Here is a 72,089-nt window from a genome sequence, read left to right on the forward strand (position 1 = left end):
GAGCCACGTGACATCACGTAAAAGGGAGCCCTCGTTCTCCTGCTCAGCATGGGCTGGTGTAGCAGTGGGTCACCTATCCTGCTCTAAAAAATAGTGGTCATCGCATGTAGCATCTGTTGAAGCTGATCCGTGCTCACGGATATAGTCGGGGCCACACTCGTCTCGGACGTGGGAGCCCCTCTAGTCACCCTCTTAGGTGCCATGTCCTAAAGGAAGGAACAAGGGACCTATTAGCCTTGAATAATCTCGTACACGTTAGAGAGCTATAACAAAGAATTGCCAAGTTATTCAAATTCAGGTACCTATTCATTCTAAGCTCATAACAGATATGTGATGTTATCCTCAGGTATTCCCAAGTTATGCTCCAATACCAACTTCTGTCACACCCCAAACTCAGAAACCGAGCTCACGGATTCCTGATCATCGAATCGGGCACTGTTAGCCTCTACAGTACCCCATTATCGGCTCTAAGCACCCATATGCCAGATTTCGATCATGGGATCCTTCAAGGAGGATTTTTAATATGATTTTTTTATAAAGGAACATAACTACAAGCATAACCAAGTCACAAAACAACATCACCACATATCCACTATAATAAACCAATTGAGCACAATATGGAAAGAGAAATAGATAAATAATAAAATCTCTAAAATGATCTTCCATAAACTCCTCCCTCGACGCTGCTGTGACCCAACGTCACCTGCATGCAATGGTCATGCATAAGCTCACAAGAAAGCTTAGAGGGTGTGTGCGTGTGTGCGCAATGCATGTACCAAGCATGTGATATCAGAGTAAATATAAATACTAGCAGTCTATGAATGCTATCAGCCATACCAAGGCTATGTGATGCAAGGCCTACGTAGCTGAATGTCATATGCAAGATGCAACGCATGCATGTCATTCCTCATCAAGTCCATATGTCAATACAGTTCATCTCTGGAATATCACAGGGGTCTAGTACACTCCACACTAGCTGCCACCTCCCTAGCTGCACAACCAGCGAGTGAGTGGAAAAGACCTCACTACCCGCGTAATCAGTAGTCTGTCAATACCTACCCAGCTCGTTGATAGCAGACCCATTTACGAGCTAGTCAGACCTGGCCTAACTTATAGTCCCCTCACTCTAGTGGATATGGCTACACCTCCTTCACAATCGACCACAATACAGTGGGAGACGCGGCCTACTGGTATTCGACACTCTTGCGCTCATATATCCACTTGGTCTAGGCGTTGGAGCATCTCTTGGTACCAAAAGGGATCTGGGACTTTCACCCAAGCACAGTGCTAGAATTATATATTTTCGGTGTCCAATCTAACCATCCATGATATGCCTGTGGAGGACACAACCCTGATATCACTAGGGTGCCAAGTGATCATGTCACACAAAGTGTGAGATACGTGAGTTATACCATCTAGTCATGCATTAAACCTACGCATACCGTGCGATCATGTGAGGCAACTCTGTCTTACATGGAGTCCCCTAAATAACTCAGCCCAATGGTAAATGCTATGATCAATCATTCCTTACAATAGGCATATAAATGATGCGTATGGGCATGTATCATGAAGTAATACTAAGCATGTTCTTAGTGTGTCCTACTAGACTAAGTACACTAGCATGATTATTAGATATAAATAATAATCAGCCTAAATATATGGTAGGGTCCACAGAGGGACGACGGATCTGGCCCAAACATCCAAATAGGCTCTAAATAATGGATATACCAAACCTGATATCACATATTCTTCCATCTATGGAAAGGGGCGATGATGTACTAATCAGTGGATATACCAAATCTAATACTACATTTTCTTTCATCTACAACAAGGGTGATGATGTACTCTCAATGGATGGCGTAGGCGTTATACTTACATCAAGAATGGACCTCATGGGTGAGTCTAATGGCTATACAACAAGGTGAGTTGAGAGGGTGAAACTATGTACAACAAGTGGGCTTCCTCGCCCTCTCTCATCATGCAATAAACTAGGCCTTCCTATGGGGCCTGATCTGTACACAAGGTGGGCTCCAAGGTTTGGATAATTCCTACAAGGTATGGTGGAAAGCACCATCATTAACGGGGCCACAATGGTTTGGGTTAGCCTAAATAAGGTAAGGGTGGAAATGGACTTAACAATGGGCCCTAAGGAAGTTTACAACAGTGGACATTTAACCACCATTGTCCTATGGTGCGGTCCATTTGGGATTGGAATCGAAATCCAACGGGGCCCTCGGCCCTACAAATATCTAAAAAATGGATGGACAACGTGCGCACATTAACATGGTGGGCCACACAAGGTAGCCCCATAATGGGTGCATAACTCATACATCATGGTGGGCCTACATAAGGCAGCCCATGGTCCGTATAAATGAATAGATAATGTACATATAACACACACATCATGGTGGGCCTCTCACATCTCAATGGGCCTCATCACAATGTGCCTCACACATCACATTGGGCCTCATCACTTCACAATGGGCCTCATCACATCTCAATGGGCCTCATCACAATGTGCCTCACACATCACATTGGGCCTCATCACTTCACAATGGGCCTCATCACATCTCAATGGGCCTTATCACAATGGGCAATGTAGATATAATACATACATCACGTGGGTGTAAGGAAGTTTCAACAGTGGGTGTTAGCTCGCTATTGTCCAGCAGCGTGGGCTGCCTGCTGGACGGTATGGATACAACACATCATGATGGATCCCATCGTCCCACATGCTGGACGGCGTGGGTAAAATACATACATGATGGGTCCCACCGTCCCACCTGCTGGACAGTGTGGATATAATACATACAAGATGGGTCCCACCGTCTCACCTGCTGGATGGTGTGGATGATGCATACATCAGGGTGGGTCCAAATGTACGTGGCCCACCAACAGCTAACCAAGTTGATATTGGTGTTTTCCTTACATACATGCCTGTCCAAAACAGACAGGAAGGTCGGCCGTTGGATGGTCAATCCAGCAGCAAGGTGGGCCTTGCCTACTGGACGAACGACATGGATGGAATATACGTCATGGTGCGGTCCACGGATGGGGCCCACCAGATGGGGATTAAGCTGATATTAGTGTTTTCCCTTCCTTTGGGCCTATGTGATCGACTAGTCATGCAGGCCACAAATCGGGTAGCAAGGTGGGCCCATTATGGACAGTGGTTTGGTCCACTGAATGGACAGCATGGATAAAATTCATGCATCATGATGGTGGGCCATCAACAGGGAAAGAGAGAGATAGAGGGAGAGAGACATGTGGCGGAAGGGAGCTCCCCACTATGAGCTCCCTTTCCAGCTATAATACATACATTAAGATGGGTCCCCAAACATGTGAGCCCTCAAATAAGGAAATCAAGATGGGGATTCCATCCCCACCACAAACTCAAGGTCTAGATGACCTCTACATGTTGATTATCAAATAAACATCATGGTGGAGTCCATGGAGAATGGCCCCATCATGGATTTACATATATGAATCATGGTGGGCCATTAGCCACACCTTAGGCCCTAAATAGGATCCATACCATTAATCTGTAGGCCCCACTTGGCCCATCATCAAAATCAAGATCTAGTCCTATGAACACCCACCTATAGTTCTTCTTCTTGGTTCCTTAAAGTCCTTAGCTCCTAAGCTTCCACTTTAATGGTGGATGATGAAGATTGGATGGTTTGATGGTGAGATTAGGTAGTAGGGAGATGGGTATAGCACTTAGCTCCTTTTCACTCCTTAGGATTTTTCTTCTCTTAGTTGCTAGGGAATGGTAGAGAATGGAATGAGTGAAATATGGGAGATGTAAGGAGAGAGGGATGGGTGTGTAAGAACGGATGAGGTGGAAGGTATGGTGGTGTAAGAGGAGTAACATGAGAGTTGACTTTGGGAATGGGTTGCTTGTCTTAGTAGGAAGAGAGGCATGGCCTAGTCATGGGTTGTACTTGACTAGTTGATGTGAAAGGATGGGTAGAGATTCCTCTCTTGGGATTTGTAACATGGTGTTTCCTCAAAATATACGCGGGCCCACTACTCCTAACCTGGGTATCGCATTAGTGCACAAGATGTGACATTAGAACCGCGGCGATGGTACGGTCGCAAGGGTATAAGTCTTGGGTTGAGTCGACTCAGGTCTTCCGGTACGACTTAAGGTCGCGTGCAATCGTTATTTGTAGGTCGCAGGTCACCGAAATTTGACGAAGAGGATCACGGGAGTTGGTGGAACGGTATAGTACCAGTATACGGGCCTTACAGTTAGGAAGGATTCCACCATCCTACCATGCCCAAGAGACAATGGTGAACAATAGGATTTCCTCATGTCACAATCTTAATTCAGGAAAAGAAGATATTTCAAGCTATCGCAGATTTATTGTAATTTGTCACAACAAACCATTAAAAACTAAAAATATTCCTTCATAATCAAACTAGAATCCAAGAGATTTCAACAAAACATGAATCAAAACAAAACAAACATCCCAATCACACTATAAGTTTCACCTCTTAGCCCTAACTAAGAGGTTTAACCAACCATATATATGATTGAACTAAGAACTCTTAAACAAAACATCAACTAAGGAAGAAGAATAAAACTCCCGGATGACGGTTCCACCCTTTTGCTCCACTCTTCCAACCCTAAAAGATGCCTAGGAACATCCTAAGGACTCCTATTTATAGTTGTGTAACTCCAACTTTCATACCGAGTTGGAAAAATCGAGAAACTGCCTCAAATTTACGTAGTCCATGTGCTGTCCATGTAACCTTAGACGAGTCGAGAAAAACCTTCGACTGGTCGAGGAAAGTCTTCGACTAGTCGAGGATCACACGAAATTAAAAGTTCATGTTACTGGAGTTCGAGTCGAGGAATCTTCGACTAGTCGAGCAGGGGCCTTAGACTGGTTGAAGGAGGGCTTAGACTAGTCGAAGCAGGCAGATTTTTAAGGTTCCTTTTCTTCACTTCAAGTCTTCAATTCTCTTCATTCCTTATTTGGTTTTATTGGATCTTTGGCATGTGAATTCTTCATTTTTGGTCTTCTAAGATCCAACCTTTGCTTTGGTGATTCTTGAGTGTTAAATCTATGCTTTTAGCATCCTTTTCAATCCAAGCTCTTAAGTTCACCTTCCAACACAAACATGAGTAAAATATGACATTAAGCATTATTATGTTTATAAAACTAAGATATAACTGGGGAAAAATATGCAATATTTAAGTCTCAACACACCCCCCAAATAGAATTTTTCTAGTCTTGAGCAAAACATGCGAAACATATTCCGAAAAACTACTGTATAATTTCCATCAGCTCAAACGATTCTAAAGACAATCCATTTCATAGAAATCTAGGATACATTAATATTGAGCAGTATTCCCTCTTAAATTCTAGCACAAGGTAAATCTCATTGTTAAGTTCAAAGCATGAATCCTCCAATTAGAACAATCCTAAACATTGAGTTCCATGGGTGCAGAGTGAAACCTAGACTTATCACAATCAAAGGTCCAATTCTCAATGTCCATGATAACATTGATAATTAAAAGAGCATTCAGGATAACCAAAACCTAAACCAAAATTTACCTTACAATTCAACATTTTTATTCTTCCATCTTTTGATTTTTCCATTGATGGCTTTCACACTATGTCAATCTTTTTAAAGTTCTTTAATAGGTAGCTATTTTCAACGACAACTGGTTTTTAGATGGGTATTCTTTCTTCTTTTTTTTTTCAATTCTTCTCATTTGAACATGATGGACAAATTCTCCAGGTTAGTTCCTTCCATGCTTAATAATCACTAAGTTAACAATTCAATGTTGACTAAAGCTTTAATGTGAAAGGTAGACGTAACATGTGAAATCATGACTCGATCAATGTTTAAAACTTCTACTCATGGATTAATAATTTGAATTTAACTATGAGATCTAACAAGTAATTGAATCCAAGAGTCACAAATCACCAACATTAAGTATCTTATACTTCTAAATCATGGATGAACTTCAAAATCACTCGAATTTATAAAATTTTCATAAAAATTTTCACAAATTTTGCTCAAAGACTAAGAAAACTATTGATTAACTTGCCTAATCTACACCCCCAACCTTATCCTCAATGTAAAAGAGATAAGCATTCAATGCAAATGAGGTAATGAAAAGAAAAGGGAAGTGATGGAGAGATAATACCTGAAGAAGAAATTTTGAAGTTTTTCCTATGATCTCAGTGCGAAAAATGGGTTAACAGAAAAGACTCAAACCGAAGATATGCAAACTATCCTAAAATAGCTGAAAGCAAACTATCCTAAATTCCATGAAAGTAATAAACTAATCCTAACTAGGAAAGCAAGGGAAAAGCTACTCAGTCATGCCACAAGGTTCCTCCTCCGGCTAATATCTTGATAAATTTCTTAGTAAGTTTCTCAACAAGATCATCCAAAAGCCCTTTTTGTAATAGGTTCGGATGCCCTGGAGCATGAATTTCTAGAGAAATTTATGGACCTCATTATAAAGTTTCTTTTTAATCTCTTGAGGTGTCCAAAGTATATACGATTCCCCTATTACAGAAAAAGTTTCAAGATTAGCATAACATGGTGAATCAGAGATTATACAAAGATGAAATTCAGAAATATTCTCAGAAAGTGATGTAGTCTCAACACATTCTGAAGTTTCAGACTCCAGTTCAATTTCCAGCTCCTTTAATCATAAACATTTAGGATCTGAGGAAGGAGGGTCTTCAAGTAAGGGTTCTCTCGGTATGTGACAACTACTGAGGTATTGTTTAATGAGGCATCACTATTTCTTTTAGTATCAGATCATTTGAGTCTGCAAAGTATGCAAAGCAATCGTCCAAAGAGTTAGAAAATTTAGCTGAGAATGACTAATTTTTCACATTGAAGTTTGTGATGATCTGCCCAAGGATTCCATTGTCTCTAGAAGTGGATGGACGCATGCTCTCTTGCTCTTGCCCTGCACAGACAGATTGAGGACTAGAAGGTGAAGCATTGATGTGAAGACCATGTTCATTGAAGCTACTCAATAGAGGTAAGTACAACTCAGATGGTGGCCTCAACTGTGTGGTTTCAAATTCCAGAGTCATATCAGGCAACTTGTTCATCTTCCTAACCATCTTATAAGTTAAATCACGGGAGTAGTCTAAACATGCCTCACAAGAGTTGGAAGGGTTGGTTGAAAGTGGCTCATCCTCCATATTTAAATCAGACATGTCAAATGGGTGGAGTAGATCATTATGGTCGACCACTTCCTGTACCCCTTGATCATTGACCTGGACTAAACTTATGTTAATTCCAGGGGAATTTGGGCTGTAAACTCATAATTCTCATCCCAATACTTATCATCATCCAATTTAGTATAGTTCACAAGTGGGATGAGATCACTTACCTCACACTATTTTTCCAGGTTGGGTTGAGACTCGAATAAACTAACCTCTTCTTTCTCATTGAAGTCAAGTATGTCATATGACTAGGGTGTGTCAGTATCATTATATTTGAAAGACACCCATGTCTTTTGATCATTCCTTTGGATAGTCATTGAGATTGACTCTTTGGAAAATTGAACCGTATGGTCATTAACACAATCCAACTCTACATTCTCAATTTCAGTACTCTCCACAAGCGAGTTAGGATCACTTTCCTTGCATTGTGTTTCTGGATCGGGTTGAAGATGGTATGAACTAGCCTCTTCCTCCTCATTAAGATGTGACTGACGTTGTTGAATGGCGGGTTCAATCGCCTCTAATGATTTCATAATACCTGCGATTGCTTGGGTGACATATTCGTTGAATTGTTCTTGAGCATCTATGTGTTTCTGAATTGATTCCTCTTGGATTATTTTCGGTTGAATCTCAAAAGTAGGGAATCTAAAGGATTAGTCATTAAAATCAATTGGTGGTTCATCTCCCCAATGCTTCGAGTTAAAATCACTTTTCTTGCATTGTATTTCTAAATTGGGTTGCAGTTGGGATGAACTAGCCTCCATTAGCGTATCAAAGCGTGATTCAAGCACTTCTAATAATTTTCTCATGTCAGTAACATAGTCTGTGTAACTTTGAGGTGACTCTTCTTAGATCGTTTCTGGTTGGAATTCAAAAGTAGATGATCCAAGAGGGTTTTCACCATGATGTTTTACTAATTCAACTTCTAAATATTTATGTTTCCACAGATCATAATCATATGGGTCATATGTCAGGAGTTTATATGCATCATCATTCCAATAATCACATACTGGTTTCTTAATTCGTGGAGTGCAATTATTCTACCACCTATAATCACCAAAGGACTTCTTAACCGATAGAACATCATATTCTGGTTGGTTCTCGATGATAATTTCAGAAAATTTTTGAGAGAGGTTGTTTCCTATCATAATCATCATACATACCTTCCCAATATCTCTTAGCTATCTCAGCATACTGATGTTCCCACTCTTGCATGGTGAAACCCTAACTCTAAATCCAATCCTAAAAGAGAATAGAAGAAAAAAAATCTTACAGCAATATGGAAAGTAAGTAGAGAAGTTTGAAGGAAGTTACCGGATTGGAGGAGATCTATGTTTGGACCTTGCAAAAGAAAAAGGAAAGTGAATTAGTTTCTAAAAAATAAAAAAGAGCAACCTCGTTTCTAAAAACAAAAAAGCAAAGTTTCTAAAAACAGAAAAAGGAAAGTTTCTAAAAACAAATTAGGAAAGTTTCTAAACCTATAATTAGAAGGTAGTTTCTAAAAATAGAAAAGGAAAGTTTCTAAACCTAGAATTAGAAAGTAAAGTTAGTTTTTAAAATAATTTAGAAAACCCTAACCTAAAAATAGAACGTAGAAAAATCCTAATCTTAACCTAATTCTCAAACTAGCTAATCTTAGAAAAACACAACCAGTAGTCCCCGGCAACGGCGCCAAAAACTTGTTCACAACCCCAAGTGTAGGGTCGCGATGTAGTAATAATCTCTGTAAGACCAAAGTCGAATCCACAGGGATTGAACTTGTGTGTCTTCTAAAAGTAACTAGAACTAGAACTAGAAGAAGATGCAAACCTAAATCTGAAATAATTGAGAGAGTGATTGTGAATTAAATAATTATAACTAATAAATTTAAAGGTGGGAACTAGGGTTTCCAAGGATCCACTTGTAGCAATTGAGAAACGACCTTGCTTGTTTCAAGGACACAATTAGAATCAGAGTCCTATCTTATCCAATTGGTAAGAAGAGATTTGTCAGATCTCTAAACTTCTCATAGATTTAATCATCAATGGATGAGAGTTGTGAGGATTTGGAAGTGATTCCATCACCTAACCATGCCCAGGAGACAAAGTAAACAACAGGATTTACCAATCCCATGACCAATCATAAGAGAATTGTGAAGGTTAGGAAGGATTCCATCATCCTACCATGCCCAAGGGACAATATTGAACAACAAGATTTCCTAATTTCACAATCTCAATTAAGGAAAAGAAGATATTTCAAGTTATCGCATATCTATTGTAATTTGTCACAATAAACCATTAAAAACTAAAAATATTCTTTCATAATCAAACTAGAATCCAAGCGAGTTCAACAAAACATGAATCAAAACAAAGCAAACATCCCAATCACACTACAAGCTTTACCTCTTAGCCCTAGCTAAGAGTTTTATCCAACCATAGATATGATTGAAACAAGAACTCTTAAACAAAACATCAACCAAGGAAGATGTTCACAACCCCAAGTGTAAGGTCGCGATGTAGTAATAATTTCGGTGAGACCGAGGTCGAATCCACAAGGACTAGTCTTGTGTGTCTTCTGAAAGCAACTAGAACTAGAACTAGAAGAAAATGTTTATTTAAATACGAATTGATTAAGAGAATAATTGTGAATTATTTAACTAAAACTTGTAAATTCAAAGGTGGGAAACTAGGGTTTCCAAGGATCCACTTGCAGGTTCTCAGGATGCTACCTCACTTAATTCAAGGATGAAGAGAATTGTCAGATCTCTGAACTTCTCATGGATCTAATCATCAAAGGATGATAATTGTGAGGATTTAGAAGTGATTCCATCACCCAACTATGCCCAGGAGACAAGGTAAACAACAAGATTTACCAATCACACAACCAATCATAAGAGAATTATGAAGATTAGATGGATTCCATCACCCAACCATGCCCATGAGACGATGGTGAACAATGGGATATCCTAATTTCACAATCTCAATACATGAAAAGAAGATATCTCAAGCATCACAGATCTATTGTAATTTGAGTTGCAACAAACCATTAAAAACTAAAATTACTCCTACATAATCAAACTAGAATCTAAGAGAGTTCAATAAAATATGAATCAAAATAAAGAAAACATCCCAATTACACTACAAGCTTCACCTCTTAACCCTAGCTAAGAGGTTTAGCCAGCCATAGACATGATTGAACTAAAGACTCTTAAACAAAATAAAAAGATCAACTAAGGAAGAAGAAGAAAAACTCCTTGACGGTGGCTCCACCCTTTTGCTCCACTCCTCAAACCCTAAAGGATACTTAGGAATGCCCTAGGGACCCCTATTTATAGTTTTAGGCCTTAAACTTTTGCACCGAGTGAAAATTTCTGGAAACCTTCTCAAACTTACACAGTCCGCGCAAATTTTGCATAACCCTCGACTGGTCATGGGTCGTCCTCGACTGGTCGTGGGACGTCCTCGACCGGTAGAGGGTCTCCTTCAACTGGTCGAGTAGGATGGAGATTTTGAGGTTCTACTCGCTGGAGTTCGAGTCAAGACACCTTCAACCAGTTGAGCAGAGTCCAGGACGGGTCGTGCGTAGCCAGGAGTGGTCAAGCGTAGGTAGGACTAGTTGAACTGGAGCCAGGACTAGTCGAGAATCACCGAATTTCACTTCAAAACTCCAATTTTCTTCATTCTGGACTTAGTTTTCTTGGATCTTCAGTATGTGCATTCTTCATTCTTAGTTTCATCAAATCCATTCTTGGCTTTGGTGATTCTTGAGTATTAAATACATGCTTTTAACATCTTTTTCAATCTAAGCTCTTGAATTCACCTTGCAACATAAACATGATTAAAATAGAACATTAAGCATTATCATGTTAATAAAACCAAGTAATAGATGGGGTCCAATATGTAATATTTCACCCTCAACACAATCCCCAACCAGCATTTTGCTAGTCTCGAGCAAAGTATATGAAAAATGAACCTTAATGCGCAATGTTCAAACCTTTTCAGAAAATGATCTAAAAAAAATATTTGTGTAATCAAGTATAAATGAGTAGACTCAAGATGAGAAATTGAGATTTTCAAAACCTAGAGTTGAATCACATAAGCAACCAATCAAATAAGTTCTTTAACCATTAGGTTGGAGTATAGTTCGCATATCAAGTTTTTCAAGTGCTCAGCGAAAATACTATCTTTCCCTAATGTTAGTTATGTTCACCACTTCAAAATTGGTTGAAAACCCAAGTACTGATTCCAAACTTATCCCCTTTTTCCTTATTTTTTTAGTTTTTGATTTTATATCGATGGTTATTTGTATTCATTTAGTCTTCTTTAGACATTACACCCTTTTCAAAGACATTTTTCATTGCCCTCAAAGATGTTGTCATTCTTCATTCTTTATGACCTCTTTGTTGAACTCCTATTTTTTTACTGGTTCTTTTTCTTCTTTTAAGGTGGATAAAATTCTCCAGACTCAGTTCTCAATATCTTTCAATGATCATCATACTAACAATCAGGAAATCTAGTAAACAATTTGAATAACATAATATTCAAACTTACTCTTAATCAATTAAATGTAAGAACCATAAGTGATAGGTTACTTAGTTGCTCCAACTCCAACAATTCAAAATTCAGTTTCTATCTTATCATCGTACTTAAAACAGTCTTAAATACACAACTGATCGCTTCCAAATAAATAAACATTGAAAATTTTGCAAAAAATTTGTAAATTTTGCTCAAAACTGAGAAAATACTGATTAGGTTGTGTAATAACTTTTAAGATACTTGAATTTCTCTTATTTTATGGGCTTGGACATGCTTGAACATGCTTTCTTATGGATTTAGTTAACTTGGTTAACTTGCTTGTGAACTTCTCTTGATCATATATTCTCTTATTTTTCTCTTCTATTTACTTCCTTAGTGATCTACTTCCTTTATCGCTCTTTCCTTTGTCATATTGTGACAAAAATGGGGAGAATTTATGATAATGTGCGATTGTGGATAGGCAGGCAACAAAGTTTTCATTATATGAAGTTGGTAGTAAGGGGGAGTATTGATGAGTATTGATCGATAATGCGTATTGGTTTAACCAGGATGTAACTGGTGCATGATTCTCTGATCTAGTTGTAACCGGTGCATAATTCTTTGTTCTGCATATATGGTGCATGATTCTTTATTATGCGAGTTATGCTTATCTTATTTTAATGAAGTGTGTTTTGTCACAAATTTGACAAAGGGGGAGATTGTAAGTGCTATGTTTCCTAGCTCCTATGATTGTCAAATTTTATAATGCCAAAACCTCTTGGAATTTGTATCTTGTTTAGTTCGTCTTCAAGTTCAAGATGATCCATTACAAGGTGTTCCATTTCAAGATTCAAGCATCACAAGTATAAGAATTCAAGTACAACATCAACTGATAGTTCATGCTTTCAAAGCTTCATCTAAGTCAGACAAGGTACTCAAAGCTCAAGGTGAAATACAACTCAAGTACCTCAAGCTCAAGCTTCAAGATATTTCAGGTTCAAGCTTCAAAATGTTACAAATTTAAGCTTCAAAGTGCCACAAGTTCAAGCTTTAAAGGTACTTCACGTTCAAGATTTAAAGTACGACAAGTTATCAAGCTTCGTGTACTTCAAGATCAACAATTAACTGAAGCAAAGATGTGTCAATGTTCAAACATTGCTTATAAGGTATGAAAGACCCTATATTGACCATAGGTTAGGTCATTGTTGATTGCATACTTTAATTGGGTCACTTAAAAAGTATATAAGCTTTTTCTCGACTAGTCTTAGACTATGTTCAACTAGTCCTAAGACTGGCTCGATTGGTCTAAGAAATTCCTTGACCAGTCCTAAGTTTGTTACTAATTTTTGAAATTTTCTGTTATTGACTTGACCAGTCCTGAAGACTTCTTGACCAGTCGAGTGAACAGTGCTTGACCAGTCGAGGAGGCTCGACTCAAAGTACAGCAACTAAATTGGGTCCCACACGACTAGTCATGGGCAGGACTCGACCAGTCGTGGAGGCTACTCGACCGGTCGAGCAGGCCCTTCGACCAGTCGTGAAATGGCCTGATATTATTGCACCCAAATTTTTAAAAGTTTGTCAGTCCTTCGACCAGTCGAGCTGACCTTTGGGCCAGTCAAATGAGCAATTTCTGCACTTATAATTAGAGCACGATTTTCAGAGTTTGACATTCAATTCAAGAAAAATCAAGACACCACTCTGAGAGATAAGTTAGTGATATTCGTAAGCTATTTAGTGCTCATTTAATATTCTTTTTATTTATGTTTGTTTGCATTTGATTTTGTATTCTACATTCCAATCTTATTTGAAAAAAGGGATTGAAGTTTTCCCATTTCTTGCAATCAAAATCAAATCAAGCTAGCCCAAAGTGATTTAATCTAAAAATCATTTAGAACTTAGAACTTTTTCATAAGTGAGTGTGAACATTGAACATCTAAGTTAAAATTCTACTCTGAATTGGTTCTACTAGGCTTCATCAAAGGAGAATATCCAGATAAGTATTTTACTGTTTTGTAAATTAATTATTCTTTTGGTTTCTTTGAGATTGTACCAGAAAAATCTCTTTCTTTTCGGTTTGTCTGAGGTGATGTAGAAAACTCAGAGTGTGGGGTTTTTTAATTGTGTAAGCCCACTTGAAAAACACAATTGTGAGGGTTTTAGGTGAACCTTAAAAAACCTATTTCATGGTGAACGTCAATATCCACTGTGTGAGGATATTGGGAGTGGAGTAGTTGTGTGGCTATTTTTCTAAAGAGTTTGTGTACACACAAGCGAACCACTATAATTTCTAGTCTTGTAGTGATTGATTGATTGATTGTAGATTTGTGTGAATGTTGTAATTTCCCTTTATACATTTGTGGAGAATGTTGTAATCTTTTTATGTATGTGTGGGAATATTGTAATAGCTTAGTTATTTTCTTTGCTATTTTATTTTTCATTCCTCTGTATTAGTTTGGGATTTTGATACACAAACCGTTCTAGGAATCAGGTTGTCTTACCATAAGCCATTGGTTTTTGGTGTAAGGTTGTCCTTAGAACAACATCTGTATCAACCTCCCAATACTTGTACATTTGAGGTTGTTATTCATTTCTGCATTATGGGATTGTTTAATTGCTATCTTTATTTATATTTGTTAAATTCCGCATTTAATTTTTATTTTGGCAGTCTTATACACCCCCACCCCCCCCCCCCCCTCTCTCGGACTCTTAGCTCGGCCTTTTCAAATAATGAAATATTATATGTTTAGAACCCAATATCACTAGTAATCTATTAAACTAAATTCTCTTTCATCAATCAATTAATAGAATACATTCAAACATCAAGTTCTTTGTGTTCTTAGTGAATTCCAACTTATAATCTATAAGATTTAACCTTCTCTCCATAATGTTAACTATGATGATTACCTCAAAGTGATCAACTCAATACAAGATACTAATTTTGAACTCATCTCCTTTTTCACTTATTTTTCCATTTTTTTTATTTTTTTCATCGATGGCTTTCACACTATCTCTCTTCTTCTTCTTTTTCTTTTTTTTTTCTTTGTTTTTTTAATTTAAACACATACAATAGGTAACCATTTTTTAATCTACTCTTTTTTTAGTAGGTCTTTTTTCTTCTTTTCATACCAAGGTAGATAAGGATCTCCATGCTTGGTTCCTAAAACTCTTAAGTAATAATCACACTAAACACTAAGAATTCAAGTTAACTTTAAAGAACATGAGTCAGACGTGAATTGTGTACTAGACTCAATTGATGTTTAAATCTTCATATCAATCAATTTATTAAAAGAACTTATTTAAAAATTTACTAATCAACTAAAATCTAGTCTTTCAAAAATTACTTTATATCTCATCATCTTATACTCAAATATAATTAGATACACATAATATCAATCTTAAAAAAGATTTTTGAAATCTGAAAATTAAAAATTTAAAAAAAAAAATCTCTCAAAAACTTGTTTTAAAAAAAAAATTGATTAAACCTCATCAAATCTCACCCCCAACCTAAAATCTACATTGACCTCAATGTAAAAAGATATACAATGCATTATAACCTGAGACAACAAAATAAAAGAAGAATGAGTAAGAGAGAGTACCTGAAGAAGATCAATGTAAGGGCATGAAGTTGTCATAATCTAAAGAGGTTTTTACTAGATAAAAGTAAACTAAAACAAACCCAAACTATTCTAACCTAATCCTAAGAAAGTAGTAAATGGATAGATAGACCTCCATCAGACTAAAAGGTCAGTCTTGATAGACATGATCTTTCATAGGGATGGATATATCTTCCAAATCAAAGTTCTTAGCAAATGGTTTAAGGTAGTGACCGTTCACTTTGAAAATGTTACCATTTGCTAGATTTTCTATCTCAACAGCCCCATGAGGATAAAGCATTTTGACTTTAAAGGGGTCGGACCAATGAGATCTCAATTTACCAAAAATAAGAGATGAATTCTCGAGTTATATGAAAGCACTTCCTGGTTTGGTTTAAAGTTTTTACAAAAAATGTTCTGGTCATAAAACACCTTCAACTCATCCTTGTATATTTGAGATTTCTTGTAAGCCTCATTCTAGATTTCTTCAATTTCATTAAGTTATAACTTGTGCAAGAGCCAGCTTTATCAAATTGAAGTTCAAATTCTTTATAGCCCAATACGCTTTATGTTCCAACTCTAAAGGAAATTGACAAGCCTTCCCATAGATAAGTCTATAGGTTGACATACCAATAGGGGTTTTGAACACCATATGGTAAGCCCACAGCGCATCAATTGTCAAAGTGACTAATCTTTGCGATCCGAGTCAATCATTTTTTCAAGAATTTATTTAATCACCCTATTTGATATTTCAACTTAGCCGCTCATCTGAGGATGATAGGGGGTGTTCACTTTATGAGAAATACTATATTTCTTCATTAATATTTCGAATGGTCTATTGCAAAAGTGAGATCCTTCATCACTTATGATGACTTAAGGTGTTCTGAATCTAAATAAAATATTTTCTTTTAAAACTTAATGATTGTGCGGTGGTTATTATTCTGGCATAGAATTTCCTCAACTCATTTGGAGACATAATTAATAGTGAGAAGAATATAGAGATTTCTGAAAGATGGGGGGAATGGTCCCATGAAATTGATGCTCCAACAATTGAATGCTTCAATGATTAGAATGGGGTTAACAACATCATATTTTAACGGGATAATCCTCCCAATTTTTGACATCTCTCGCATGCTTTACAGAGTTCATTATTATCCTTGAACAAAATGGACCAATAAAATCCACACTACAAAAGTTTTGTTGTGGTCTTCTTATCCAAAAAGTGACCACTACATGCATATGAATGGATAAAGGAGATGACACTATTTTTTTCATGATCAGGCACACATCTCCTTATGAGTTGATCTAAATAATATTTGAAATGATAAGGATCATCCCAAGAGAACTTACATACCTCATGTTTCAAACAAGAAACAAATGCATTTGATTTGAGGAGATTTCATTCACTTAATAATTAACAAAAGAAGATGAAGAAGATAATCACAATATTTATTCATTCCGAATTCTTTTACATCTTTTCTCCCCTTTGATTCTGAAATAGAATATTCATAAAATCATAATACAAAGTAAATATGACATATATCTTGATCACTCCTTTGCTCAAATCTGAAGCTTTTTGTTGATCTTTAACTGCTGGAGAAATCACACATATGTCATTACTTTAGCTGAGAAATATCATTGTGTGCTGGGGCATTGTGCGCTGGAACATTGTGCGTTGGGGCATTGTGTGTTGGGACTCAGTGCGTGCTGCATCTTGTTGTGCGCTGTAACCTGTTTTGCACTGATAGTGTTGTGCGCCGCACAATACCTATTCCGCACAATAGGTGCGAACTCTACCTCTTTCTCTCCAAGGTCTGCTCCTCACCTTTTTCTTCTCCTGAATCTGGTGCTAATGACCTCTTTAGAGGGGTCATGGGGTATTTATAACCCTCTCACATGTGTGATTATGCCTCGTATTCATTGTGCGCCGATCCCTTCTATGCGGACCCTAGTGTGCAGTCTCCATTGTGCGGCCCCCACTATGAGGTCCTCAATGTGCGGACTCCTTTGTGCGGCCTCCTTTGTGTGGACTCCATTGTGCAAACTCCACTGTGCTGACTCTATTATGCAGATCGGTCTGCTTCAGCACACAATCCCTTTTGTGCATAATAGTAGTCACCTTTCTCTCTCTTTTTTTTATGCCTCAACAGATGTCCCCTTGATCCTGCATTTTTTGATTTTTTTTATCTACAAAATAAAAAATGTGGGATCAATGCTTCAATAGTCTCACTAAATTTCACTCCTTTCTTTTCATTGTGCACTTTCTACAATTTTACGCATAATGACTTACGCACAACATATTGCGCACAATGACACGCACACAACATATTGGTCACACTGGATCGCGCAAGTCTATAAATATAGGGTCAATGCTTGTTTCCTTCATTCCTCACTCTACTTCACTTCCCACTCACCCAAGTCCTTTTCACGTTGAACATCCCTACGTACAACAACATCTTGCGCACAAGGGAATTTTATGCACAACAATAGGTAGCGCACAACACCTTCTTGTACACAATGCCCTCTTGGGCACAATGCTTTCTTATGCACAATACTTTCTTCCGCATAGTAAGATTTGCTCTACTCTTTCAACTTCTGGGACTTGAACTCTTATGCATATTTCAAACTTCTTTCCCTGATTTTAATTTGTTCACTGACTTTGTGCATTTGCAACTTCTGCGTATCTCCGAAGGCTAGCTCTGAAAGACCTCATGCTTCCCCAAATATTGCTGGACCCTCAGACTCTCAACCAACTGAGACTCACAATCGAAAAAAATTTAGATCTGCTGAAGGCTATTCTTCCTTCTTTAAGGAACCCGCTCCTTCAGTCATCAATTTCCCTGACAGAATCCAATGTCTGTCTGACCACATTCGCATGGTCGTCCCGATGAAAGAGATAGAGGGACCTCCCACCGAAGGCCAAGAGTCTGATTGGGAACATTGGCTAAAATCCACTGGCAATCTCCAAATAGACGACACCTGTCTAGCCCCTACCAAATCTTCCCCCTCTCCAGCGATTTTGAAAAAAGCAAGGGAAAAGAATAAAGATGAGGCCTTCCAAGAGAAAATCCAAAAGCACAATAAGAGACGCTTCCAGAACGCCTGGGATACGATCAAGTCTAACACTGACACCATCAAATTTCACAATCCCTACAAAGATGAGACTATCATCATCTCCTTACATCTCCAGCATCATCTGTCAATACTCCAAAGTGAATCGACCGACTATATGACACAAAATTGACTCTTGTATGTGTCAAATTGGATCATCAAAGAGCCAAAAATCCTCAAGGGCTATCTCACGGAGAAATGCCTAATCCAAAAGACCGGGAAGATATCATACATGCGCTTCCTTACACCATGTTACAACCCTCATGCCATATAGCCCACTCGTTACTTCGAGACAATTCAACAACGTTTTCGTGATCACGACTCCCTGTGGGGTAAAGATGAATTTAAGACATGGGGTCTTTGGGCCGATCGTTCATACTATAGCGCATGGACTAAAGCAATCTTGAAGAAATATAAAGATGTTCTCATTAAGGCGAAGATATATTATGTTATAGAAGCCACCTCAGAGTTCTTCCACAAGGACACCATGATTTACCAGAGCTTTCTAAAGTACTAGTCTTCTACTACAAATTCTTTTCACCTCTCGATTGGTGAAGTAAGTATTACTCTGTGGGATCTGCATAGGATGCCAGGTTTGCCTATCTCTGGATCCTTTCTGGACGAGTACATTCCTACAAATGAGGAATTTGCTTACGTTGCCCCCAATAGGGTGCCTAAGATTTCAGCATCTACCATTGACTCTTTCACGAGACGTCTTGCTTCCCTGATGTTCACAAGATATCCCCTCTTTAATGGCTCGCGCATTTCTCACGATACCTATTGTAAGCATTTCAACATTCCTTTTCTCTTTTAGATAAAAATTTTCACACATGTATATATCCTTATTTCACTTTTTTTCATCCCTTAGGTTCCCTGGCAGTCATTGCGCTGAATTGGAAGCCACTCACAAAAAGATAAAAGGCCCAGCCAAATTCACCAATGAGACTGAGTTAGCTTCTTTCTTAGCTTATTGGTTAAGCTTGGTCATCCTTCCTATTTTAAAAAGTTGGGACTCTGTTCGACCAACCTTATTTATAGTAGTAGGCGCTATGGTGGAAGGCAACAAAAAATACTCTCTAGCTCCCCTTGTGTTATGTTCGCTATATAGAGGTTTTGGACATGCTGCGGTGCATTGCTCAAGCCCAACAATTGGAGCCTCATCCTCTTTCACTCCATGGCATTATTTCTCGAGCTGGCTCAGCATGTACTTCCCTTGGACTTATGGAGACCTAGAGAAGGCCTACGTCCACCCTAAACATCTACCCTTATGGCATTTCCTTAAGCGAAAATTGATAAAGAATGGGTATGACTAGATAGTGGAAAAGATCGAAAACACAGAATCTATTGATTTCTTTCCTTTCTATTTGAATTACCAAGCAGAAGACAAGGAGGTCAAAGATAACAACAACTTGAAACCTATGAAGAGGACCTTCTTTCTTTGTATCTGATCCTGCAGCCTACCCATGCAAGAAGGGGTAGAGTTCTAAAGAGAGCCGTACTATCTGAGTAGATTTGCCAGACAATTTAGCTATGATCAAGCCGTACCTCATGCAGGAGAGGAGGTCACAGGGATAATGAGAAGTTACGGAGTCGGTCCCTATAATTGGGCTCTGATATGGAAGCAACTCTTGATGAGAAATTTCGGCTCTCGCTTTCTTCTCCCAGGGTATAATTATCGAGTAATGGCCTCATACTCCTAAATGCGGTGGTGGACGCATCATTACTACTTGGTACGCAACTGATTTCCTGTGGATCGTCCTATCTGGGTTCCTCCTCCACATTTGAGAAACTACAAAATGGAACAAGGAATCAGATATTTTACTGAGAAAGACCATGCCACTGTTCCGAGGCAACTTCGCCGTAAAATTTTTGTAGAAGAACCAATTAGAGAGATAAAGTCACCAAACACTCTAGAAGGATGGATTACTTTCGGCTCTCCTTTAGACTTGATAAAATGGGGAGAAAGACCAGTTATCCTCGTGATGAATTCGAGACCACGGGCGGTATTCTACCTTCCCCTACTCCTATAGGAAGAGACCAGCCTAAACACCGTGCTCCCATCATTTCTCTTACTATAGAGCCTGTCGCAACTACGACTTCTCCCGTCATTGATAATACAGCCACTGCGGTTGTCCCTGCCATGGGTCATGCAATAGCTACAGTCTCTCCTATTGCAGGTCATGCTACAGTTATAGCTTCCCCTGCTGCAAATCGGGTCACTATTACTACATCTCCTATGACTCGTTCGCGTGCCAAACTATATCGGAGGAAGATAGTTCATCAGAATACTCAGCCAATACTCTAAGAAGAGATACCTCTTCTTTTAAAAGTTTAACCAATGAGGGAGATGTCTTGTCAAATCAAGAAACCGAGGCTAAAGTAGATATTGAAGAAGAGGATGAGGGTAGGGCCAAATCTCAGCCTCCTGACACCGAATTAGTCGCACTGATGGCCCTCTTCCGATCAAGATGACCTCCTTAGAAGAAGAACAACTTGATTATGGAGAGCTGGCTACTCTCTTGGTGCAAATATCTTTCTTTCTTTTGATGCCTCATATTCTCCATGCATCGTGGAAACCGCTAATGTAATTGTTCGTGAAGTATCGACACTAAGAGAAGTAGAAGCCCAATCATCAAAGATTCAAACAGGGATGGAAAATATGCTTCTTCCTCAAAGAGCAGAAGAAGTCTTGCCGATAGTCACTGTAACATCTGATGCCCCCATTCATGCTGATAAATCTCTTACTGTACGCCCTCCTCCTATCCAGCTAGTAGCCCGGAGTTTGGAATTCTTCTCCGACCCAATTGATGTTCCGACTCGGACGACTCTCGACTCGAGTACCGAAGGGGCTCAGTAGCTTTCTTTCAATGTTGCCATGGCTACAGATGCACCCAGATTTGCAGCACCAAGAACCTGTTCTATTCAAGCTACTTCTGCAGTTGCCCCCAGACAGGGTATATACTTTCTTTTCTTCTTCTCTTTTTCTTTACATCGTTATATATATATATATATATATATATATATATATATGTATCTTCTTTTTTAATTTATAATTCTTCTTTTGCTTCTAGCTTTGGTCGTACCAACTCCAAGTGGGTCTGAAGGCTCTAACTAAGTAGCTACAATTTTTAATAGACTTTTGTTGGAGAAGGTGTCACCTCTCATGCTGGGATTCTTTAAGAACGCAATCTTTGTCATCATAAGTGCTTTTAAAGATCCAGCCCAGTGGCCTTTTTCAGACAATACCTTAGCCATTCTTGACCATTTAGCTCGTCTGGCTCACGTCAATGTTCAATCCCTTCATAACTTCTTATCATAATTTTATGATTCCACCAAAAATTTAGAGGTAGCACAAGATGTAGTCATTGCTCTAGAAATTTTGAACCATCGAAAAGAACTTGCACTGCTCAAGGAGAAACTTTCTCATGCATCCGACGTTCTCTCTAATTGTGATGATGTTAATTAATCTCTTCATGAGAAGTTGAATGCTTTTGATAGAAACAAGACAATCATTGATGACCAAATCGCCCTTTTGGTGAGAGAGATTATGTTGCTTAAGGCTCGAAAAGAAGAAGAGGAATTGCATATTTGTCAAATAAAGGAGGAACTTGAGGTGAATACTCAGATTGCCAACATTGAGAAGGCTGAACAAGCGAAGAATAAGGAGCCTGTTGCTTCTTTGGAATTAGAATTGGTCGGCATTCCTGAACACGCCAGGATTATTCTTGAGGCTGAACGTATGACTGCTATGGCACAAATTCAGTTAAAAGAGGAATTACAGCGTTATGTAGTAGCATTAGACATATCTAAAGACTTATAAAAATTGCATCTTTCATATAGATTTCTTTGCTTCTTTTTGTTTCTTTTTATGTTTTGATGCATAAACAGATTGTGGTGTTTTATTCGAAGTAAGCATATTCTTGACAATACAATCATTGATTTTGGGATACATGTTGATGCAATACTTTCATATTCATGCTTCATTATATCTATCATTTATATTCATAAGTCATAAAGCATTCCCATGTGATATTCATTTCAATGTGCAGAATTATTTCATTTTAAAGTTAGAGTAGTGGAGCAATCACAGTTTTTTAAACTCATAAGTAGTTGGAGTCAAGTCTTACGTGAATGGTCTCTCTAACTCTCCTGAGTTCTCTGGACTTATCGCGGCTGAGGATTTCACAAACCACAGTCCATCAGAGGGGCCCAGTGAAGCTACCGAGGCCGTGAACTCAATGGGATTTATGTGTAAGGTTGGCAACTCCCTAGAGTTCACGAGGCGCACAAGGCTACCTTTGTACGAAATGTAGGGCTGTCTGTCCATTAATGAGCGGGTGTTTTTATTGAGACCCTGTCCTCATGAGTTAATACTGAAATCAAGCCAAGGATCTGGGGGGTCTTATTCTATTCCTCATTTTTCTTCATCTGTAAGTTTGGACCCATTCACAGGAAGGTATTTTTATCCTCGTTTATGATACTGTCGGAGAGCTTACAAATGGCATTGGTCTCACGCGTGACTGGCTGTTGAGGATTTGCCTTTTTGAGGCTTTTAGTCACTGGCTACGCCTGCTGCCCGCATGGGTATGCACGTGATGTGGCCTATATGGGCTTTTTAGGGCCGCTGGGTCCACACTGCTATCCTGGATAACATATAGGTCTTACGTACAGTTGGTCGTACAGGGCTTGGCTAGGCTGCCCAAGATGATGGACCACCATTGCTATCATAAGAATCTGTAATCGCTTGTCCGTATATGTCGTTCTATTGTCATGAATGGTCAATCAATAATTGATATATCGTTGTTGCTTGCTATTGCCCATAATAATCTGATGATATCTGTCTTTATATTCAGTTAGCTTGGCAATAATAACAATTTTGATAGGTGACCAATAATGACAGTGATGGCTGCGACTTCAGCAATAGTCATTGATATTTACTCTTGATATGCTTGAGAATTCTCCTTTTATTCATCATTTGTGAAGAAAGAATACAAGGCTCCGCCTTTAGAGGCTGTTTCATCATTTCATCTGTAATTGCCTCCTTTTGATGTAGAAGCATTATTCTGATAATCTTCTAGATTAAAATCATTCCCACTGTTAGGGATGATATTTCTTAATGAATCGAGCATTGACTGGTATACTGATGCCTTGTCCGTCTTGATCTATTACTCTATATGTCCCATTCAAATAAACTTCAATTATGATGTACGGCCTGAAAGTGCCCTGGTTTGTCAATTAGCGTGTGCGTTAAGTTAGCTAGGCAGAAGAGCCCCACAGGAAGATTGATCAAGCATTTGCCTCAACTGGATGTGTGTCCGAACTTGCCACAGGTAAATCTTAGCCTCACATCCCATGTCCCAAAACACCAGGTAATTAAAACCCTTAAAATTGATTAGAATATTATAGGGTCTTTGGGTTAGAAAACTTTTTCAAACTTTAAAAAAATCTCTAAGTTTTCTACCTCTATCGATTTATCGATAGACTGATCGATGTAATCAAATAGTACTATCGATGTCCTCGAAGCTCACTTGATATTATCGAAATGATAACATAATATGTCCAGTAACAACATATATCTCTGGACAGAATTATCGATGTATCGATAGCTGTCTTGATATCATCGAAATTTGAATCGCGAGTCTATTGAAGTTGACTTGATAAAATCGACATCATATAAATGTTCTACTAAGGCAAATCATGAAAACTTTGATATATTGAAGTACTCCTCGATATCCTCATAATTCAAATTTCGATGTTATCGAAAGCCCTTCGATGATATCGGATTGGATACTCTGTTATCTAGTAATATTTTCAGGTTTTTTAATCTTTGGATCGAGGGTCACTCGATAGAATTGATATTCAAATATCGATCATATCGAGGCTGGGTTGATTGCATCGAGAATGGACATAAATTGTCCAGCAAGCTTACTGGAAAATCCTTTAGATTTATCGATACATCAACACGGCTATCGATATCATCAACATTTAAATTCCGATGATATTGAGTGTGCCTCGATTATACTTTTGACCTGAAATATTTCAAAGGCAAGTCTCTCTCAGTTTCAAATGTCAAGGAATCGATTCTCGTGTCAATGAAATCGGAGTTCGAAATCCGATGACATCAACACATGTTCGATTTTCTCGACCAGCTGGCAAAATGTTTTAAAAGCGTTTGACATGTGAGTTTGTGTCATCGAGCGGATCGTTGATACGATCGAGAGTATACACTTGATGATATCGAACTTTATCATAAATGTGACCATTTTATATCTGTTGGAACCTTTTACCTATTTATAGAGAGCTTGTCCTTAGTTGCTGGTAGAGAAAAAGAGAGAGTGCTTTTGTGTGTTTAGCCTTAGATCATATACCCTAAGCCTTTTTCTCTCATAGGAGTTCATCCTCCAATCCACCCTCATTATTGACATTCAATAGAGTGGATTGGGGAATGAACTTCTGCATTTAAGGATCCTTCAGCTACCACCTTAATGGAAAATCATTAAGCTGGGATGCCTTGAATACATAGATAATTGGAATCGCTTTATCTCTCTTATAGGAAAACATTTAATAGAGTAGGATTCCATTCTACCCTTAACCGAACCCATCGCCATGTATTGGTATATCTTTTGTGTTGCGGTTCAAGGAAGCTGAAGATTCTTTGTCATCAAAGGAGGAGATCTTCATCAACACACTGAATGGGTCTCATCCACTTATTTGTAACTTATTAGAGTCCAGAGGACCCTTGTGATCATTCATTTCTATGATTGGGTCTAAGGTATTTCTCACCCCTTGCAAGCCCTTGTAGGAGGCCTCCAGCGAGAGTGTACGTGGTGGGGGCTTTGTGTTGACCCTTGCTCTTAGGTCCTTGTAGTAGGTCGTTGACCAGGATGGTCTAAAAGTTGGGTGCTTTGTGTTAACCCTTGCTCGTGGGAGCATAAACTTGTGAGGTTCCTTGAGTGGATCCTTGGACAGTGCGCCTAAAATCAGGTGCTATGTGTTGACCCTTACTTGTGGGAGCATAAACTGTGTTATGTGGCCATGCTATGTCAGCCTAGGTGTAGGTTGTATTGGTTAGAGGTGAACCTGATTTAAAACCTCCAGTTTGAGGTGAACATGTTGTGAAACCTCCTTAGTGAAATTCGGTACACTTAAGGGTTGAGTGCGTCCACCAGGAGTGGAGTAGACAAGTAGTCGAACAACTATAAAAATGACTATATTTGTGACTGATATTAATCTTTGGTTACTTATGTGATTTCTTTAAATGATTTCATAATTGAATATCTAAGATCACACCTCATACACAGTCACATCTATCATAATCTACAAAAAGTATCTTATTCATCTGTCAAATAGCATTATAATTGGATCCTCTATTTGGCTTGGAAGTCATTAAAGTTACTTTGAAGAAATCTTGATTCATGCATATCTTCTCAGGACAGGTTTGATAGGATTTTAAATAAACCATGAAATTTTTATAAAAGTCCTATTCACCCCCCTCTAGGACATATTGGCATATTCCTACTTCAACTGAAGCAGTTATTACTACAATTTCAATTGGTATTAGAGTGGGTCTCTCTTAAAAATTTGCATCCCTACTCTCATTGTGCATCAGCTAGTATATGCCATTCATACGTCTCGAGATTTCACTTGCCCTATCCCTGGATCATTCACAGTGTGTGCAATGCGATCGGTTTTCCAACTTCCAATGATCCAAAACTTCCCTTTCAACACTTCAACAAGAATAACATTCGAAGGATGGACTTAAAGTTTCACAAGTTTCCCAAAGACCTAGCTGAGGAGGGGATCCACAAAGAGGAAGAGCATGTGAAGGAGTTGCTCCAGCTGAAGGTGCCGGAATGGTTGAAGGTGACCCACTTGCACCTCCACAAGCTCCATCATCATCTGCTGCCGGGCAAGCTAAACGATTCAAGCTCCATCAAGATAGAATTTGCGCAATGCAGCGGGACATCACCCAGCTAAAGGAGTCTGTGGATACCAGGTTCACTGTATTGGAACGTCTGGTAAATGGAGTGCAGCAGACTGTGCAAAAATTGGTTGATCTGATCACCTGCCGTCGAGACGACACGGCACCATCTTCCTCTACTCCTCCACCATAGTGCTGGTCTCTGAATGGTGTCACATACACCCTACTCTTATCTCTGCATATGGGCATTAGTATCTTTTTAGATGCTCTACGCTCCCATGAGTGTATGTGATAGCTTACTAACCTACGCAGTCTGACAAGTTTGTTTTTAAAATTTGTATATGCCCATGAATGGGTCAGAAACTTGTGGTTTTTTTTTTTTGGGTGCCCATGGATGGGCTTGAAAAAAAATTTTAGGTTAGGAAGAATGATTATACTACTACCAATCTTGGGCAGTATACATTTATATACTTTTTGTTATGGCCATCACTGTCATATTTTGCGATCCCCTGTGTTCACTGGTTCATATAGGAAATGGAGGATGATGCGTGTGGTGCTTGCTATTTATTTTCATATTACCTGCTATTCACTGCTCTTCTTGTCCTAATAAGCATATCCATTTTCTAAAATGAGATGACCTTGTACATCTATCTACTAGGCTTATGCTGCCTGAATTCTGGTTCTCCCATATTATCTAAACTTCAGTCAATATCATCTGTTCTGTTATCCTTTGCTAATGACTGATAAAAAGGGGGAGAACAAATCCACACCCCAAAGGAAAATTATGTGTATTTGTGTTTGTGATTGGTGGTGCAGGTGTTAAGGGGAGCAGCTGCAAGGAGAAAGGGGAAGAGATTGTTGTTAGGGGGAGCAATACTAATGTGTATATGTGCAAACTAGATAAATTTGTAAAATTGTGTAAAGTTCATGTACACACAATTTAGGGTGTTAGTCTAGACGTTGTTATAGGGTGTTTTGGTGTTTTGTCACGTAATTGACAAAGGGTAAGATTGAAAGTGCCCTAATTTGTCAATTAGCATGTGCGTTAAGTTAGCTAGGTAGAAGAGCCCCACAGGAAGATTGATCAAGCGTCTGCCTCAACTGGATGTGTGTCCGAACTTGCCACAGGTAAATCTTAGCCTCACATCCCATGTCCCAAAATACCAGGTAATTAAAACCCTTAAAATTGATTAGAATATCATAGGGTTTTTGGGTTTAAAAACTTTTTCAAACTTCAGAAAAATCTCTAAGTTTTTTACCTCTGTCGATTTATCAATAGACTGATCGATATAATCGAATAGTACTATCGATGTCCTTGAAGCTCAGTCGATATTATCGAAATGAGGACATAATATGTCCAGCAACCACATATATCTCTGGACAGAATTATCGATGTATCGATAGCTGTCTCGATATCATCGAAATTTGAATCTCGAGTCTATTGAAGTTAACTCGATAAAATCGACATCATATATGTTGTGTCCAATGTTCTATTAAGGTAAATCATGAAAATTTTGATATATCGAAGTACTCCTCGATATCCTTGGAATTCAAATTTTGATGTTATCAAAAACCCTTCGATGATATCGGATTGCACACTCTGTTATCCAGCAATATTTTTAGGTTGTTTTATCTTTGGATCGAGGGTCACTCGATACAATCGATATTAGAATATCGATCATATCGAGGATGGGTTAATTGCATCGAGAATGGAAAAAATTGTCTAGCAAGCTTACTAGAAAATCCTTTGGATTTATTGATACATCGACACGGCTATCGATATCATCGACATTCAAATTTTGATGATATCGAGTGTGCCTCGATCATACTTTTGACCTGAAATATTTCAAAGGCAAGTCACTCTCAGTTTCAAATGTCGAGGAATCGATTATGAAATCAGATTTTGAAATCTAATGACATCGACGCATGTTCGATTTCCTCGACCAGCTGGCAAATTTTTTTAAAAGCGTTTGATATTTGAGTTTATGTCATCGAGCGGCCAGTCGATACGATTGAGAGTATACGCTCGATGATATCGAACTCTGTCATAAATGTGACCATTTTATATCCGTTGGAACCATTTGCCTATTTATAGAGAGCTTGTTCTTAGTTGTTGGTAGAGAAAAAGAGAGAGTGATTTTATGTGTTTAGCCTTAGATCATATACCCTAAGCCTTTTCTCTCATGAAAGTTCATCCTCCAATCCACCCTCATCATTAACATTCAATAGAGTGGATTGGGGAATGAACTTCCACATTCAAGGTTCCTGCAGCTACCACCTTAATGGCAAATCATTAAGCTGGGATGCCTTGAATGCATAAATGATTGAAATTGCTCTCTCTTATAGGAAAACATTTAATAGAGTAGGATTCCATTATACCCTTGACCTAACCCGTTGCCATGTATTGGTACATCTTCTGTGTTCCGGTTCAAGGAAGCTGAAGATTCTTCATCATCAAAGGAGGAGATCTTCATCAACATGCTGAATGGGGCTCATCCACTTATTTGTAAGTAATTAGAGTACAGAGGACCCTTGTGATCATTCCTTTCTAGATTAGGTCTAAGGTGTTTCTCACCCCTTGCAAGCCCTCGTAGGAGGCCTCCGGTGGGAGTGTACATGGTGGGTGCTTTGTGTTGACCCTTGCTCTATAGAGAGCATAAACTATTAGGTCCTTAACCAGGATGGTCTAAAAGTTAGGTACTTTGTGTTGACCCTTGCTCATGGGAGCATAAACTTGTGAGGTTCCTTGAGTAGATCCTTGGCTAGTGTTCCTAAAATCGGGTGTTATGTGTTGACCCTTACTCATGGGAGCATAAACTGTGTCATGTGGACACGCTATGTCAGCCTAGGTGTAGGTTGTATTGGTTAGAGGTGAACCTAATTTAAAACCTCTAGTTTAAGGTGAACCTGTTGTGAAAACTCCTTAGTGAAATCTGGTACACTCAAGGGTTGAGTGCCTCCACTGGGAGTGGAGTAGACAAGTAGTAGAACCACTATAAAAATGACTGTGTTTGTGATTGATAGTAGTCTTTGGTTACTTGTGTGATTTCTTTAAATGCTTTCATAATTAAATATATAAGATCACACCTCACACACAGTCACATCCATTATAATCTAAAAAAAGTATCTTATTCATCTGTCAAATAGCATTATGATTGGATCCTCTATTTGGCTTGGAAGTCATTAGAGTTACTTTAAAGAAATCTTGATTCATGCATATCTTCTCAGGACAGGTTTGATAGGATTTTAAATAAACCATAAAAATTTTATAAAAGTCCTATTCACCCCCCTCTAGGACATATTGGCATATTCCTACTTCAACTAAAGCAGTCATTACCGCAATTTCACGGCCCATCCCATTTCGGGTCGAACTTGCCCCATTGTCCTTCGGGTGACTACTATCGGCATTTTTAACATCAGAACCATGTCCCCTTTGTTGAAGGATCGGTGTTTAACCTTTTTATTAAAGGTGGTGGAAATCCTAGCCTGATGTAACTACAATCACTGCCAGTCTTTTTTCATCAAGCAAGTCTAATTTTGTCAATCTTATTCTTGCATTCTCATCATCTGTAATCGATTGGTGCACTGCTATTCTAAGTGAGGTGACTTACATTTCGATCAGTACGACAGGCTCTACACCATAAAATAATGAATACGGGGTAGGTTGCGTTGCCGTTCGATGGGTGGTCCTGTAGGCCCATAAAGCCTCTTGTAGCTTTTCATCCCAATCACGCTTATTCCCGGTCACTGTTTTCTTCAATATTTTTACAATTGTTTTATTGAACGCCTCTACTAACCCACTAGCTGGCGGATATTAGGGTGTTGAAAATGAATAGTGAATATTGAACTTGAGACATAACTTCTCCATGCCCCTATTCTTGAAAGGAGTTTCGTTGTCTGTGATGATTTTCTTCGGGATGCCGTGACGATAGATTATTGCGTGCCGAATGAAATTGACAACATCTTTCTCTTTAACATTTCACAATGTAATTACTTCTATCTATTTAGAGAAATAGTCCATTGCCACTAATATATAATGTTTCCCTCTGGCCGACGGCGGATTTATGGGGCCAATGACATTAAGTCCCCATGAAGCAAAAGGCCAGGAAGTAGCCGACTGATGAAGATCTTTAGGGGGTATATGTTTAATATCCCCATGGATCTGACACTCGTGGCATTGCTTCGCGTGGTCTATGGCATCTTTAAACATTGTTGGCCAATAATATCACATCCGGTGCACTCGATGGAATAAATTTCACCCAACCTGATGCTTCCCACACTCCCTGGAATGTGCCTCTCGTAGTACTTGGCTTGCTTCCTCTTCATTCAAGCATCGTAGTAGTATTTCATTATAAGATCTTTTGCATAACACCTTGTTACACATAATGAATCTTTTCGATCTCTACTTAATCTGCAGCTTCACCTCTGGATCTTCTGGTAGGATATCGTACTGGAGATAATCAACAAAAGGCTGGCGCCAATCATCTGTTGTCGCCTCTAAACACGATATAGGGAGCGCTTCCATGGTTTCACTGATGATTTCTGCTGAAGGCAAAAATCTTCTTTCTTTAATTGTCACTTGTATAGGGCTTCGATCTGGGCAAGATAGCGCTGCTGCTAAACTAGCCAAAGCATCTGCCTTCGCATTCTCGCACTGTGGTACATGCTTGATTTCAACATACATGAATTGTTCCAACAAACGTTGCACTTTTCGACAGTACGGCAAAAGTTCTTATTTCCTAGTTTCAAACTCGATCGTCAACTGATTTATGACCAGCTTGGAATCCTCATAAATCCTTAGTGTCTTTATCCTCAGCTCGCTGGTTATTTCCATTCCAATGATAAGGGCATTATATTCAACTTCGTTATTTGTGCATGCAGTGCCCAACGTGAAAGAGTAAGGCAACAAATCGCCTTGAGGGGTAATAAATATCACTCCAACACCTGCTCTTGTTGCTCGTGGTGCACCATCGAAGAACATTTACTAGGAATTTGGTGATTCAGTCATCATGACTTGCTCATCGGGAAACTCATCGATAACAGCTTCATTATCTATCACAGGATGGGCTGCCAGAAAATCTACCACTGCCTGCCCTTTTACTACTTTTGTCGGCTCATATGTAATCATGTATTCTGATAATAATAACATCCACTTCACTGGTCTTCTTGACAACATCGGCCTTATCATTGAAAACTTGAAGGGGTCCACTCGAGATATCAAGGTTATGTCATGGGATAGACAATAATGTCTTAGCTTTTGGACTACGAATATCAATACCAAACATACTTTTTCAATCGGTCTACAATTACATTCTGCACCTATTAAAGTTCGGCTTAGATAATAGAATGTTGATTCCTTCTCGCTTTCATTCACTTATGCCAACAATGCTCCTAATGAAATTCCGGTTGCCGATATGTATAAGATGAGAGGTCTTCCTTTCACCGGGGCTGTTAACACTGGAGGTTGTTTCAACAATTCTTTTATCGGATCGAAGGCATTTTGACAAGGCTTGTCCCATATGAATTATGTTCCTTTCTTCATTAAATGAGAAAATGGCTGACATCTTCCTGCCAGGTTTGAGATAAAGCGGCAAACATATGTTAGCTTACCTTGTAGGCTTTTTAGTTCCTTTAATGTTTTCAGAGGTGGCATATCTTGAATAGCCTTAACTTTTTTCTAGATCGATCTCGATGCATCTGTGTCTTACAACAAAACTAAGGAATTTTCCTGATGATACTCTGAATGCACATTTGGCTGGATTCATCTTTAACTGTTTCTTTCTGACTTAGCGAAAGACTGAAGTCAAATACTCGCAGTGTTCCTCGTGATGGTTTGACCTGACCACCATCTCGTCCACACAATACTCAACATGCTTATGCATCATGTCTTGAAATATATTTTGCATCACCCTTTGGTACGTCGCACCTGCATTCTTGAGACCGAACGGCATGACTTTATAATAATATATTCCTAAGGGAGTTCTGAAAGTTGTTGCCTCCTCGTCTTTAGGTGTCATTCTTATTTGATTGTAACCATGTAGCCGTCCATGAAGGACATGACAGCATATTGCGTGGTACTATCCACTAGCAGTTCAGTGAATGGTAATGGAAAATCATCTTTCGGGGATGCTTCGTTTAAATTCTGAAGTCGACACAAACCCTGATCTACCAATTTTTCTTCTTTACTAGGACTATATTCGATATCCATTTAGGGTATTTGACTTCTCTGATTAATCTAACCTTTATTAGTTTGCTTATTTCTTCTTCTATCCTAGGGACCAGATTTGGATGGAACCGCCTTTGTGTTTGCTTGATTGGCCTTTTATCTTTAGATATATTTAACTGATGCATTGCCACTGACGGTTTTAGGCCTGGTATATCTGCATATGTCCAAGCGAAGACATCTTTGTTCTCTTTCAAAGGGCTGATCTGATTAGCCTCTTCTTCTGACAAACTGGCACTTATAAACGTATTCCGCGGTTCTTCTTCTGTTCCCAAATTTATCTCTCATAAACTGTCAATCGTCAGCTGCCCCCGCCCCCCCCCCCCCCCAATATTCTATCTACTTTGGAGCTGTTTCAGGCTTTCTGATCATTTCAGAGTCTGTTTCTTCCATCTGGCTGACTGTTACCATGTTTACTGAAGCCTCTGCCCCCAGTCCTCGGAACTTTTCTCACTTTTTCTAATTAACTCCGATCATAATTGAATTCCCTTTCCATGATTTAAACTAACTGGTTCTTCATAATCAAAGCCCATGTTCGTCATGATTTTTTGACTTACCAAACTATATCTCTCAAGCTCTTTGGGTTTTAATTTTCCATGCCTCATATCACTGTCGACTGCTTCCTCTATCTTCACTTCTGAGGGGGCATAGAATTCAATTAGTTCTGGGTGTTTTGCACCAGGCTTAACATGAAATCTTTTCGAGATAGGAGGAAATGGTTTACTCCTTTTAGCATACGGGAGTGGCACTGTATAATTAGACTACAAAATTTCCAACTGTTCTGGTGACAGTAATGTTAACGGGGGTTGTCCCGGCAGTAGCAAGTGATTCAGCACAACATAGACCTTCTTTTTCACCTTTTCTGTTACAGACGATTCTGTTTCTCTTTCCTTCACTATTTCCATGCAAACATTTTCTAGGACCTTATTCTCATCATTTCCCTTTTCTCCTCTACTGGAAAATGCATCATTGTAACTGGCATCTGCGAAGAAGGCTTCAACTTCTGTCACGCCCCAAACTCAGAAACCGGGCTCACAAAATTTCTGATCGCCAAATCCGGCACCGACAACCTCCACAATACCCCATTCTCGGCTTCCATCACCCATATGCCAGATTCCGATCTTGGGATCCTACAAAGGGGATTTTTAGTAAAAAAAATTGTAATGGAGCATATCCAAGTCATAAACGACAACATCAACACCACATATCCACTATTATAAACATTCAAGAACAGGAGTTTACCACATTGAGTCTGACTATCCAAATTTATGTATGGGACTGGTTTGGATAGAAGTCCCTTATGATGGACCCCATAGCCTGCGATACTACGTATTATGATCCCAACTTCACACTCCAGCTTGGTCATTTTATTCATACCGTATATTGCACATAGTATTTAGTTTACTATGTTTCTGTATTGCATAGCGTCAATGAGGTTGATGGTATTATGGACTCATCAGGATCTACATATTGCATTACATCTGTGGAATGGCATTTGGGTTGCTATATTTCTGCATTCATATGGCCTAGATTAGGCTGATGGTATTCGTGGCTCTTTAGAATTACATATTATATTGCATCCTCGGTATCTGATATTTGGCTTATTATGACTCTACATTGTACAGTTGATCTACATTACATACTCTGATATTGAATGACTTATAGCCTTGCTAGTATTTCGCTTACGCTGATATTTGTGTGCTTAACACTGATCTTACACACACACGTACACCACCCTTTAAGCTTTCTATAAGCTTATGCACGATAGATGTATACAGGTGATGATAGGTTGCAATTGAGCTGAGGCAGGAGCGTGCAACAGAGTTTCAGGAGCTTTTGGCATTTACCTTGTATTTTTCTTTCAACATTGTACTCGAATGTTTGTAATAGTGGATATGTGGTATTGATGTTGTTGTTTATGACTTGGTTATGCTCCATTATAAAAAAAATTACTAAAAATCCTCCTTGTAGGATCCCAGGATTAGAATATGGCGTATGGGCACTGGAAGCCGAGAATGGGGTACTATGGAGGCTGTCGACGCTAGATTCGGTGATTGAAAATTTTGTGAGCCTGGTTTCCAAATTTAGGGCATAACAGAAGTTGGTATCAGAGCATAACTTGGGAATACTTGAGGATAACATCACATATCTGTTGATAACTACCTTATACTTTATGATTGTTGAGAATGTAAAATAAATAGGACCCGAGTGCATAACCTTCTGGTTTAATTCCCTAACGTTTGAGCCTTCGAGGGTTCTTAAGGTTTTTAGGCGCCTTTGTAGGACATGCCGCCCAGGAGAGTGACCTGAGCGACTCCCGCTCCACTACCTACGACTCCCACTCGACCACCGGAGATTCCTACTTCCCCGCCTGAGGATGTCACTCCTCTACCCCAGACCGGTGCAGATTTGACTGTACCCATGAGTGCTGCCCAGCTACAGTAGATGTTGCGGGCTATGATAACCACCCTTCAGGGGTAGGGCAAGCACCCCGCTATTATGCTAACCTAGGCAGAGCAGGAGGACGCGATCGCCCTTCTTTGATACTTTCAACAACTCGATTTCCTACGCTTTCAGGGTGAGCCATACCCGACAGCAGCAAAGAGGTGGTGCTCTGAGGTGGAGAAGATTTTCGACATCATGAGATGTATAACCCAGCAGCGGGTCCAGTTAGCTATATTTCTTCTCCAGGGTGAGGCCGATCACTAGTGGGAATCATCGCCTAAGCAATAGGAGCCGATTTTGAGTGGACCTGTGAGGATTTTGTAGATCGGTTTGACCGGTAGTATTTCCCCGACCATATTTGTCGGCAGCAAGCATTAGAGTTTGAGACCCTGGTACAGGGAGACATGTATGTGGCACAGTATGCGGCTCATTTCGTGGCACTATCAAGGTTTACAATGTATTTGGTTGATGATGAGGAGCGGAAAGCCAACCATTTTGAGAACGACTTACGTTTTGGCCTCAAGTACCGTGTTGTCGAATACATGCTCTCGACCTTTGAGCAGGTAGTTCAGAGGGCCCAGATTTACAAGGCAGAATGGATTGATTCGCAGAGGGTCTGAGACCACAGAAGAGACCGGAAGAGGAAGGCCCCCTCTGGTAGTTCCTAGTAGCTGCAGCATCGACGGCCACAGAGGCATAGGAACCGTCCATCCTTTCGAGCGCCAGCAGCACCTTCAGCACCACCACGGAGACTGTTCACGGGTGTTTGCTTCAGATGTGGTGAGACGGGGCATCGTAAGCCTGAGTGTCCCCATTTTCAACAGCAACAACATCAATGGGTGGGACATACACCTCCCAGAAGGCCTAAGGCAGGTTTTATGCAGCTCAGCAGGACCCTCAGTCGTTAGGAGGAGTCACCGATGATTCGCCCGACCAGGCATTAGGACCATCTTGTTAGATTAGTCATTAATGAGATGGTGAGGTTACAAGGTATTCTAATTTCGATCGTTTCTGATCCAGGATCTGAGGTTCAGTAGGGGTCACCATAGTGTTGATGAGGCATCTTAGGAGCGTGAGGTTGAGATTAGACAGCCTTATTCCCATCCTTTTGTAGATTAATTGTGCCTTAATGTGTGTGTGTATATATATATGATGATAATGATGATGCTTCCTCTTCCCTTGTATGTTCTGTAAATTTCAAGGAGGAATTTTTTATTAGGAGAGAAGAGTTGTAAGGCCCGTATCCTAGTCCGTACCGTTCCATAGACTCTCGTGATCCTCCCCGTCAAATTTTCAGCGACCCACGACCTATAATCTGCATTTATTCATGACCCTAAGTTGCATCCCGTATATCAGAGTCGGATCGACCTGAGACTTATACCCTAGCAACTGCGGCGTCGCCGTTGTTCTAACACCACGTCTCACGCGCCAATGCGATACCCAGGCCAGGAGTTGTAGGCCCGCGTATATCTCGAGGAAAAGTCGCACGTTGCGAATTCTGAGAAAATCTCTACCACATTTCACATCAATCAATCAAGAACTAGTCAAATATATAACCCATGCCTCTCTCATCCCTTTCTTACCAATAAAGACAAGCAACCCATACCCCATCTCACCTCACCCCCAAAAGTGAGCTAAAACCCATACCTCTCATCACATCTCTCCTTACACAACCATTCTCCCATCTTTCACTCCATCCCATCTCATTTTCAAAACCATTTTCCAAGCAATTCCCAAGGAGAGACTCCCTACCACCCAATCTCCCATCTTAGCCATCCATACTTCATCAACCTCCATTAAAGAGAAATCTTAGGAGCTTAACATTCCAAGGAGCTAAGAAGAAGTGAAATTGGTGGGTGTTTATGGGATTAGATTGTGATTTTTGTAATGGACCAAGTGGGACCTACCAATTGATCCTGTTTGGGACCCATCTTATTGTTGTAAGTGTTATGGTTACTAGCTCCTATAATTGTCAAATTTTGTAGTGTCAAAACCTCTCTCTTGGAATCTGTGTCTTGTGTAACTCATCTACATAATAAAGACTGTGCATCTCTGAAAAATAAAGATCTTTAATGCAAGTGTACATGGTCATATTCGAGTACATCAAGTATGTGTTCAAGTTCAAGATTCATAATTCAAGCTTCTTAAGCTTTCAAGCTTCGAGAGTTTAAGATTTTCAAAGCTTCGTACAAGTCAAGACAACGTTCCTAGATTTTGATACTCAAGTTCAAGCTTCAATGTTAGTCAATTTCAAGCTTCAAGAGACTTAAGTTCAAGCTTCATCTTATGACAAGATCTCAAGCTTCGTAAACTTCAAAGAACGACTATCAACTGAAGAAAAAGAAGTTTCAATTTCCATACATCATGTTTAAGGTATGAATGACCCTAGATTGACCATAAGGTAGGTCATTTTGAATACATAATTCAATTAGATCATTTTATAAGTGAATAGTCTGTTTCTCGACTAGTCCTGGACTCTGTTCGACTAGTCCTAGCATTGGCTCGACTAGTCTAAGAAATTCCTCAACCAGTCCTAAGTTTGTTGCAAATTTTTGAAATTTTTTGTTAAGCCTCGACCAGTCCTGATGATTGATCAACCGGTCATGTGAACAGTGCTTGACTCGTTCATGACCAGTCCTGCAGATACGACTCAAACTCCAACAACTATTTCAGGTTCCACATGACCAGTCGTGGAGGTCCCTCGACCGGTCGTGCATGGTTTATGACCAGTCTTGGAATGACTTTATCCAATCGCGCTCAAAATTTTAAAAATTTGTTAGTCCTACGACCAGTCGTGAACGTGATTTCTTCACCTATAAATAGAACACGAATTTCAGAGTTTTTCATTGAATTCAAGATAAATCAATATGCTACTCTAAGAGATAGGTTAGTGTTCTTTTTAAGCTATATTGTGCTCATTTAATATTCTCTTAATTTAGCTTTGTGATATTTGATTTTGTATTCAATATTCCATTTATATTTGAAGAAGGGATTGATGATTACCCTTTTCTTGGAATCAAAATCAAATAGAGCTAGCCCAACTTGATTTAATTTAAAATCAATTTAGAACCTAGAACCATTTCATAAGTGAGTTTGGACATTGAACTTTTGTGATGAAATTCTACTCCGATTTGGTTCTTCCGGGCGGCATCAAAAAAGAGAATATCTAGGTATTTTACATTATTGTAAATTTCTATTTTGGTTTTTGAGATTGTGCTAGAAAAATCTCTGTTTTGGTTAGTCTGAGGTGATCCAAAAAACTCAGAGAGTAGGGTTTTTTTGAATTGTGTAAGCCCACTTGAAAGACACAATTGTGAGGGTTTTAAGTGAACTTGGAAAAACTTATTTTCATAGTGAACGCTAATATCCACTATGTGAGGATATTAAGAGTGGAGTAGTTGTGTGGTTGTTTTTCTAAATAGTTGGTGTACACACAAGTGAACCACTATAATTTCTGGTCTTGTGGTTTGATTGTTTATTTCTGTTTGTGGATGATTGTAATTTCCTTTTTGCATTGTGGAGAATGTTGTAATTTCTTTTATGCAAATGTGGAGAATGTTGTAATAACATAAATTTCTTTCCTTGTTATTTATTTATTTATTCCTCTATATCAAGTTTGAGTTTTTGATACACAAACCGTTCTAGTAAGGTTGTCTTGACATAAACCCTTCATTTTTATAATGTAAGGTTGTCCTTAGAACAACATCTATATCAACCTCTCAATACTCGTACATTTAAGGTTGTCTTTTAATTCAGCATTGTGGGATTGTCTATTGCTATCTATATTTAATTTATTTAAATTCCGCTATTAATTTTTAATTTGGCATAGTCCTATTCACCACCCCCCCCCCCCCCTCTAGGACATATAGCTCGGCCTTTTTAGTTGTATGTATTGTAAATCCTAGGAGGGCTTATAGTGGTAGAGCCCTCCATCACACGTCTCTCTATTTCTCTCTCTCTCCTAATTGCTATCTATATTTAATTTATTTAAATTCTGTTATTCCGCTGTTAAGTTTTAAATTCCGCTATTAATTTTTAATTTGGCATAGTCCTATTCACCACCCCCCCTCTAGGACATATAGCTCGGCCTTTTTAGTTGTATGTATTGTAAATCCTAGGAGGGCTCATAGTGGTAGAGCCCTCCATCACACGTCTCTCTATTTCTCTCTCTCTCCTAATTGCTATCTATATTTAATTTATTTAAATTCCGCTGTTAAGAGAATATCCAGTCCTTTTCACCCTCCTCTAGGACATATAGCTCAGCCTTTTCAAGTGGTATCAAAGCCTAATAGCTCATTTTTAATTATTCTATTTGGATTTATATCCAGAGCTAATCGATCTGAGCTATTTAAGATGTCAAATTTTGATAGTCTTTCAGTCACTAGGCCTCCACCATTTGATGGCTCGAATTATGCCTATTGGAAAGCTAGAATGAGGATTTTCTTAAAATCTATGGATGAGAGCGTGTGGCAAGCCACAATGACTGAATGGACCCCTCCTACCACTGAAGTAACTGGCATCGATGGATCCAAAACTATGAGAGTTACACCTTACTTCTCTTGGACCACTCTTCAGAAAAATGGAGTAGTGCCAATGCAAAGGCTTTAAACGCCATAACTTGCGCACTATCACTGGATGAATTCAAAAGAATTATATCCTATGATACTACAAAGCAAGCCTGGGAAATTTTAGAAATGACATATGAGGGAACAACAATCATCAAGAAATCTAAAGTCCAAATCCTCACAACCAAATTTGAGGAAATACGTATAAAGGAAAGTGAAACATTCATGCACTTTTATACTAGATTAAATGACATTGTTAACTCTATGTGGGGTCTCAGTGATAAAATTCTAGAAAGTAAAGTCTATGCAAAGATACTACGTTCACTACCTGAACAGTTCAATTCAAAAGTGACTACGATCCAGGAACTTCATGATACGGATAATATGAGGGTAGAAGAGTTAGTTGGTTCTTTACAAACGTATGAGTTAAACTTTAAAGCTCCTAAGGGTAAATCCATCGCCCTTAAATCTTCTAAATGTATTTCTCAAGAAAATAGTAATTCTGAAGATGATATGGCCCTTTTAGCTAAAAAATTTTATAAGATTTTTAAAAGTAAAAAGAGGGTTGATTTTCAAAAATCTAATGATAAGAAAAGATCTAAATCTAAAACTTTTAAATCTGTAAAAGATAGTCAATGTTACAACTACCATGAATATGGGCATTTAGCGAACAAGTGTCCTAAAAAGGACAAACCTAAAACGAGAGGATGTTGACTACTTGGGATAAATCTTCTGGCTCTGAAGCCTCTTCTGAATCAAAAGATTTTGAAACCGAGTCAGGCAATGAAGTTAAAGCCCTTATGACTCTAGCCAAGTTTACTTTTTCAGATCATAATGATTCAACTAGTGAAGAAAATCTGAATAGTGATCATGAAAGTGAAGAAGATCTTCAAGATGCATATAATTCCCTTTACAAGGAGAGTTGTAAAATTGCAGTAAAACTAAAACTTCAGAAAGAGAAGTTTTCAAAACTTAAAGAAAATTTTGATTCTCTTGTTTTAAAAAAATTCCACATTTTAGATTCTTTAGAAAAACCTAAATGCGATTTAGATTTCAAAACCTCCCTTATTGAAAATCTAAAATCTGAAAATGAAAAACTAAAACTTGAAGTCTCTTCACTTTTGAATTTAAAGGATACATGGAGGTATGCCCAAGGTGATCCTAAGTTAGAAAAACTATTATCCTAATCCAGAAAATGTGGTGACCAATCCGATTTAGGCTACGATAAAAATATTCCTCTCAAACATAAGAATACTCCTCCTAAGCGAGTGAAAGGAGAGTCTTCAAACTTAAAAGGGAAAAGTTTAAATAAAAATTATTCTAAAAATGCTAAAACTTTTCAAACCTTAAAACCCAAAAGTAACCATATCAACTATAAAAATCAGAATCGTAATCCTTTAGCTAAAAAATTTGTTTATTTACTTAAAGAGCTCTTAAAATCTAACTCAAAGGGTCGGTCTTATATCAACTACAAACACAAGAAGACCAACTATACTCTTAAACCCAAAACTGTAATGAAATGGGTTCCTGAGGTTACTTGCTAGTTTCCCACACGGCTTTCAAAGCTTTAAGCCATTCAAAGTGGTACCTACATAGTGGATGCTCTAGGCACATGACTGGTGACAAAGGTCTGTTCACCAATCTTAAAGACATGATTGACGGTTCAGTCACATTTGGTGATGGTAGCAACTGCAGGATTATTGGACAAGGTACAATTCAACTTTCTAACCTCCCTTTATTTGATAATATTTTATATCTAGAAGGTTTAAAACACAACTTATTAAGCATTTCTCAAATATGCGATAAAAATCATAGCGTAAAATTTTCTAACCTAGGGTGTGAAATTTTAAATAAAAATGGTTCTGTAATATTAACTAGTCCTAGAACTTCTGAAAACTGCTATATTGTAAGTGATACTAGCTCATCTAATCTATCGTGTTACATGGTCTATACCGATGAGACCAAGTCATGGCATAAACACCTTGGACATGTACACTACCCTAACTTGTATAGATTGAGCAAAAGAGAGTTAGTAAGAGGCCTATCCAAACTGAAAAAAATAGATAAAATATGTGGCGAATGCCAGATTGGCAAACAATCTAGGAGTTCTCACAAAAATGTGGACTCCAATGCCACATCTAAACTGCTCGAACTCCTCTATATGGATCTTATTGGACCAACTAGAATGGAGAGTCAAGGTGGCAAAAAGTATATTCTGGTAATCGTTGATGACTTTACCAGATATACTTGGGTAGTCTTCTTAAGAGACAAATCAGAAACTCTTGAGGAAGTTAAAAGGGTACTTAAACATACCCAAACTGGAAAAGAGACTCAAGTTTGTAAGATTCGTAGTGATCATGGATCAGAATTTGAGAATAGCGGTTTTGAGAAGTTTTGTAATAATCAAGGAATATCACATGAATTCTCTACGACCAAAACACCACAACAAAATGGTATAGTAGAAAGAAAAAATAAAGTGCTTCGAGAAATGGCAAATGTAATGTTAAATAGTATGAAGCTCCCTAAGAATCTTTGGGCCGAAGCTGTAAATACTGCATGTTATATAATTAACCGTGTTTATACTAGAAAATCAAACGGTAAAACGGCTTATGAAATGTGGTTTGATAAGAAACCTACTGTCAAATACTTTTGAGTTTTTGGCAGCAAGTGTTATATTATGCGTGACCGAGAAAGTCTAGGTAAGTTTAACACCAAGAGTGATGAAGGGATATTTTTAGGGTATGCTCTGAATAGTCAAGCATATCGTGTTCTTAAAAAGAGAACCGGTACAATACAAGAATCCATTAATGTGGTTATTGATGATCACTAAAATGCACATTTTTGGCTGTGCAAGACCAGTCGAGTACATGCTCGACCAGTCGTGGTATCGTGGGTTTGATCTTTATTTGGGGGAAAATCCCTCTTTTCTTCATTTGGGCTTCTTCTCCAACTGGTCTTAGCACGACCGGTCGAACCCATCTCCATAGATCTAGTGCTTCATTTCCATTTTCCTTATAGATTCAAGTCTATATCACTTCTTTTTCATCTTTGGAGTGAGTTATTTCTTGTTTCATTAAGCTTTTTGGGGTTTTCTTCTCCAAAATCTGATTTTGAGAAAACCCACTCTACACCTTTTGCAACCTCTTGATTCCTTGTATTCCTAGTTGCAAATGGATGCTAGAGACAAAAAAGAAAAGTTCTCGTTGTCCTTCAACATCTAGATCGACACCTATCACAAGGCGCCACCTTCAGTCACCCGAAGATGATCCTCCCTATGTGCGGGATTTAAGGTTGCGCAATGTTATAGTTGAGCGACCTGTGCATGTTGAACATCTTGCTCCATTTGAAATCCTTCCTCTTCTTCAATCTATAGGATGGGCTAACATTCTACATTAGGGTGGGTCGGCATACCGGTCTATTGCACAAGCATGTTTGCATGTATTTCTAATTTTTTAACTGAAAATTTAACTTTTATTATCGCAACTAGAGAAGGTCCATTTAAAGTAGATCATCATCTGATTTCTGGCTTAATGGACATACCTTTCAATAATGAAGGTATTTCAATTAGCATTCTAGTCGCTAAACCTTCTGAATCAGAAAAACGTATGCTTACTAAAGCATTGTGTAATATAAATACGCAATGGAGTCAAATTGGGAATGTGCATGCTTCAAAGTACTTGTTACCCAGATACAGGGTCCTTCATAGGATATTTATTTCAAATCTTTATCCACGTTCTGGTAATAAAACCGAACTCACCTCTTTCATGGTTTGGATTCTGCATTCCATCATCTCTGGTACAAATGTTTGTCATCCTTCTTTGATCTATCATTCCATCATACAATTTCGTCTCCATCCTGGACACAGTGATATCCCTTTTGCATATCTTATGATTGTGTTGAGCACCCATATGTTAGGCTATGCCTGTTGAAGAGGCAACCATTCATCACCTCATCTTCAACAACTCAAATATAAACAAGATGAATTTGAGGTTGGCTGAAGGCCAGGTCAATGTGGGTGGTGGTGGAGTTGAAGCAGTAAATGAAGAAGAAGGCAATCTACCTCCTGATGACATAAACATGGATGATATCTTTGATGAGATTGAGTCAGATTCTGAGGTTGACCCTGATTATCAGTCTTCTAATTTTGCTGAGATGTTACATTCTCTTGAGGAACAGGTGGCTCAAATTCGTATAGCCCAGGATTCACAATTTGCTTATATGCGTAAATATATGAGGTGCATTACTAAGGGTTTACATAAGATTAATCTATCTATTCCTGCTCCCTTTTTAGGATCTGATTAGAATTTTTTTTATCTTGGTTTGTAGTAACTTTAATGCTACTTGGTTTATTATGTCTTGTGAGATTATACTTGACTTAACTTTGTAGTACATGGTTGAACTTGGTTACTTATTTTTGAATTTGACTTGCTTATTGATTTAATATGTTGTCTATCTTGATCATTTATTCCTCAATACTCTTCTTATTTTTCCTTCTTTATATCTCTCCACTTCCATGTATTGGTTTCTTCCTTTGTCATATTATGACAAAAGGGGGGAGAAGGTTGTCATGCTAGATATATGATATGTGGATTGTTGTGAATGATTCTATTTTGTAAAGGGAAGTTAAGTAAGGGGGAGTATTGTTGGAGGAATTGAAGTAAATTGATGCTTTGTTTTTATAACTAGTGCATGATTCTTTAACCAGGTTGTAACTGGTTTCTTTTTATAACTGGTGCATGATTCTTTAACCAGGTTGTAACTGGTTTCTTTTTATAACTGGTGCATGATTCTTTAACCAGGTTGTAACTGGTTTCTTTTTATAACTGGTGCATGATTCTTGATGCGTATAATGTTTATGGTATTATGGAGTGTGTTTTGTCTCAAATTTGACGAAGGGGGAGATTGTAAGTGTTATGGTTTCTAGCTCCTATAATTGTCAAATTTTGTAGTGCCAAAACCTCTCTCTTCGAATCTATGTCTTGTGTAGCTCATCTACATAACAAAGACTGTGCATCTCTGAAGAATAAAGATCTTTAATGCAAGTGTACATGGTCATATTCGAGTACATCAAGTATGTGTTCAAGTTCAAGATTCATAATTCAAGCTTCTTAAGCTTTCAAGCTTCAAGACTTCAAGATTTTCAAAGCTTTGTACAAGTCAAGACAACATTCCTAGATTTTGATACTCAAGTTCAAGCTTCAACGTTAGTCAATTTCAAGCTTCAAGAGACTCAAGTTCAAGCTTCATCCTATAACAAGATCTTAAGCTTTGTGAACTTCAAAGAATGACTATCAACTGAAGAAAAAGAAGTTTCAATGTTCATACATCATGTTTAAGGTATGAATGACCCTAGATTGACCATAGGGTAGGTCATTTTGAATACATAATTCAATTACATCATTTTATAAGTGAATAGTCTGTTTCTCAACTAGTCTTGGACTCTGTTCGACTAGTCCTAGCACTGGCTCGACCAGTCTAAGAAATTCCTCGACCAGTCCTAAATTTGTTACAAATTTTTAAAATTTTTTGTTAAGTCTCGACCAGTCCTAGAGACTGCTCGACCGGTCGTGTGAATAGTGTTCGACTCATTCTCGACCAGTCCTGTAGCTACAACTCAAACTCCAACAACTATTTCAGATTTCACACGACCAATCATGGACAGGTCATGACCAGTCGTGGAGGTCCCTCGACCTGTCGTGCATGGCTTACGACCAGTCATGGAACGGCTTTATCCAATCGCGCTTAAAATTTTAAAAATCTGTTGGTCCTATGACCAGTCGTAGTGTCCTCAGGACCAATCGTGAACGTGATTTCTTCACTTATAAATAGAACACGAATTTCAGAGTCTTTCATTAAATTCAAGATAAATCAATACGCCACTCTGAGAGATAAGTTAGTGTTCTTTTTAAGCTATATTGTGCTCATTTAATATTCTCTTAATTTAGCTTTGTTATATTTGATTTTGTATTCTATATTCCATTCATATTTGAAGAAGGGATTGAGGATTACCCTTTTCTTGGAATCAAAATCAAATAAAGCTAGCCCAACTTGATTTAATTTAAAATTAATTTAGAACCTAGAACCATTTCATAAGTGAGTTTGGACATTGAACTTTTACGATGAAATTCTACTCCAATTGGTTCTTCCGGGAGGCATCAAAAAGAGAATATCTAGGTATTTTACATTATTGTAAATTTTTGTTTTGGTTTTTGAGATTGTGCTAGAAAAATCTCTGTTTTTGTTTGTCTGAGGTAATCCAGAAAACTCAGAGTGTGGGATTTTTTTGAATTATGTAAGCCCACTTGAAAGACACAATTGTGAGGGTTTTAGGTGAACCTGAAAAAACCTATTTTCATAATGAACGCTAATATCCACTATGTGAGGATATTAGGAGTGGAGTAGTTGTGTGGCTATTTTTCTAAACAGTTGGTGTGCACAGTCTTGTGGTTTGATTGTTTATTTCTGTTTGTGGATGATTGTAATTTCCTTTTTGCATTATGGAGAATGTTGTAATTTCTTTTATGCAAATGTGGAGAATGTTGTAATAGCATAGATTTCTTTCCTTGCTATTTATTTATATATTCCTCTATATCAAGTTTGAGTTTTTGATACACAAACTGTTCTAGTAAGGTTATCTTGCCATAAACCCTTCGTTTTTATAGTGTAAGGCTATCCTTAGAACAACATCTGTATCAACCTCTCAATACTCGTACATTTGAGGTTGTCTTTAAATTCAGCATTGTGGGATTGTCTATTGCTATTTGTATTTAATTTATTTAAATTCTGCTGTTAATTTTTAATTTGGCATAGTCCTACCCCCCCTCCCCCCCCTCTAGGACATATAGCTCGGCCTTTTTAGTTGTATGTATTGTAAATCCTAAGAGGGCTCATAATGGTAGAGCCCTCCATCACACATCTCTCTCTCTTTCTCTCTCTCTCTCTCCTAATTGTATAGTCCACTATCATGTGTTGTATCCACACCGTCCGATTGTGAGGCCCACTTTGTTGATGCCTTTGAGCAAGCCCTGGATGAAGGGAATCATAAATATAAGCTGGTCCAAAACCTTGGTGACCCACCTCGACGTATGGATTATATATCCACGCTATCTAGCTAATGGGCCCACAGCCTAGACGGTCAGCAACATCCAGCGCACTTGGGCCCTAGACGCTGTATCAATAACAAAACAAGAAAAAAAAATAAAAAATATATTAAATTAATATATGTGTGGTGGGCCCCACGTGGGACCCACCTACCTGGAAGTGGCTTAGCTGGAGTGCCTCATACCAGTAGCTGTTGCTATTGTCTGGCGTTAGCAAGTTTTGTTAGGTCCCATCTTCAGGTATGTTTTATATCCATATTATCCATTCATTTCAGTGGATGTGTGGGACCCACCCACACTGCTACACGTGTGGGATGGACCCACCAGGATGTATAACTTCTAAATCCACACCGTCCAATGTTAAGGCGATGGATCTCACTGCTGGTTAACGCCATCAAGCTCTATGGGCTACTGTGATGTATGTGTTTATATATCCAAACTGTCCTTCTCTTTGAGATGTGGGTCCACCCCACATGTGTGATACGTGTGGGCAGGCGAGACCCACCTTAATGTATCTGTTCTATATCCACACCCATCCATCTAGATGGGTGATGTGGGGTGCACCAAGATGTATGTGTCTATATTCACACCGTCCATTTGGACAGTGCTGATTGGAGCTGACCCTAATGTATGTGGCTTACATACACGCTGTCTATCCATTTGTGCGGCCCGCCATGATGTATGTATTGCATATCTATGTCGTCTATCTAGTTTTCCAGATCATTTTAAGGACTGGCCCACCTTGATTGTATATGTTTTCTCCAGTTGGTCCACCTAGTTAGGGTGGATTAGTGGGCTAGCCCATCCCCTGGGTGGCCCACGCCTTAGTGGGACCCACTGTGATGTTGTATTGGACCTGCACTGCCATGTGGGCTGGCCCAAATACCAGGCAGGCCCATCGTCACTTGGGCCAGTAGTCAACAAATCTGTTGTGCACACCATGATGTATATGTTTTATCCTTGCCTTTCAGCCATTTTGTGGCCCACCTAAACGGAGCCATCTTCTGGTGACCCACGTCCAGGAGGGGGCCCACCTGATCTACGTATTTCATCCAGGTCATCCATTTGTGGGAGACCCAGTAAGTCCAGCAAGAGGCCCGACTTGCTGTATGTGTTATATCCGCCCGGACCGTCCATTGTGGGGTCGTTAACAATGTGTGGGGGCCCAGGTAGGATGCAACAGATCCAAATCTCAGGTGGGTGAACTCCAGCAAACCATTGGGCTAGGGCATCCCACCGTGGGCTGCCCTGTGAGGCCCACCATAATGTTTGTGTGACATACACACCGTTCATCCATTTCCAGGGACGTGGGTGCCACATGATATATGTGTTTTATCTATACCGTCCAACCATATGTAGGGATCATTATATGGCATTACAAAGAGAATGAGATAGATCTAAATTTCAAGTGGGACCCACCATTATGTATGTTATCCATGCTATCCAGCAGCCGTGGGTTCCAATGTGATGTATGTGTTATAAATCCGCACCGATGGTGGGACTCACATGATGTTATGTGTTTCATATCCACACGGTCCATTCAATGGGACCCATCTGCCATGAGCAGGGCCCACCTGCTATATGTGCAGGGCCCATTATGGCTGTATGTGAGGCCTATTGTGATGTATTTATGGCCCATGGACTAGGCCCGATGCAACGTATTTAAGGCCCATGGGGTGTGCCCCTTTGAGATGTATTTGAGGCCCATGAGATATGGCCCAATGTGATGTACATGAGAGGCCCATTATGATGTGTATTAGGCCCATGTGATGTGGCCTATTGTGATATGTGAGGCCCATATGATGAGGCCCAGTGTGATGTATGTGAGGCCTATGTGATGAGGCCCATTGCGATTGTATGAGACCCATTGTGATTGTATGTGGCCCATTGTGATTGTCCCATTATGATGTGTATTAGGCCCAGTGATGCGGCCCATTGTGATGTGTATTGGGCACATGTGATGTGGCTCATTGTGATGTATTTAAGGCTCAAGTATGAGGCCCAATGTGATCTGTATGAGGCCCATGAGTGAGGCCCAATGCGATGTATATAAAGCCCTTGTGTGAGGCCCAAGGTGATGTATATGAGGCCCATTGTGATGTGTGATTCCACTAAGATGTATGTAATGATGTTTATGATGCCCATCCATGTTCCTAGTTGATATGAAATGGGTCATGCTTTGGGAGCAATGATGGTTTAATGTCCACGTTGTATGAGCAATGATGGTTAGATGTCCACATTGTAACTCTCCCTAAGGCCCATTCTCATCTCCCCTTAATGGGCTAACCCAAACCGTTGGGCCCCCCATTAATGATTATATTACCTATCTTTCCCTTGATTAGGCTATCCCAATCCATTGGGCCTCCATTTGATAATGATGCTTTCCACCATACCTGTAGGACCGCCCCAGCCTTGAAACCCATCTTGTGTTCGTACCGAGCCATCCATAGGGAATGTGGCCCACTTTGTGCTTATTGGGCCCTTGGGAAGCCCAGATTGTTATGTGATGGAATGGGCAAGGAAGCCCACTCCTTGTTCTTAGGCCCATTCTTAATATGAGTAGGCCATCTAGGCCCATCTTAAATATGAGGAGAGTACATCGTCACCGTAGGTGGAAAGATTGGTGGTATCAGGTTTGGTATATCCACTGTTGAGGACTGATCCTCATATTATGGATTAGATCTATTGTCCTTCTATGAACCCCACTATATATATAAGCCGATTATCGTTACGACTATGATTGGTATATGCACTGAGTATGTGTTAGCATAACATTGTGATTGTATGAGGCTCATTGTGACTACATGAGGCCCATCGTGATTGTATGGGACCCATTGTGTGGTTGTATGAGCCCCATTACATTTATATGAGGCCCATTGTGATTGTGTGAAGCCCCTTATATGTGTGAGGCCTAATTGTGATGTGTGAGACCCACCATGTGTATGTGATTGTGTGTACGCCACTTATTCATTATTATGGGCCATGGGCTGCCTTATGCAGGCCCACCATGATGTATGTAATTATAATCATGCTTAATATACTTCATGATAGATGCCCATACGCATTATTCGCATGCTTGTTATGAGGAGTGATTGAGCATAGCATGTGTCGTTGGCTAATTGTTTATAGGACTCCCTGAGAGACGGAGTTGCCCCACATGAGCGCACAGTACATGCAGGTTTGATGCATGACTGGATGATATGGCTCATGCGTCTCGCATTTTGTGTCATGATCATTTGGGGCCCTAATGACATTAGGGCTGCGACCTCCACAGGCACATCGTGGATGGCCAAATCAGACACTGGATATATTTGGTTTGAGCATATGAGCACTTTGGATGTCCATGGGTGAAAGTCCCTAAACTCCTGTGGTCAAGGGATGCTCCAACGTCTAGACTGAGTGGAAGACATGAGTGCTGAACAGCAGGAGGTCACGCTTCCCACTGTGTCATGGTTGGTTAAGAGGGGGTGTGGCCTTACTCACCCAAGGGAGTAAGCAATGTTAGGCTGAGTCTAACCAGCTTGAGAAATGGGTCCGCTATCAACAAGCCGAGCTGATATTGGTAAGCGGATGGTGAGGTCTCTTCCACTTACCCAGTTGTGCGCTTGATGGGGCGGCAGGTGGCGTAGAATGTACTAGACCCCGGTGATGATCCCAGAGATGTACGGTACTGATACGTGGACTTATCAAGTAGGAGTTGCATACTCATCATTTTACTCATCCATGTATTCATTCACTATCCACTCGGGCTGGTGGTGCACAACTAATTTTTTATATGTACCTTTGTAATGGCCAAGATTTTGGTTGGGGCGCACGACCAGTCAAGAATAGGAGTTTACCACAATGAGTCTGACTATCCAAATTTAGGTATGAGACTGGTTTGGATAGAAGTCCCTTGTAATGGACCCCATAGTCTGCGATACTACATACTATCATCCCTACTTCATACTCCAGCTTGGTCATTTTATTCGCACCGCATATTGCACATAGCATTTAGTTTACTATGCTTCTATATTACATAGCGTGAATGAGGTTGATGGTATTATGGACTCGTCAGGATCTGCATATTGCATTACATCCGTGGCATATGGCATTTGGGTTGCTATATTTCTACATTCATATGGCCTAGATGAGGCTGATAGTATCTGTGGCTCTTCAAAATTACATATTGTATTGCATCCTCGGTATCTGATATTTGGCTCATTATGACTTCGTATTGTATAGTTAATCTACATTACATACTCTAAGATTGAATGACTTATAGCCTTGCCAATATTTTGCTTACGCTGATATTTATGTGCTTGACACTTATCTTACACACACACGTACACCACCCTCTAAGCCTTTTATAAGCTTATGCACGATAGATGCGTGCAGGTGACGATAGGTTGCGATTGAACTGAGGCAGGAGCATGCGGCAGAACTTCTAGAGCTTTTGGCATTTACCTTATATTTCTCTTTCAGCATTGTACTCAAATGTTTATAATAGTGAATATGTGTTGTTAATATTGTCGTTTATGACTTGGTTATGCTCCATTATAAAAAAAATACTAAAAATCCTCCTTGTAGGATCTCAGGATCAAAATCTTATGTATGGGCGTTGGAAGCCAAGAATGGGGTACTACGGAGGCTGTCGGCGCCAGATTCAGCGATCGAGAATTTTGTGAGCTCGGTTTTCGAGTTTGGGGCATTACAGCTTCTGTATACAGTTTCGCATCAGCTAGCACTTTGTGTTGTACCCCGTCTTTGCAGTATTTGAAGTACTGGTGTAAGGTGGAAGATATGATACCATACTGATGCATCCATAGCCTCCTCAGAAGGAGATTATATGTCATCACTACATTTATAAAATGGCAAACAACATTCGTAGTCAACTCTCCTATTTTCAACGTTATTATAATCTTACCAAGTGCACGCTGTCCATCTTAATTAAAGCCCTATATCATCATTCCACTAGGGCGTAGCTTCGAGCATTGATAACCTAATTCATTCAACATCATCAATGGCAACAGGTTTACAGCAGACCCATTATCGAGCATTATTCGTTTAACTTGTTTTCTGCAAATGTGACCCTCTATCATCAACGACCTATTATGTTCCCCCTCACAAACTAGGTCGTCATCAAAGAAGGAAATAACTGGCATACAATCTTCTTGTTTCTCATTCTCCATCTTAGTTAGTAACACTTCCCTTATGTCTTCATCAAATAAGGCTTTGATCATGCTTCTTCGGGAGTCTTCTGACAATTTCAGAGCATCACAGACACTCAACTGAGCTGGAATGCCTTTCAAATGGCTTATAATATCATAAGTCACTTTCCTTGTCTCCTTTCCCTTTTCGTTCTCACCGCTGTCACTTTTGCTGGCGTGATTCTTGACTACTTCTGTCTTTGATTTTTTGCTTTTCGAACTTGGTGGGTTGGCCATCTTCTTCCCTGATCACAAGGTAGTTACTGCAACTTTCCCCATTATTTTTTGATTATTCGCTCTTGTCCTTCCCTGATAGTCTTCTCGCATGGTGAATACATTTGTTGTCGCTCTTATCTCTTTCTTTCTCTTTTTCGATTATTATCTCACCCCTGTTTATCATCCTTTGTATGATACACTTCAATATATAACAATTCTCTGTCGGAAGCCCTACTATGCGGTGATAATGACAGAAGTCTATTTCTTTCATTTTGGACACTTCTTTGGGACGCTTTGACATGGCAGCTCAATTGTTCCTGCTTTTAGCAACTGATTCATCATAAGAAGTACGTCCTCCTTTTTAAACGCAAAACCCTCATGAGAATTCAACGATCGGAGTTTTTTGTCGTAAAACCTTCCCCTAGGGCGATTCGACTCTTCTTTACTTTCTATCCTTTTACCCCTTGCTTCTCTCACATCCTGGCTTCTGTATTCTCTCATATTCTGGCTTCTCTTTTCGTGATCAACTTCTGGCGTCTTCTTTTAACCAGTTCGCAATTAAATGTCGACATTTTTCAAGTCATCAATTCTAGGGCGTGTGCTTTCGTAGCCAAATCGCAGAAGGTCCTGATGTCGGCACTGGTGAGACCGAATGCCACTCCCGTTTCCATAGAATTTAGGCAAATTTTCACCTGTTCTTTCTTTTTCGACAATCACCTGCAAGAAGCCTCTAAGGTCTTCCATCTATCTATAAATTTTTCCACTAGTTCTCCCTCTCTCTCTGTCATACTGAAGCTAGTTCTGTGATACTGACATCTCATTCTGATGAGAAAAAATTTGACATGAACGTGTCTTGCATTTGTTCCCATGTCCTTAACGACCCAGGTGCTAAGCTAGAATACCACCTGAACGCTTTATTCATCAGAGAAGACACAAATAACCGGAGGCAATACTGGGGCACTATGGAGAAATTCCCCATGCTAGTAATAAAATGCATCAGATGTTCTTCCGATGATCCATCCTCGTTAAACTTCTAAAAATCAGGATGCTTGAAATTGTTCGGGAACAGAATATCTTCAACTTCTTTTAAGTATGATGTTCGATATCTGAACCTTCCTGTACCCTCACGTTCTCTTTCTGACCTGACTGTTTCTTCGACAACTTGTCGCACCTCTTCTTATGTCACTGCTCTCATCGTGGGGGCAGATCCACCTGACCCAGTCCTCGGTGGTTATGACCCTTCGAGGTGCTGTTCTCATTCTTTTATGTTACCAGTTATTAGGGGTGCCATCATCCAGGCTACATTATGCGCAAGAGTCCCCAAGGCCTCTCAAAGGTTTCTACATTCCTCCATTAGTGCTTTCTGTGCCTCTACCATTTCAGCTATGAGATCCTCTGTAGTTGGGGAAGACCCTCGATTAGTTCCATCCATGTAAACAGTAGCTTCTCCATTCCCTGACGAAGCAGTTGTTGAGGCCGAATGAGAGTATTGATGTTATAGCGGTTGCCGAAAGAGGAGACTCGTATGATCTTCGTGAATTTTCGTAGTAGCCAGTTGATCGGGGGGATGTGGAGATTGGTAACGTGGATCCTGGTGAGCTCATCAGTAAAGCCTTGCCCTTCTGCTCTCTTGTCCACCGGGAGTTCTTAGTAAGCAGGGCAAGAAAATCTTGTATCACTGAAGGAATGGCAGCTTGCCTAGGGTAGATTGCTGGTGGAGCGAGTTCGGGATGTTTCTTGGCTATATTTCGCGTTATCGGTCCCCTAGCTCTTCACAACGGTGAACTTGTTCCTGCAGCAGTGATGTTCCGGGTCCTTGTCCTTCTGCGAGTAACAACGATCCAATCATCTCTCTCCCTGTGTTACTGGCGAAGCGGTTATGACTGCAACAGCTGTTTGTGATCCTGTACGTTTGACTGATGCTGCTCTTCTTTTGCGACAATCAGTTTGTTTATCGGCATATTCGACAACGAACCCTGTCATGATGAAGTAGAAGATGATATCCTTCTGAATGATCGCCATTGATTGGTTGTAATATCTTCCCTGTCTCTTGAATCCTCTCATATTACAAAATGGCACAGGTTAGTACTTAAATAAAGTTATATTTTATATTGGAGATGAAAGGGAGGTTATTCCCACTGAGAGTCACCATTTTAGCGCCTTAAAGACGCCAAACAGTAGTGATTGTCCTCTACACAATTATTAAGTTAATATTAAGTGAATACAATAGTTCCCCAGCAGAGTCGCCATTTTGTTTCGAACAAGAAACAAATGTATTCGATTTGAGGAGATTTCATTCACTTAATAATTAAAAAAAGAAGATGAAGAAGATAATCACAATATTTAGTCATTCTGAATTCTTTTACATCCTTTCTCTCCTTTAATTCCAAAATAGAATATTCATAAAATCATAATACAAAGTAAATATGATATATATCTTGATCACTCCTTTGATCAAATTTAAGCTTTTTGTTGAACTTTAACTGCTGGAGAAATCACACCTATGTCATTACTTTAGCGGAGAAATATCATTGTGTGCTAGCAGCACTATGCGTTGGGGTATTGTGCGTTGGAACACTATGCACTGGGGCATTGTGCGCTAGGGCTCTGTGCGCATTGCAGCTTGTTGTGCGCTGACAATGTTGTGTGCCGCACAACACCTGTTCCGCACAATGGGTGCGAACTCTACCTCTTTCTCTCCAAGGTCTGCTCCTCTCCTTTTTCTTCTCCTGAATCTGGTACTAATGACCTCTTTAGAGGGGTCATGGGGTATTTATAGCCCTCTTACATGTGTGATTATGCCTCGTATTCATTGTGCGTCGATCCCTTCTGTGCGGACCCGAGTGTGCAGTCTCCATTGTGTAGCCCTCACTGTGCAGTCCCCAGTGTGCTGACTCCATTGTGCGGACTCCACTGTGTGGACCAGTCTGCTTCAACGCACAATCCCTTTTACGCATAATAGTAGTCACCTTTCTCTCTCTTTTTTTTCATGCCTCAACACCTCGGTAAGAAAATTTTTTCTTATCTTGCGGAGTCCAATGAGTAGGAATTGTACCTATTGCAAGATAGTTGGCAACGTCAACATGCTAACTTAATTGGGAGATTTTAAAGAGTTGTTCAGTAGGGAACACGTAATTGATAGGCGTCATCTCCATGAATAGGATAGGACAAGCCGAGAGAGATAATGTAACAACCCGAATTTTGATAATTAGTTGTGTACATTTGTACATACAAATATGCTTCATAGGGAAAGTATTGAATGATTAGAAATACTGTAAAATAGATATTCTCATTCATGGTATTAGTAGAATTGTTGAATTTCGGGGATGAAATTCTCTTTAAGGGGGGTAGATTATAACACCCAATACTTTTTCAACACTCGGGTGTTACCTTCAAAATCTAATTAGTGTATATATGTGTTGGAACACAAAATCTACTCTAGACACCATCGCTCGATAATCCATTAATCCACCCATCTCAACCCTCTAATCTTAGGTAGTGAGAACTCACAATATGATCGTAAGATTTAAGATCAATCAGCCATTGATTGATCATTGGCTTCTCAATGTAGGATTACACCATAAATCATTATTCATCTCACAATCTAAATCTACCCGTTGAGGCATGTGATATCGTACCTAAACACCTCAGATCGATCTAGGTACAAAGATAAACCAATCCCCTGATTTTATCCTAAACTAATAATCCTTCATCTTAACTATGGAATAAGGCCAATCATGCAATCAACTTCAAGATCATCCTAAAAACTCTGCATCAATCTAACCATCAAAAACACTTTTCATCCATAAATAAAGTCATCCATTTGATTAATTTTCAAGATGGACCGTCATATTCATCCTGGATTGAAGCAATACGATGGTAAACTATTAAAGTGTAACTATTTAACTAAGGAAACCTTTGAACTGTTGATCAAGGGATTTAGAATTGATCTGATTGTTGGATCCTTGAAAATCATCGGTAAGACACCAATTCAAGTGATGAGGCCCACCTAAGCTATGAATCTACCCCATCTTTCGTTTGATGGCCTAACAGACCATTCAGGACGAGTGGACGGAGTGGATTTTACAAAGCATCACCATGGGCCCTACATTTATTGCATGTGTACAAAACAGGTGTACACTCATCATCCACCAAACTGAGTCAAATTGCATTTGACAGAAGACCCAACGAAAGAGGAATTCTTCTCTTCTCCTTTCTATTTTCCCGTCGAGCAAGATTTAAATGGACAACTATCAATTATTTTGATTATGACCCACCATTTCTAACCAATCAAGAGATCTAAACTGTTCATCATGTGCAGACAAAAATTCTAACCAAACCCTAACTCAATTCAAACATTTTTGAACTTTTGTGTGTGCACAATTTCAAGTAGAAGCTGTTGGTACACAGTTAATGCTTTCCAAATGTAAAATTTTTAATTTATCTTGACAGCTTGACGATCCATGCGATCATCCTCCTAACCATCCATTAGAGAGCATCTCAGCCCCTCATGCTAGAGTTTCATCTATGGTTGGAGGAAAAGACAAAAGAGCTTATCTATCAAGAGAGTGGTTTCCTAAAAACAATCAAAACCATCCATTACCCTTCCAGCCCATCTCATGCGTCAAAATAGACCTTTATAAAGAGCCTAAAAGCTTCTCTAGTTGCTACTAGGGTCTTCTCATTTGTCGTTTGAATTTTCATTTGGCATCGCATGTTAAACCCGAACCCATTAAGAAAATGCTAATAACCGTCCATATTATAGGCCTCACAAGTTCCAGTAGACCCATATGGATGATCCTCAATTATCGATTTGAAGAAGCAAGCGTTGGAGTGTGATGTGCCATTAACGGCCAGATCATCTTCCTTGTTTGATTAGTGATTATCCATCTTCATTAGAACTCAATTTTGTGACCATCTATGATCATTGGTAGGGCACGGATTGCATTGCATCATAACATATTATTCGAATATTAGAAGTTTTATGATTATCTTACCAAAATCCATTTACGCACATATTAGCGAGATTGTGTAACTAATCTCATGATTAGTTGTAAAACTATTTAGAGGGCTTGGTTTGGCTATAAATAGTGTCTTTCTGAATCTTTAGGGTCTTTATGACCTTTAAAAAAAAGCGAGAGATAGAAAGAGAGAGGGAGAGACAGAGAGAGTCATGTCGTGCGGCACCAAGTTTGCTTTCACCCTATCCAAGTTAACATCTGATCGTAGCTTTACTAGACGTGTTGTAGTAGAGAGAAAGAGAAAGAGAAGGAAAGGAAAGATAAAGAGAGGGTGGTGAGGGCATCAAGTTCTTGATTCACTGAGTAGAGTGGTTGCTATCAAGTCAGCTTCGACTGTTCTAGGTTAAATCAACTCACTAACTCGGTGAATTTTTATCAAGATCAGGTTTTCTTGAGTACAGCACCTTGTTAAATGAGGTTCCCCTAAAGATAGGAGATATCAAGCAGAGAAGAAGAAGATAATAAGAAGAGATTTCTACTAAGTCTGCTAGAACGAGTCGCTCCAAGTCACGGTCTGAGTCAGGCAGAGTTTTGTACGATCTGAGTTGAGTTTTACTAAGTCCAGCTGCTAGACATATCTAAGAGAGGAAGAAGAAGAGAGATCAGTTAAAGGGGAGAGAGGGGGGGGGGGGTAGGGGTTGTGAGTCACCATTGAGTTGACTGAACGAGTTTTGCTGAGTCTAGCTCCATTTGGATCTAGTTTCGGGCACTCCATTCTAGCAGACAACGTGAGGGGGCCGTGCTAAGTTCATTTACATCGAAACATTCAGTTTTAATTGGTTAGATGAGCTCGGACCAACCATTGAGTCTTGATCGAGTTGTCACCTTTTACCATTGCTAAATTGACTTAACAACAACCACTCGGTTACAGGTACGAGAATCGAGATGTCATCAAACCGAGTCAACTAATGTGAGTCAACTTTTCTTCCCAAACTAGATTGTTTTGATTTACTATTATCATTGTTATTACTATAATTATTACAATTATTAAACATGATTAGTCATTAGTAGATTATTTATGCTAATAATAGTTATTATAAATAAATTTATGATTATTAGATATTAGTATTTTATTTGTCATTCTTAAATATTATCATTGATAGTAGATTATACTATTTATTACCATCATAATGATTGTTACTGTCATGTTAGTTAATATTAATTATATCGTTAATGTTAATGATTATTTTATAATTATTAACATTATTAACATTGTGATTAATTGTACATCAATTAGAGTTCAAATCCTAAAATCTAAGCCTAGATCTAAACACTAGGATGAAATCCTAAATCTAAGTAATCCAAACACTAGGTTATGATCTTAACCAAAGATAGTGTGTAAAACTTGGATCTAATCATAAAATTTCACATTTCATTATAGGATTTGATCCTAAGGGTGCATGCACCTTCTAGTGACATTAGTAGGCGGCTCAACTCATACGATGATGACTTTTCTCCATGGGCTTTCTGCTTTCATGTTAATCTAAGTGATAGTTTCAACTTTTAACTTTGACTTATAATTGTTAACTTTATTTCATGCTTACCTATGTTAGTCATTGGAATAGATCCTCAAATCATATACTCAACATTTATTTAGAATAAGGACTTATATGTTACACATGAATATCTTCTCATACTTATGGATTGTTTATGAAGCTTGAATTGCCACATCAATTAGTGGGAAAATCAACTTATGAATGGAAATCCAAAATTGAAATATGAACTTTAATGATTGCGATCACCTATGTAGAATGGTTCCTCAAACTAGTGGCTATTTTTTTTTTTGTAATGGATTTAGACAGCGTTGTGCTTGTCTACATATTTTTGTATTATCTTTAGGGTTAATGCAATGAGTAGGGTCAATTCCCCTGAGATCCGCAATAGTCCATCCAATGGCTCCTTTGTATTCTTTGAGAGTAGAAATCAGATACTCTCTTATTCCTCATCCAAGTAGGAAGAAATCACCACTATATATATATATATATATATATATATATATATATATATATATATCTCATTTAAACCCAAATAGGCATATTTAAGATTAGTAGGCAGAGGTTTTAGGTCAAGCTTCAATGCCTAGATACTAGACGGTAGAGGCTTTGAGTCAGTTTGAGGTAATCTTTCAAATTCAGGCCTCCACCGGTCAGTTTCAATAACGGGCGCAGCATCAAGCAAGGCAACCATCTCCCTAATCATGTCATCATCTAAATCAGCAGAGTGGGCTAAGCACATCTCTAAAGTGTCGAAGTATAAAATCAAAAGTGACTTATCTTCCGTAAGTGCTATTATGTTAAGCACACATAGATTGTCAAATTTCGTAAGATAAAAGTGTTTCAAGGTCATATCACAAGTATAAAATCACAACTACTCAACATGCCTGAAGATCAGCTCAACTTCGGCTTATGATCAAGTCAAGATCAGCACATCTTCTCAAAGAAATTTACACCTGTATTCAAGACAAGGTGACTCATGTATTTGCTAAAACACGGGTGGTATAACCCTAGAAAGACCTTAGGATTAGGTACTTTGAAAATTTCTCTATCGTGGGTTCATGTAAGTGTTTTTTCTATGAAATTCGAATAGCCTAACTTCTAGTTCGGCCAGCCTAACTTCTTCGGATAGCCCAACTTCATGCTCGAGCAAAATAACAACTTCTATTGAAAATTTGGCTAACCTAAGTTCTAGTTCGGCTAGCCTTAGCTTGAAATTCTACTTGCCCGAGAAAGTTCGGGTGAAATTCCAGCAACGTAATCTTTTGATTTTTGAGGGAATTCGGCCAGCCGAATTTGACCTTAGGCCAACCGAATTTTGGATAAATCTTTTCTCATGCAATCTAAGTGCCGTTGGAACAAATCTAGTGGACTCCGGCCAACCAAAGCCAATCTTAGGGCCTGTTTGTTAAATCTGAAGTTGGAAGTCTAAATCTAAAGTCTGAATCTGGAGTCGAAAACCTAGTATTGAATTTAAAACAACTTGTATGTTAACTAACGTTTGAAATGTTTGGAATATGTTAAGTTAACACATATGTCCTTATGAAACAATTATGATTGAATCCCTACCATTAAAATCTTCATGGATTCAATCAAAATGTTTATTTACCAACCTGTTGATAAGGTTTTAAAAAATTTTAAAAAAAAAAAAAAAACCTAGATAAAAAGACCACACAAATTTCATCTTAATCTAAAGATTTTGTAACTTGCAGGAAATTTTTAATGGTCATTTACCACTTTTTCTTGTACTATATATGGCCATCTGAGATTTGGATCTGCTTCATTTTTTGTATCATGCACAAAAATGAGCTTTCAATATGGATGGATAGCGTGAATGTAGTCACATACATCACCATGGGCCTCACAATCAGGGTCCCATGCACCTTGGTGGAACAAGATTGCATACTAACGATGTCGATAGACCCTAGATATTGGACGGTATTGTGTGGGCCCCATCATAATGTATGTGTTTTATCTATGCCATCTATCCATTTTTCCAAATCATTTTAGGTATTGACCCCAAAAATAAGGATGATCCAAATCTCATGTGGCCTAGAACTTTTTTGGTCCTTTAATGGTCACTCACCACTATTTCCTACGATATAGCCTACTTGATAATTGGATTTGCTTCATTTTTTATATAATGCCCCATAATGATTTGAAAAAATGGGTGAACATAGTGGATATAGGATACATGCATCAAGGTGGGCCCCATGTTTAGGGCTAAGGTAGGTGCCATGTGGCACATCACGCAATCCGCTAAACCCAACAATCGAATGCAGATTAGCTACTATCAGCTTGAGTAGAGAGACTCACTACTGAAGTGATGCAACAAGTTTCGTGGGTCCCATCATGATGTATGTGTTGTATCTACACTGTTCATCCATTTAGAGAAATCATATTAGGGCATGATCTAAAGAATGAGTCAAATCCAAAGATTGAGTGGACCCCACCACAGAAAATAGTGGGGAGAGTGACACCCACCATTAACAACTTCTAAGGGCCACAAAAGTTTTCGATCAGGCTAATATATATTTTTTCCCTCATTTCATGTCTGCTTTAAAACATGAACAGGTTGGATCTCAAATAAATATCATGGTGGACCTTTGGAAGGTTTCAATGGTGGGCGTCACTCTCCCCACTATTCTTTATGGTTGGGCCCACTCCAGCTTTGGATCTGCCTCATTCTTTGATAATATCCTAGAATGATCTCTCCAAATGAATGGACGGTGAGGAAACAACACATACATCATGGTGGGCCCACATAACTTGGTGACGACACTTCAGTAGCAAGTCTCGCTACTCAACCTAATCCACTCCCCCAAATTCGGGTGGGATTGTGTACTACCCCCACTCGCTAATCAGTATGGCTAGAGAGGATGTCCTGTCAAATAGCTCTATAGAACATATCGTGATGGATATGTTTTATCCACACCATCCATTCATTTTTATATATCATTTTAAGGAAAATAACAAAAAACAAGCCAGATCCAAGGCTTAAGTGGGCCACAATACAAGAAACAGGGGGAATTGGGTTCCTACCATAAAAATTTTCTTGGGTCCACAGAAGCCTCTAATCAAGCTACTTTTTGTGTTTTTCCTTCATCCAGGTTTGTGTGAACTTATGAAGAGGTTAGATGGCAAATAAACTTCACAATGGACCCTAAGAAGATTTTAATGGTAGTCATTGTCACGCCCCAAACTCGGAAACCAGGCTCACAAAATTTTCGATCGCTAAATCCGGCGCCGACAGCCTCCGTAGTAGGGTCCATAATAAGCATAAAAAGGGAAATACAATAACCAGGCTCACAAAATTCTCAGCTCCCGGCACCCATATACCAGGTTCCGATCCTGGGATCCTACAAGGAGGGTTTTCAGCATGAATTTATTCCATAATAAGCATAACCCACGAACAATAACCAGAATGTCATCACAAAATTCATTATGATAAAAAACTTTAAGTACAATGCGCATAAAGGGAAATACAATAGATAAAAAGGGGCTCTGGAAGCTCAGCTGCACACTCCTATTCCTGCTCAGCTACGACCTAGTGTCACCTGCACACATTAATTGTGTATAAGCTTATAGAAAGCTTAGATGGTGGTGAAAGTGTGTGCGTAAGGTAGCAATGCAAGTATACAGTATCAAAGTAATGCAGAAACATGTTAGTAAGTCCATGAATACTATCAGCCGTACCAAGGCTATGTAATGCAAGGCATGAATGCTATCAGCCATACTAAAGCCATGCGATGCAAGGCAAGAATGTTATCGGCCACAGCAAGGCCGTACGATGCAAGGCATGAATGCTATCGGCCACACCAAGGCCATGCGATACAAGTTGCAACTCAAGCATACCAATCCTCATCTGAATCCACATATCAATATAGCTCATCTCTGGGATATCATCGGGGTCTAATACACTATATACCAGAATGTCACCCCACACTGGACGCACAACCATGTAAGTGGAAGAGACCTCACTATCCGCCTGGCCAATAGTTAGCCAATATCTATCTGGCACGTTGATAGCGAACCCATTTATGAGTTGGTCATACCCAGCCCAGCAATTGTCCCCTACCCTTAGGCGAGTAAGGACACACCCCCTTCCAACCGACCACGATACAATGGGAGACACGACCTCCTAGTATTCAGCCCTTATGCGCTCATACATCCATTTGATCTAAGCATTGGAGCATCCTCCATGGTACTATAAGGGTTTAAGGACTTTCACCTTGGGACATCCTTCGCACCCTCGTGTTTAACAAGAATTTTTGGTATTCAATCCTGTCATCCACGCTATGTCTGTGGAGGGTACAGCCCTGATGTCACTAGAGGGTATAGTACTCACAACACACAATGCAAGATGCATGAGTCACACAATCCAGTCATACGTCAATCATACACATACCGTGCACTCATGTGGGACAACTTTACCTATCAGGGAGTCCCATAAACAACCTGCCCAATGACATATGCAATGGTCAACCACATCTCATATCAAGCATGCAGATGATACGTATTGGCATGTATCATGATGTTATGCTATCACATACTCATAATCGATATCGATAATCGGCCTATATACAAGGCAGGGTCCATAGATGGACAGCAGATCCATAACATGGAGGGTCAGTCCTCAACTATGGATATACCAAATCTGATAGGACGGATCCCTCCGTCTATGGTGAGGATGAACTCTCCTCATATCAAGGTTGGGCTTAGGTGGCCTACCTATATTCCTAAGGATCCGAAATGGGCTTCTTTCACCATACTATTATATGGCCCACTAGATGCCCTAAGGGGCCCAAATAAGTCCTAGATGGACTTTAAGATTAAAAAGAATAATCCTATAAGCAACCAATAGGGGCCCAACATTATGGGTTATCCCAATATGAATAGATGGATCATGCAAACATCAATGGGGCCCAATGATTTGGGTTAACATACTTAGAGAATGATGAGAATGGGCCTAACAAAGGCCTAAGGAAAGGTCACAATGTGGACATTTAACCATCATTGCCCATCAATATGGACATTTAACCAACATTATTCCCAAGGAGTGGCTTATGAAGAGCCAAATATATAATGGGCCCATGGCCTCACACAAGGGCCTCATATACTTCACAATCAACATATGAGCTTAATATACATCATAATGGGCCTCACACATGGGCCTAATATACATCACAATGAGCCTACACATGGGTCTAATATTGTAACGCCCTGAAATTCGGGGGTCGAGCATAACTCAGCTCCCGAGTTCCAAAACATCACTTATGCAACATAATTAATGAATGATGTATGTTGACTGTATTAGCACATAAACATGGGATAGATTAAGCCAAAACGCAGATATGATTCAGGGATAAGTGAATAAAGCAAGCGGAAGACTTATAGTAAAATATGTGTACAAGTGTAAGTCCCTGAATTACATATACAACCAGATCGTGTAAAAGTGTTATTTATCAAAATTATAAGTACAAGTTACATCATTTCAGTTCCCAAAATAGTAATCCCATAGATCCCGCGCAACAGACCGAGGCTCGCTAGAACCCGTCTGAAAACTGCATATAGGAGAAGGCAGCCTCGTCGTCATCCAGCTCGCTCGCCTCGAGCGTCGCATCCACATCTCGCAACATCGTGGCCTAAGACGAGTCCGGTGGGTGTGTAACACCGCCCGAAACGTGGGAGTGAGTGATCAACTCGGTGGAACAATAAGGCAATCGGTTAACATGTTATCAGTTCAATCAAACAATAATCACAAGCAGATAAATAAATAAATCCTAAGTACTTTATTAATGCAAGTATGAATGCAATATGATGCGTGCCCTCACGCATACACCCTCGGCGTCTTCATCTTACGTTACGCATGACATCACCTCAAAGTGCGCCACATCTACAAAGCACATGCAAATGCGGTGCATGGATATGATTACCAAGTTGGTATTAGTCCATTTCACACAACAGGATTGGGAAGCTAAGATACCTTCCTCATGTCACCATCCAAACAGTGATCCATACTAGGGTCGTCAGTCCTAGACATCTCATACGACAATATGTTTGAGGTCGTAGCAAAGGGCTCGTCACCAATCAATGCACGCCTTTCATGCCCTTACTACCACAGATCGGCTCGTCACCTCCTTGCGGTATCCAGGTATGCTCGAGGTCACTACAAAGGGCTCGTCACCAATCAATGTAGGCCGACAGCACGAATATAGTGTCCCATACCACCATAATCGGCTCACGAGTTAAGTTGCTCACTGGTCACTACGGGGAGGCTCGTCACCCCAGCGTAGGCCGACAGCTCGACCACGGTGTCCCATACCACCATGTCCAGCTCGTGAGTCTTAGCGGATCAGGTACCATGGTTATTAGGATTTCACTGGTAAGTTCGGTACCCTAGATTCAAGCAGTAGTGTCCATACATGGTTAACATACATCGGACAATCGAGTTAGTTGACGAACTCGACTAGCACGAGTGCACGTTAAATTGAACGACATGGAGTGCGCAAACACTCCGCGTGGTCGAACCACTGCCGACAACTCTAATACGACTCGGGTTCGTCTAATGCGTCTCACGTGGCGAAAGCAATCTCAACCACGACCATAGGGTCAATTACCGATTTCCTGGACTAAGGCATAGTCCCAAATACATTACACTACTACAGATATTCATATGGAATGTAAAACAGTAATGGAACAACCACTCAAATCATGGTGCATACACATCTGAAGAATATCAACTTAACACAAATGTAAGCATAGGAATGCTTGAATTTAAATAACTTGGAATGTAAATGCATAAAGGAAATCATGCGCATCCATAGAAGTATTGAGAACCACTTCTCAACGCCTGCATTTAGTGTAATCAGTTACACGTAGATCATTCATGCATTTCTACAAACACTTAGCATACAAGGAACAACGTACATGACGTATGTTGGAATACATGCACTTAGACAATTCCCTTTACCAAGGAGTTGTCATACATGCATCTAGCATACATACATGACCAATAATCATGGCAAGCACAAGTGCGTATTTTATATGTATACGGTACTTTATAAATACACTTAGAATACACAAATCTCAATATAGCACATGCATATCGGGAAAGCAATGTAAACATAACATTTGACATGTGAAATCTCATCCATAACAAGAATAAATCACTAACTGGGATTGAAAGCCTTGAAAACCATAACCTATACACTTAAAGTCCGCACCTTAAGCAAAGAAAGAACCGCCGAACTGATTTAGACGAGTTGTCTTCGTCAACGGCGCTAGAATACCCTAAAATAAGGATAGAAATGAGATACAACAACACCAAGTCTAATCTAAGCTCTAACACAGGTTAGGGTTAGGTTAACTTACCCCAAAAGAACTCAGAATTGTCAGAGGAACGATTCAAAGTGAAGGTTCAAAGGTGAAGAAGAACAAGGAAGAATCAAGATGATTCACCAACCAATCTCTCTCACTAACTCTCTCTTTTCCACTCTCTCCAAGCTAGGGTTAGAGAAAATTCGTATGGAAATGAGAGCTAGGGTTTAAGGACTATATATAGACCTTAAAATGATGGAAATAACCCCAGGGTTAAGGTATACTTAGGTTATAACCAAAGCACGCCTTTCTCGATCCAACGAAGCACTTCTGGTGGGCCTATAACCACGAAAGGTCGGACTTAAGCTCCTTGACCATGGATCTAGGTCAAGCGAGTTTTCATAGCGACCGGCTCTTCAGATCAGCCGTGGCGGACCACACTCAATTCAATGGTCACGGAATCTCGATCAGGTCCACAAGCACTAGGATATGCCCGGGCCAACCATCCTGATTCGAGGGTGAAATTGGGTCGAATCCAACGGTCGAATGCTTAAAATCGTCGCGCACACGACACGATTTCATAAAAAGCTTATTAAATTCCAACCGTTCTCACACTCTTCACTCCGAGCTCAACCAAATCGACCTAGAACATCCGATCGACTTGATTTTCGAGGTGAAGACCAAGCCCAACTCGGTGACCGCAATAGTGACTAAGATCATCGCCATCGGACTTTCGACGCACGGTCCAGTCCGATCCAGAACTTCCAATTCCCCAGAACAACCGGATTTAGCGATGGATCCCATTTCCGAGTAACGTAGCGCTCACTAATCGCACGTTTAGAGCCATGCAGATACAATTTAAAGTGATTGATGCGAATTTCACAAGCAATCAAGTACAGCGCTAATTACCCCAAAACCAACTACTTAAGGACAGATTAGCACAAAAATTTCCAAGGTCGTTACAATCTACCCCCTTAAAGAAAATTTCGTCCTCGAAATTCATACCTTCATATAATCCTCGAGGATCGGAGGGTAGGTCTTCCTGACCTCAGCTTTAGATTCCCAAGTAGCCTCTTCTACGCCATGATGCGTCCATAGCACCTTCACGAGAGGGATAACCTTGCTACGCAGCACTTGCTCCTTTCTATCTAGAATACGCGTCGGTTGCAGTACATAAGTGGCATCCTCACTTAACTGCACTTGCTCCCAACCGATAATATGCGAAGGATCAGGAACGTTTCTTCAGATAGAAACATGAAATACGTTATGCACGCCCGCAAGAGGTGTGGGCAAAGCAAGGCGGTAAGCTACCGCTCCCACTCGATCCAGAACTTGAAATGGACCAATAAATCTCGGCGCCAGCTTCTTACCGAAACGCAGAACTCCCTTCATAGGAGAGACCTTCAGAAACACATGGTCTCCCACTACAAACTCAAGCGGTCGACGCCTCGTATCAACATAACTCTTCTGTGCTCTGCACTGTTAGAAGTCGACGCGAATGATGTCAACCTTCTCTCAAGTCACCTGCACCAACTTCGGGCCAAGCAAACTACGCTCACCAATTTCGCCCAACAATGTGGTGCTCGCACGGCGACCATACAACGCCTCGTAGGGAGCCATGCCGATACTACTGGAAACTATTATTATACGCGAACTCGGCATACTGAAGAAATCATCCCAACCGTCTTTGAAATCCAAAACACAAGCTCGCAACATATCTTCCAGACTTGATTCACGCGCTCCGTCGGCCCATCTCTTTGCGGATGAAACGCGGTGCTGAACTTCGACCCCCATTGCTTCTGGATACGAGTCCGAAGATAGATGTAAAACGCGTGTCTCTATCGGACACAATCTCCAGGGGAATCCATGTCGACGCACTATCTCCTTGATATACAACCTAGCCAACTCGTCTGCAGAGTAAGTGACTCGGATCGGTAAGAAATGCGCCGACTTCGTTAATCGATCGACGATCACCCAAATAGAGTCAAATCCCTTTCTCGTCCTCGCCAACCCAGAAATAAAATCCATAGAGATGAAATCCTATTTCCATTCAACTATGGGCATGGGCTGCAACAACCTAGGAGGTCGGCGATGCTCTGCCTTGACCTGCTGGCACGTGAGACAACGAGAAACAAATTCGGCAATCTGGACCTTCATATTGTCCCACCAATAAGACCTCTTCATATCCCGATACATCTTCGTGCTACTGGATGCATCGCAAGCTTAGAACTATGGGCTAACTCGAGAACCTCACGCCTCAAGTCGGGATGTCGGAACACATAACCGGCCACGAAACCGTAGGCCCCCATCAACTAACACTCCAGTCGGAGCTCTCATCCGTACCAACCCGCCGCCTCATCTTCACCAAAAGCTCATCATCCGCCTGAGCTGCAACGATCCTCTCGCCGATAAGGGCCGTACACGAATGTGTGCGATAACCTCATACGGCTCAACCACCGTAAGCTTCGCTCAAAATCGCGCACGAACTCCAACATCTCCCACTCTGTCATCGGAGCCGCAAACTCCAAAGCCTTCTTGCGACTCAACGCATCCGCCACAAGGTTCGCCTTACCAGGATGGTAAGAAACATCGAACTTGAAGTCCTTCAATGTTTCCATCCATCTGCGCTGCCTCATATTCAAATCACGCTGCGTGAATATATACTTAAGGCTCTTGTGGTCGCAAAAGAGCTCGAACTCCTCACCATAGAGGTAATGTCTCCAAAGCTTTAATCCGAAGATGACATGTGTTTCCATGTCGTGCGTAGGGTAATTCTCTTCGTGTTTCCTTAATCGACGCGAAGCATAAGCAATCACCCCGTCCTTCCGCATAAGGACACAACCCAGACAACGCGAGAGGCGTCAGGATATATAATATACTTAACCCCTTGCTCGCAATACTAGCACAGGGGCGGACGTCAACTTGTCCTTCAGCCCCGAAAAGCTAACTCCGCCTGCTCACTCCAAGCAAACTTCAAATCCTTCCGTGTCACCGCGACAACGGTCGGCAATCTTCGAGAAGTCCCGAATAAAGCGTCGATAATATCCTGGCAAGGCCAAGAAAACTCCTCACCTCAGAAACTGAACCAGGCTCCTGCACTGCACCTACCTTGGCAAGGTCGACGGCTATCCCTTCCTTGGACACCACATGTCCCAGGAACTTGACTTCCTCTTTCCGGAAATCACACTTCTTGAACTGTGCGAAAAGCCGATGCTCCCTAAGAGTACCCAAAACCGCTCTTAAGTGCGCCTCGTGCTCTGCCGGTTCTCGAATAAATCAAGATGTCATCAATAAATACAATGACGAATCGAAACAGAAATGGCCGAAACCCTGTTCATTCGATCCATGAACACGGCCGGTGCGTCCGCAGACCGAATGACATCACAAGGAACTCATAATGACCGGAGCTGGTCCTAAAAGCGGTCTTCCATGTCTTCATCCCTGATTCTCAACTGATGATACCTCGATCGCAGATCAACCTTCGAGAAGTACCGTGCCCCCTTCAACCGATCAAACAGATCATCAATCCCGGGCAAGGGGTACTTATTCTTCACAGCATAACTTAGTTCAACTGCGATAATCAATACACAATCGCAAGGAACCATCCTTCTTCTTCACAAACAAGATGTACTCCCCAAGGAGACACACTGGGCCGAATAAAACCCAATTCTAGCAAACCATCTATCTGCGCTTCCTCAACTCCTCCATTTCACTCTGAGGCATCCGATAGGTGGGTAAAGAAATGGGCGCCGCACCAGGCATAAGATCGATAGCAAAATCAATCTCACGCCGAGGAGGTAATCCAGGAATCGACTCAAACACATCTTCAAACTCCTGAACTTCCGGCGTACTAACCAACGCCGACTCGGCCGAACTCTCCAACAGAGAAGAATAAAAATCAATACGAATAGGGTAACTGACCTGAACCGGGAAAGTAACAATCTCGCCCTCAGGTCCATGGATCGTCACTGATCTCGCTTCACAATCAATCTCAACTCGCATCCTCGTGAGCCAATCCATACCCATAATAACATCGTAGTGATAAAGCGGTGCGACTAGCAAATCAACACGGATCGATCCACTTCCCCGATCGACCAAACAATCCATACAACGCTTGCCCAAGGCAGAGGACATCCCCGTAGCGGTAGTAAGCGTCACCCCAGGCATAGGAACAGATCTCAAACCCAAACGCCTAACTGCCGTATAAGAAATAAGAGAAGTAGTGGACCCTGTATCCACTAACACAGAAACGGGAATACCTTCTATATGCGCTGTCACCTCAAAGGACCTCGGCACCAAGTCAGGCTTCTGCCGAAAGCGCATGAACACGAGCCGCTGCCGACGATTCGGCGGAGGAACCATGGGCCGCCGAGGTGGCCTGAAACCACTGCAGGTCTTAAGGATGGATGAGCTGGCGCCGATCGAAGAGGAGGAGGAGAAATAACCGAGGCATCGGACGGCTAACCCTTTGCGGTGGAGTAAAACCACCGCTCGCATACGGGAAAAGCAGGAAACGGTCCAAGTGCCCAACCTTCCCACAATAAGAACATCTCGAGATCAGCTCTCATCTGCTGAGCGGGCGGCCGAACGCCTAGGAGGAGAATCAACACATGGCCTCTTGCCAAGGAAAGGTGCACCCTAGAAATCCGGTCTCGGCCTAGGAGGCATCGGTGCTCGCATGCGGGACGCTCTATCTCCGTCCTGCTCGCTCGCAAGGACATGCTCACTAGCTCCGCATATGAAGAAATGCTGCCACAGCAAATCTTCGATCGGATCTCAGTCGGCCCTCTGAAAAATGCCGCATCCTCATCGGTTGACGCCCAGATCAAAGGAACATACCGCCCCAACTCAGAGAACCGGTTCTCATACTCGTCACCGACAACCCTCCCCGGCGGAGGCGAAGGAACTCACTCTCCTTCTCATGTCGACACCCCGGAAATACTTCTCGTGGAAGCGCGCCTCAAACGCCCGCCACGACCACACGAAGTCCTCCTCGACAGGCGAAGCACACCGTCCCACCACAAACCGGCCTCCTTCTCAAACATGAAGGTGGCAAGCTCAACTGCTCGACCTCGGAGCAGTGCAACGGCCTCGGCATCTTAGAGATGCGGTCAATCCAATACTCGGCCTCCTCGGGTCTATGAGAACCCGCAAAGTAGGAGGTCGCAAGCGCTGAATCACTCGAATGTGCCTCTGCACTAACACTGGCACTGGCACTCCCGGATGGAGGCATAGGTGAAACAGTTGGAGTCTCCCCTACTGTTGAGCAAAGATGCCAACCATGGAGGAGAGGAACTCCTGCTGCTGCCGCTGCGCGGCTGATATCCTGCCAAACCTGCGCCGTGATCAACAACATCATCTGCCAAACCTATCAACAGGTGAAGCGGAAGAAGGTGCATGGCTCGGCTCGAGAACCGAGGGTGTGACCGGAGGAGCCATAGGTGTCGACTCCAACACCAAAGACGAGATGGACCCGCCGTGGATCTCGATCGGCTATCGCTCGGGAGGAACCCCAAAGAAGTGACTCAATCAGAGAAAGACGGGCCGAAGTCTTCGAACCCTTAGGAGGCATCCCTACATTAAATCAAAGGATGCAACCTGTCAGATTCTAAGTCACATAATCCATCCACACAACAACAACACAGCACAACTCCAAAAACAAACAACATGCATTCCATTAACCAAAATCGTCGCAATACAAGTAGTGCAGCAATACATGAATCACGACTAGGAAAGCATGAAAACAACAACATCTAACACTTCAAACAACCACAACAACTACAACCACCACAAACAACTACAACAACAACACCACTACAACACTCCAACTACAGGCCAACAACGGCCACACACAGAAAGAAACACCAAACAAAGCAAAGACGGCCACGACGATGCTACTCGTCGGAATCAGGAGATGGAGGCGGAGCACCCTTATCCTGCAAGCAACACAGGATAGACTTCAAAGTCCGAGACATCTTCTTGAACTTGTGCTTAACCAAGCCTCGAAGATCAACCATCTCCTGGCGTAAAGCAGCTTGCCCTTCTTCAAGCCGTGTAAGACGGGCATCTCTGGCAACCTGCTCTGCGCCCTGCTCTGGCACCACAGGAGGAGAGCGATCACTCGAATCCTGTGCCTCAATCTCTTCCTCGTCTTGCTCTGCTTCTTCCTCAGACTCCGCACCGCC

The sequence above is a fragment of the Magnolia sinica genome, chromosome 16, assembly GCF_029962835.1.
Source record: "Magnolia sinica isolate HGM2019 chromosome 16, MsV1, whole genome shotgun sequence".
NCBI lineage: Eukaryota > Viridiplantae > Streptophyta > Magnoliopsida > Magnoliales > Magnoliaceae > Magnolia > Magnolia sinica.